The sequence below is a fragment of the Scomber scombrus genome, chromosome 7 (assembly GCF_963691925.1).
Source record: "Scomber scombrus chromosome 7, fScoSco1.1, whole genome shotgun sequence".
Classification (NCBI taxonomy): domain Eukaryota; kingdom Metazoa; phylum Chordata; class Actinopteri; order Scombriformes; family Scombridae; genus Scomber; species Scomber scombrus.
The window spans coordinates 4,403,510-4,475,598 of record NC_084976.1 but is presented as its reverse complement, the minus strand read 5'-3'; the positions used below and the strand labels follow the sequence as shown (position 1 = coordinate 4,475,598).

The window sequence follows — 72,089 nt, the reverse complement described above, 5'->3', positions numbered from 1 at the left end:
TGCAATTTACAAAGAACTGTTGTGGGACCCAGCTGCAAAGACAACATTGGCAGTGTTTTCATGGCAGTGCATAAACAAGCACATGTTGGTATATATAGCTGAGCTTGGAGTGCATTATAGCCTTGCTTCCTGTGTTGCATGTGCGGTGGAAGAGTGGACGGAAAAGTGCGGCAAAATGCAAATGAGAGAGCACGAGGCACTTTGTTGATCTCTGATCTTTGCATTCGTGGATAAATGACCTGTTTTTAAATGCAGCATCAGTGTATCATTTCTTGACTCCATCAGTATGCTGAAGCTAAAAGTATATTAATACAAAGCAATTATAGAATAAAGCCAGCAAATGAAGATAAACACTCAATTCACCATCAGTAAATCCCATGTAGATTTCCATTGAAAATACAGACATAATGTCATTATAGCCACAGTGCCAGTAAAACGCCTGCACTTCGCTTTGGATCAATGCTGAAACAGTTGAAGTACTCAGTAGCTCAATGATGCAGAGGAAATTGGTATGAATCTCAGACTGTGTTAGGGTTGTAAATCACAGGTTTCTTCACAATACCATACTGTATCAATTCAATGGACAACGATTCAATGTTTGCCAGTATCTCAAAGTGTGCCATGATACGATTTCGATTGGATTGGTTTCAGGAGCCAACGATCGATATGAGACGATATCTGCTCTGATTTAACACAATCACATCCATTCATATCAAATCACAAAAAGCAAATAAAATATAAATTTGACTTTTTTTCTGAGCTCAACCACACATTTAAATGAAAATTGTGCTGTGGAGGAAAACATGGTATGACCCACCTCACTTTGCCCAAAAGATGTGCAGCAGCAGCACATTTGTGGCCAAGTTTATAGTCTTTCTGAAGCATTGTGGTGATAGACTTGTGTCTGATCCAGCTACAAACATGTTGCTAGCTGCTGAAATGTTAAATCACAGCAGTGATACTCATCATCGCTCTTTTAGAGTTGTGGTTTAGGTTTTGTGAAAAATAGCTGGTCAGGATCTTCATGTACTTTTATCTGGCCGTTGCCATGGCATCGCTTGCATTTTGGGTGTACGCGCCCAGGTGGATATGGTAATTTCAAAATAAACACGTGTCTTAAAGATTATGATCGATGTCTGATTGATGTTTTCATTTTGCATCAATGCTATTGGCTCATTGTTCATTGAATCTATGTATCGATGTAGATCATTGTAGCTTTACACCACTAGTCTGTGTGTTCAACCTGGATTGCAGGACATTTATCTCCCCCTTCTGGCAGGAAGTGCAATTACAGAAACACTGTCGACACCTGTTTGCATCATACACGCTGCCATAGCATACTCAGTCGCTACTGTTGCAGCTTTAAAACAGTGGATAAATTGTTTTGAGCGTCACACAACTCCCACAAAATGACCTGTTTCACTGTCCGAATTTAAGCCAGTTGGTCCGATAACATTTAGAAAGTCTAGAAGAGTTGTACGATTAAATTATTTTATACCCATTCAAGTTAGCAGAGGGCAAACAGGAAGTTAGCTGGCTTGACCAGCGGAAGTCTCCAGATTAAAAACTCTGTATACTGTGAAATACAAAGAGATTTATCTAGCTCTGATAGGCTTAGTCAGCCTGTGAAGTCATCTTGCGAGGGCTTGAATGTAACATGTTAATTTATATATAAAGGTTCTGCAGTGCAGGATTAAGCATGTAGCTGGATATGAGTTGGGACATGTTGTTAAACTTAGCTTAAAGGGTGTAGGTTGTTCACTTCAGAAATTGGGTGAACACAATGAAGTCAGGGAACATTTTAAACATTTAAATGCCCTCCTATGAATAGCTGAATGGTTACCATGTGTCCATTGTAATAATAAATCACCATTTCAGGCAGTTTAGCACACGCCGCAGTTTGATTGACAGCTTTCACACCACCATGAACTGAACTAAATGGAAAGAGCACAAGTTCATTGGAAACGCACCCAGAGTGAAGCCTGTATATGTTTTAGCTTGAGAGGTAAAACCCAGAGGATAAAGTCTACAAAAGGTGAAATGCGCTCACTACGATTCACAAATCTAACCCCTGTCAGCACAGTAATTGAAGATTACTGAACCACACTGAGCCTAGATCAACATTTTTATCAACTCGGAGCTGCTTTAGCTGTTTCCTCCAGCTAACCCCATCCTGACTCCAGCTTCAACAGTGATCGATCTTCTCATCTCACTCTCAGAACAAATAAGTTTATCCCTCAAAGTGTTCAATTAGTCTTTTAAAAATCCAATTGTTTAGCCAGTTGATTAAAAAGAATGTATTTGATGATTGATTATATCATTTGCATAATTTATCAAGCCAAAAAAAATAAATCATCCTTGTAAATTGAGTGTGGGTAATGTGAAGATACCAGCCTGTGCTCTGGCACATGGTGGTATTTTTTGACACTTTATAGACCGAACAACTGGATTAATGTGTGATTAGTGTCAGCCCCTGTGATTGGCTGTCCAGTATGTCCCCCATGCCTGTCAATCAATATCAGCTAGGATTGACTTCTACCCTCCTGTGACCCTCCAACACATATAGATAATGTGGGTGGCTGTGGCTCAGGAAGTAGAGCGGTCGTCCACAAGCCATAAGACTGGAGGTTCAATTCCCGGCTCCTCAAGTCTACGTGTGTTTGAATGGTTAGTCTCCCTCCTGATGAGCAGGTTGCTGTGTGGTAGCCCCTGTAATCAGTGTATGAATGGGTGAATGTGACATGTAGTGTAAAAGTGCTTTGAGTGGTCAAAAACACTAGAAAAGCACTATATAAGTACAATCCATTTACCCAATGTGGTTCATTTTATACTGTACACAAGCTTTCACATTCCTTGGTTTAAGCTTTTGTTCAAAATCTTCTTTTTGTTCCTCTATATTGCAAAACCTGAACAGAAAACACATTTTAAAAATAAACAAGAGCAGATGTTTTTTCTTAGAGCAGACTAGTTCATCTTCACGTCCTTCTTTTGGCTGCAGTGCTCTTATTATTGTCCATGAAGGAATATTGAATGGTATCGGGCTGTGATCTCTCTGGATGGCTCGACTCATTTATTTTTCATCTTTCATGTGTTGTCATCATCCCCCAGACAGAAAGTGAATCGAGCGCTTGCTGAATGCACTTTACGTCTTGGTACATCAGTTTGCTTTTGTTGCAGTGCTTTTGCATTTCTTTTATCTTCAACCTCTCTCCTGTGTAAGTGTGTGTGTGAGAGAGAGAGAGAGAGAGAGAGAGGGAGAGAGAAAGAGAGAGAAGGTCTGACTGGTTTCATTAAGATCCACTCTCAACTGACAGGCCAATGTTGACAGCTCAGAGAGGACACACACACATACACACACATACACACCTATCCCATTTAATCTGTTTAGATGTTTGGATGTGCTTTAGCTCTCTTCTCCTCTCCTCTCTTCCCTCTTTTTCTCTGTTCAAAAATCATATTTGTTTTCTGAAAGAATCTCTCATTATTGTTGATCTTAAGAAAAACCTAAGAAAATCTTCTCTTCCTCGTAATCATGCAAATATCGGAATTGCTTGCCAGGTTAAGCCTCATGAAACTGAAGTTAGAGCATCTTTAGCAACATATTTCAGTGAAACAGGATATTGGAGCAGTATACAGGCACAAGAGGGATTTAAATCAAATCCTTCTTATTTGATTGCACTGCTAAGAAGTGGGTGGGACTTAGACATTAGCACGATAGGGAGCTACAGAGGACTGTTGGCTCCACGCACACCCCCTCAGTTTTTGCCCACTGATGTCCAAACACACATCTCTTCCTATCTCTCTCCATATTACTCTATTGGCAACTACAACCCACAAACAGTGAAATGTGGTTTTATACCAGTGACCAGTGTGGGTAGCTACTCCCCTAAAGTCACATTTGATTGGATGAACTTTTGTGAAGCAGGATGAGTCATCAAATATAGGAAACCATCATCAGGAAGAGAAGAGAGATGAGATTTTGATGTAAAAATACCAATTTTGGCATATAACAAGAGATAAATGAAGAATTAACACACTGACAGTATTAAAACTGGTGATTTTTAAAAATGTTTTATTTCATGAGATTTTTAAAACTCTCACACTGTTCTAACATTAAGAATGGTTGATAATAGTGAGAGTTAGAGTTCTTCTTAACAACAGTGCCACACAAGCCAAGGTTAAGTTTTATATCTGCTTGGAGGCAGTGGTTATCCGGACAATGAGGAAGGGTCATCAAAAATCATCAGGACAGTTAAGGCCTTTATATTACAAAGCAATCTACCAGGAATGTTCTCTTGCACATATTTGGTTTGGTTTGCTGGATGATGTGGCAGTGCATTCTTTGCTGGTGTATCAGATGAATGAGAAGGCTTGTGGTTGGTCACGCTGTGCTGTTGTTTGCCACAATGGAGAGGAAAATGTGCTTTTTCTAATGTATCCCTACTCAGTGCTAAACACAAAAAAAGAGTAAAAGTTCAATTCAGTCACACTTCCAGGCAAAATCAGAGGTGCTGGGAGTTTGATGATGTAGCACAGGCATGTCCAAACTATTCCATAAAAGGCGGTGTGTCTGCAGGTTTTTGGTCCAACTTATCAAGAGCACACAATTCAACCAATCAGCTGTCTGAAGACTGAGATCGGTTGATTAAATGAGTCAATTAGACTAGTTGACTCATTTAGATTGTGAGAATACAAAAAAGAAAAGGTCTAGTGTTTAAGAGAAAACAGGTGTATTTCTCTTGCACTGAAAAGCTCTGCCTTTCAAAATAACAGTGTCTGTATCCTCTACAATGAAGTCAGAAATAAAGTAGAAACAAAATAATAATTGAATTGAATTGAATTTTTAAATCATCTTATTTATTGGTCTTCTGGAAGATTCTATTTACAATTGACTGAAAAAGAATGGCTAAAGCTCTGTTGGTACTGATTGTCATTCAGCTGAGCAGGGTCATATAAAATGATTATTGGACATTTGAACAGTGCAAATCTGTGTGTTTAATTTAACCAAAATTCAAATCGGGTGCAAATTTACCTCTGTGAATAAATCAACTGATTGTGTGGTGATTCCATTAAAAATGAATAGAAATAGAAATGATTAAAAGTGTCACTGTGGAGACTGTGGTTCAGAGTATCTATCTATTTGTCAGTGACATTTTTCCAGTCTGTGTCACACACACTCACACACACACACACACACACACACACACACACACACACACACACACACACACACACACACACATATACACACAAACACACACACTCCATGTTACATACTGAAGCATGCTTATTAGTGAATGGATGATGCCCATTAACACACTCATGATGTCTCCCTCTCAGGGGATTGAGTGTCTCTCAGATTGAATTAAGCCAAACTGTGTTAACTGATTATTCTGTTGAATCCTCTTTGATGCAGTTGGAGAGATATTCTTTGCTCATGTAGGGATTGTGTGTGTGTGTGTGTGTGTGTGTGTGTGGGGGGGAGTATGTGTGTGTGTGTGTGTGTGTGTGTGGGAGTATGTGTTAGTATGCCGACGTTAAGTTTGTGTTCATGTGTGTGTTTGCTCGCTAATAATGGAAGCGGCTGCAGACAGAGACCTCCTGACCTCGTACATTTCAAACATAATTCCAGCTTTGATGGCTCTATTAAACCAATCTCGACTGTCGGCTCATTCTAACTACAGCGTGTAACATCCAGCTTACAGCTCCCCAATGCACTATTATCAACTTCTTATCACGCCTATGGTGTTAAACCTTTTTTTCCTTTTCTAACCAGCTCACAGCATAAAATCGCACTTTCTTTCTGATTCTGCACTCTGTTTTTGTCTTCGTAGGTGTTTAGAGTCACAGATTAGATTCTGAAACACTATTGGGTCTGACCTTCAGACTTTATCTGTCACCCTAATAAAAAACTGTTCAGTCTCACTTATATTTGAGCCTACAAATCCAATTTTCTGTCGTTAAGTTGAACATACAGCAGAAAAGATGTGTAAGGGAATAAATGAAATGGAGCCGGTCGTGCAGCTGCCACTTACAGCTGCTCTCTGTTTTCTGATCCTTATTTTAAATGATCACCATTTCTTGTTGCAGTAAGAGTACTTGTGTGTACAGTTTACTTTAACCTTTAGTTTAAGTCTCAGGATGCAGTGGATAGTTTTCACCATCTTCTTTGTCGCAGGATTACTTTTGGCAACCTGCTCCCCCACACTCGCTCAACAGTATGGATTTTAAGGAGCCGTTGCTGTTGTCTACCACATGAGCAATCTGAGAAACTGCCCAGGGGCCCCTTAAACAGAAAAGGGGCCCTCGATGATGGACGCTTTTTTTTTTCTTTTTTTGGGCTCTACAGAAATAAGGCACAAGGCTTTGACCCATTCTCTTGATTTTGATAATCATGGTCCCTGTTAGAAAACCTAGTACGTCCAAAACAATATATGGAGTTACAAGGTGTGGGTGTGGCTCAGGAGGGAGCGTGACTGTTCACCAATCGGAAGATTAGCGGTTCGATTCCTGGCTGCTCCAGTCCACATGTTGATGTGTCCTTGGGCAAGATAACACCAAATTGCTCCTGATGGATCTGCCAACGGTGTGAATATTAGTCTCTGTCTGATGTCTGATGAGCAGGTTAGCACCTTGTGTGGTAGCCCCTGCCATCAGTGTATCATTGTGTGTATAAAAGCACTTTGAGTGGACAAAAAGACTAGAAAAGTGCTATATAAGTACAGTCCATTCACCGTTCCACCCGACAGCAGCTTTATCCAATCAGAAACATGAGCTTTAGTCCCTGGGGGTATAATGCAGTATTGGCTGTTGTCACTCTGACCACTGAGAGACCTGAAATCCCAAGAAGTTAGGGAGGAAATACAGGGGATGTAGGGCAGGAGAAAAATGTTGAGCTAAAACAGAAACTAAGACAAGATATAAGTAAAAACCATCTCTAGACCCCCTGCAGTTTGCCTATCAAGGAGGATACCATGATCTTGATATTGATATTGTAGTTCTCTACCTTGTTTGATACTGATATATACTTTATATTTATTCTCTCTCTCTCTCTCTCTCTCTCTCTCTCTCTCTCTCTCTCTCTCTCTCTCTCTCTCTCTCTCTCTCTCTCTCTCTGCTCTCTCTCTCTCTCTCTCTCTCTCTCTCTCTCTCTCTCTCTCTCTCTCTCTCTCTCTCTCTCTCTCTCTCTCTCTCTCTCTCTCTCTCTCTCTCTCTCTCTCTCTCTCTCTCTTGCTTATACTGTGATATCTTGCAACATCATTACAACATACATATCCATACATATTTCCCAGAGAATCAATATAGTACTACCTTATCTTATATTATTCTATCTTATTTTATCTTATCCTATGTTATCTTATGAAAATGAAGCTAGAAACCCTTCGTTTTCTTAGAGGACGTACATGGAGTAGCAAAATATACCCCTGCTGCAGATAATATTCATGTTGTGTCCTGTAATAAGTATAATCACAAACAGTACCCTATCCCTGCAAGCATAAATGACACAGTGTGTCAGGTAATTATTATTCATATACTTCTCGCCTTGCTCACCTACACATATTTATTATTTTCCTCTTCTCTGAATACATATACCAGCCTCACCGTTCATAGGCTTTGACAGAAATCTATTGTCTTATTAGTAAAGCATTAAGAATCTTTGTTCTAGCTTTGTAACACAGATGTTTAGTTACTGCTCTCCCAACCTGATGGCCTGTTTCCAGTTGCTGACGTGAACGCCTCCATCTGGCATGTTTTATAGTGCCTATAAGTTCCCTGTGAAAGCAGCGGATTAGTGATTTTCCATCAGACTTGAGTCCAGTTTTGTACAGAGAACATCTACTTCAATCAGCATGCTGCTCTATTCGGGGGCATATCTTCCACCATTGTTTGTCCTGTCTCTTTAAACACCCTGATAAAAGGTCTCATGGACAAGATGGTGTAATGAGACAGTTTTTCTGCCTCCAGACATCGTCTCCACACACCCCTCCTCCTCTCCCCCTCCTCCTCCTCCTCTCCATCCTCTCCCGAGGCTAGCTGGCTGGCTGCAGCACCTGTTGCGTGTCTCGACCTAATGCTGCATACCTCCCCTGAAGCCTTCAGCTGGGGGAGAGAAGGAAAAAGAAAAGGACAGAGGAAGAAGGAGAATGAGAAGCGGTAGGGCGCTGTCAGACAGTCAGACACCTGGACTGTCGGAGAAGGCGGGAGGTTATTAGAGGAAGACGTGTGTGTGTATATATGTGTGTGTGTGTGTATATACAGTATATTGTATGGCACAGTGTATGTGTACAGGGAGCCTGGCTGGCCTTCGGCTGTTGTCAGAGCGGCACGCTGAGAAGAGCGGAGCCAGACAAAGAGGGAGGAACGTAGACACAAATAACCTGTCAGAGAGAAGAAGAAAAAAAGAACTCAGAGAGATAAGAGGTAGAAAATGTCTTTAGCTTGCCAGTAATGGTGTCGTTCTTCTTTTTAAAGAAAAAGAAAAAAATGTTACAAAAACACAGACTCATGTCTTTAAAGGAAATGTGATCCTTATCACAGCAGAAAGCCCTATGTGAATGTGTATATGTGTATGTGTATGTGTGTCTGTGTTCACCCACAAATCTCCCCTCGCCCGCTTTGAGTGAAACTGCCGTTTATTTGAAGTGGTTTCACACTGTTTTCTTTCACAGTATTTATCCTGCAGGTCAAGGTGCACGACGGAATAGTCAAAACACAAGAAACGTTGAGTACAGCTTAACCACATCACATGAAACGTACAGTACAGGCGTGTTTCCTTACGTTGAGTGTGTATCCGGCTGCGTGCGTGCGTGCGTGCGCGACCCCCGCCCCCCGCCCCCCCCCTCCGTCGACTCTCTCTCTCTCTGTGGCCTCGCTGTGGTGGGTGTGTTTGTCGTGTTAGAGGTGTCGGAGGCACCAGAGTATCAACAACACACTCTCCTGTTGACACGTTCACACTAAGCTACACTAAACTGTACATGCCTAGATGCTAATTAGGGATGCTCAGCCAAAGCAAGTGCTAACAGAAGGGTGGGGGGAGGGGGGGGGGGGATGAAAGAGAGGAGAGATAACACACCTTTAGGTCTGCTTTAATTGGTTTTGTGTGTGTGTGATAACAGCAGTGGTGTAGGATTTAGTGACTGCAACCTACTGATTAATACTGATTAATAAAATATGAAGGGTCCTTTCTAGAGTCAGTGTTTGGTTTGTCCATTCTGGGCTACTGTAGAAACATGGTGATGCAAAATGGTAGGCTCCATGGAAGGGGACCCACTGTAGATATAAAGGGCTCAATCAAAGGTAATGAAAAAACTCAACATTATTTCCCAGTCATTATACACTAATTAAAACATAGATATGAATATTATATTTCATCTCTGCCAAGTCTGATCCGCTACATGCCACTAAACCATACCTGTCAACTTTGAGCTTTGAAAATAAGAGAAATTTACCAGGATTCTGACCCAAAATAAGGGAAAATTTGCTTCTTTTTTTTACGAAGAGATGATGAAAATATTTTTTAACAAAAATAACAATTTCAGTGCTTTGTTTTTTTGAGACGTAACAATTTCATTGTTTATGAGCACATGAAAAAAACATGAAACTTAATACAAGTGTGATAGAGGTGTGTGTGTCTCTGAGTGGAGTGAGGTGTGTGTGTGTGTGTGTGGGGTGTAGGGGGTGCCTGTGCCTCTCCTACCTCGACATCCATGACGACCACCCTGCGATTGATTCAGCCAGTCACTTCCTCTAGTTCTAATTCTGATATAATCACAGTTTTTGTATCGCCCACGGGCGCGACTGCCACCTGCTGTTATGGAGGTGATCTGCACAGGTTCTGTCCCTCACTGACGCTTTAGTTCTACCAGGTTCCACTTTCTTTCCAATCTTAATAAATGAAAACGTACAAATACAGGATTTTCCGGGAAATAGGTCCAGGAAACCGACAGGGTTTTTTTTTTTAAATACGGGAGAATCCCGGTAAAAATGTGAGCGTTGACAGGTATGCACTAAACATTACACACTGCACCTTTAATCTTTCAAGCTGCTGTAGTGTAAAATTTGGTGATAATTACTAACAATGAGCAATGTTGTATCTGCTAAAAGGGTACTTGATTGTTGACTATTATTTGCTGAAGATGTTAAAATTTGAAGGCATTATGTTAAACGAAGAAGGTGAATGTGATTCTGCATTTAGTGAGTGAATAAGTACCTTATAATCAAAGAAGCATGAAAACCACAATATATGTGATTATATATACCACACTTTTATATTATTATTATTAGTAGTACTATAGAAAAGAATGCAGTAATAACAGTAAATGGGTAATATTGAACTTAAAGACATCTGTGATAAACATTGCCCACACAGCTAATACCAGCTGTGGAGGATAGGGGGCAGCACCCAGTAAGTGGAAAACTACAGAACTTGAAGCTGTGAATGATGTAATCCAGAATCCCCCTATAGCGAAACACCTGCTAGCATAGAAACGGAAGGAATAGCCATAAAAGGTGTTTTAGGGCGTCTTTAGGATAGGCGCCAAGAACGTGAGTTCAAGTTGAGGTGAAAGAGGGTGCGAAGAACGTGAGTACATGTTGGGGGCAGAAAGAAGCGGATTGGTTGAAACTCACTCCACCGAGGGAGGGGGTCGAAACCTTTCTGCAAGGGTCAGCAATAAAGACAGTATAAAAGAAGCCCCAAGTTTTAGCTCTTTGTGTCATTTATGCATAGATTCTGTCTGTGTATTTTGGCTCCGGGTTTTGCTGTCGACAATAAAACTCTAACTGCATTCAGCTGGACGACTCCTGGTGACTTTTTGATTGAGTATTTTTTTTCGAACTTCTGACATTCTCCGAAGACGAAGTACTCAGAATGATTTAGAGACGAAATAATTAGAGATAAGACTCGTCACTGCACTAGTCAATATTGTTATATTTACAGACTACTGACTACTGTATGTACTCTATGTACATATACTGTATGTGTAATGTGAAAGGTGTCAGACCCTTAGAATATTATCACGTGATTCTGCAGTTCCACTCAGCTCCACAAGACATTTTTAGCGTCTTTAGCATCACCTTTTCTTTTGGTTTTACAGTTAGGGAATGTTCCATAACTTGCATCATACTGTACATTGACATACACTAGGTCAAACTAGGCCAGGAGGTCATTGTAAGGCCACACCAAATCTTGACTGTGATACACTGTCTCCCATTGAGACAGTAGTAGACAGTAGTAGACAGTAGGTCTGCTCCTTTTGGGGAAGACAGGAATCACCCTGATACTGTTGCTATGGCATCCAAGGTAACAGATGTGTTTGTCTGTCTCTCTCTGAACAGAATACAGGTAACTGTAGTCAGAGGTTGGATATTGTGGACCCTAAGGACATTGTCCTCATTTGTAGACCAATAGACTAAATTCTATATGCTGTAGATGTGTTGGATCTGACCATATTTGGGCATAGTTCACTTATGGCATCATTTGTGTGGCTTACTATCTGACTATCCCCGGAGGACTGAAACTCCAGAATTGAAGGGAGCATCAGGACAGAGTGTGTACTGATTATTTTTACATTCTCCTTGATCAAGTCAATAAACCTTTTCACAGTAAGACATCTTGGACTCCTGTGCACTTTCTCCACCGATGGATGGGCTGCATATTGAAAATCCACAAAAATGTATTTAATTTAGGCTTTGATAAGATATTTTCTAAACATTTTCTTCTTAACAAAAAAAAAAAAAAAAAAAGCCTCAAAAGACAAGTGTGTCATCTGTCCCAATAACACTGAATTGCATCACATGGAGTATGCACTTATGTTGGCTTTGTCTTCCACATCATATCCAGCAAATGCATGCATCAGTTTTCTCTTGTGGATGGGTAAAAATGGGAGAGGCAGATGAGTAACAAATAATAGTGGTTTCAAATATGAGGCATGTTGTAATTCTCATTAGCAAGGGATACATACTGTTTATATTCTCTGCCCTCGCAATATGTAAAGAGTCAGTTTGGATTTTTCAGAAATAGAAAATAGCTATTGGCTATACCAAATTTTGAACCAGACATGTGTTTAGAAAGCATCAATAGTCGATCTGACTGATCAATAAATGTGTGAGTAAATCTTGATTCATGTTTCAGAGAGCAGAGAGTGTATTTTTTAGGTTTTACACCACTCTTTTGGAGAAAAAACAGCTACTATCTCACAATATCATGTCCTATTTTAGCATAGCAATAATGATTTAATTTTATCGAAAAAAACGTGATGGAACTGTGGGATTTATTGTATAACCACTCAAAATGTGCTAGAACCAAAAGCACCAATTCAGAGGCAAAATTAAGTGTCCAAACAAAACGTATTGAAATCACACAAAAATAAACCAGGCTTCAAACTAAAGAAGCTAACTGAACTAAAAGAGAGAGGTCCAAAAAAAAAAACTCTAGCAAAATACTGTGAATTTTCAGGCAGGATGAGAGCAGAGCATGTGATTTTACAATCTGACGGAGAGTAAATGAGAAAGGGATGTATATAAAAGGGAGACTGAGTGGGAGGCTGATGAGGATGATGAGGGCCAGCTGTGGAAGAGGGTGGGGAAGCTAAGGTGAGGGGAATGAGGTGATTGCAGGGCAGAGGGTGGCAGGATCTGCAATGACAGGAGAGTTAGTGATAAAGCAGATGATCCTGTGACAATTAGAGCCATCAGTCAATGGACAAAATTGTGTATATACAATGCATTTCTGTGCATTTTAGGGCACTTAAGGAAAAGTTGTCAAATTTCAGAGTAAAAGAACAACATCTGGAGTTTTTTTTACAGCTGTCAAATGTCAAAACGTGTCAAATCTGACCCAATCATTATGTAAGCCTTAAGTCATTTTTTCAAGGTGCTAAATGTTATACAACCACCTACAGTGGTTAGTCATTATATATCATTACAAATATGAGTAAAAACACTGCAAACATCTCTGAGGCAGGAGCTCTCAAAGAACAAGTCTCCCGTAACTTTCCCTCTTGAATAATGACGTGGCCGCTCGCTCCATTTGCGCTGCATAAACACGGCAATCGCTCTTCGTGCTGTAAAGCAGTCTTAACAAATTTCCTGTGAAACCAAAAACCCACCGGTGTAAAATATAAAAAAAAGCCGCAAAGAGGTCAATAGATGCTTTGCCAAATCCTCTCAGCGACCGTCTCATTTGTTTAGTCTAAGTCTCAAACTGAGTGCTGGAATGATTCATTGACATTAAATTGCTCCGTGTAGCACCTTTGATCGATTGTGGACTGATTAGTATTCATTGGGTCGCTTCTGCAAAGTACTGTAGGTGACACAGTAGAAGTCCAAACACATATTGTGCTATCCTGCATCAGTGCTGCAGAGCTATTCACTGCAGCATATTAAGGTAAAGATATTTCTTAAACATGTATTAGCATTTGCATTAAGTCTTACATTGGGACCCTACTGTCCCAAGGTGTGTGTATAATGTGTCAGACTCCCCTCACTGCTTAAAGCTAGGACTCTGGTTCAGGGCATTCCAGAGCAGGGAAGAATAATGGGATCCATTCACAGGTGGAGGGATCTGGGAATGTTGTTAATGGCTGTAAGATGGGGAAGACGTCTCAAGGGGCTGAAACATTCCTTAACCCTGCTTTCACGTAAATGGAGGGGAAAGAGACGAGGAGAGAGAGAGAGAGAGAGAGCAGTAAGGGGCAGAGTGGCGAGGCGGCGGTTATCTGGGTCATCATGGTGAGAAGTGGAAACGGCCACCGTTCACCTACTGTACGACTCTACTTATAGGCGAGGCTTAAAAAAAAGTGGGACATTCAAATAGAGCTCGCACATTGCAGTCGCTCATGTTGTCTGGGAATGATTCCAAGTTTTTCAGGGAGTGAAAGGAAGCTTCTTTTTTTTCTCTCTTTTTTTGGGGGGGGGGGATAGTTGGTTTACACATCCTCTATCACTGTTTATCTTTCCGCTCAACGAGAAGTGTAGGCTACCCTGTCAGCGGAGGAGCCGCCAGCCGTCACAACTGACACAATCGTACTTCTTTTTCACATGAGTGCTGTCACATAAAATGAGTGTTGTTATGGAGCCTTCTTCCAAAACACAAACCTTGGAATACTTGACAATAAATCTTTTGTAGGCTTTATTTTGGTTTTTATTATTTGGATGTCACTTTCATAGAGCTACATTTCTTTTTCTCTGCTTAAAGGCATCAAATGGAAAGAGTGGAGCTTTAACATGCCGGCAAATACACGTCCAGCACTTTTGAATTCCTATAGCAAAAATCATTTTATACAGCCTTCGGTGAGAATGCACCGGGCAGTGGCAGCGTATTGTGTGAAATATGGCTTTTCCCTTGCTGTGCATTGCGTGCTGAAGGCAACAGTGAATTATGTGCATGCCACAATCATATTGGTCTCAGCTGGATAAGTCCAATTCTGCTGTAAGCTACTGGAAACACAGCGCCGGCTGACACAAGCTTTATATTCTACTGCTTACATATTCAGATGTGTGCAGCATAAACAGGATGTTTTTTTATCTCTCCTCTTCTCTTTGTCACCAAATTGTTTTAACTACACTCCTCTCACATTTCCATTTTTGGGTAATTAACACTCGAGAGGTCAAACGTCGCTATTGTGATATCACAGAACACAGTAGAGGAACATTGCAAAGCACGATTTGCTTTTTCTACCTCTTTTCTTTTCGTGCAGAGTGTGAATCATGTGCACATTTGCTCTCTGCACGCCTGGAGCCAAGACATCTTTTTGCAGCCTCTGGTTAACCCCACAGGAATCTGAGTGCTCCGTTCAGTTTAGCGTAAATGCTATCTTTGCAATTCATGGTTCCACTCCTTTTTAATCATGGTTCTTTCGGTCTCCCTCTAACTTGTGTTTCCATCTTTTCTTTTTATTGTCCCTTTTTTTCCCTTTCTCTCCAGGTCTGGCGAGTGTTGTTAAAACTCTGCTATGGTCAAAAATGGCTGCTCCTCCTCTCCCTGCTCTTCCTCCTCTTCCTCACGATCTCCGTGATGACGATTACTCTCCCCGTCCCGTCGTCGCCCTCTGACATTGACCGGCGTTCGTCCAGAGCGCTGAGCTCAGCGAGGGGGTTCAGATCCGTGCCCAGGTTCATGGAGCCCCCTCATGTAGCTGCTGCCTACCAGGAGTCGCTTTCTGTGATCCTCCCTAACATCCACAGCGGAGCCTGGAAAACCAGCAATAGAAAGGAGACATCTAAACATTCACATAAACCTTTTGGGTACGCTGCTGGGGATGGCACAAACAGCATCAAAGAGAGAGGTCATGAAGACTTGCGAAAGAATAAACACAAAAGCAAAGGCATTGCTTCCAAAAGAAAAGAGATGACAGGCGCCATCCAGCATCCAACCAGTCATCACCTTTCAGACTTTACAGTCAACACAGGGTCAAAGCATAGAATTATGCCCAGCAACCACAGCGCTGTGGTAAAGCGCGCTGCAGAAATTCATCTCGAAAGGAGCAAAACCACAGCGGAACATAGTCCTTCTCCAGCAGATAGACCAGTAATTGATACAAGAGCTGCAGACAGACAGGCAGGCAGATGGAAGAATAAAAACGCAGACATACAAATACATGGCAGCCATACAAGCGCAAAGCTAACTGAACTTCACCAGGCTTTGGAAAAACACAGACAGGCAACAAAGCACCCTGGGAATTCTGACAAAATCAGTAAGGAGCAGCAGGCGGTGAAAAAGCCCTCCAGGGATCTCAAAAAACACCATAATCTCTCAAAGGTTTCCTCTGAAGCGAAGAGGAATCCCGGGTCGTCGGACCGTAGAATGGATTTGTCCAAACCAGAGGCAGATGTAAAGAAAGATGACAGCAGCTGGTGTCGGAGCTTTACGGAGCAGGACTTTCCGGATAGTGACCGCAGGAGGATCAGGATTAGTCCGCATCTTCGGCCTGTCCCCTGGCTCAGCGAGGATGACATCCAGAAGATGGAGCTTCTCGCTGGGGGTGAGGTGGTCAGCAAGGCCAGGGTGCCTGCACATGGACAGGTGCTCCAAGTAGCACTGGACCCACCTGTGCACAATCAGGTAGAGCTTTTTTTTTTAACCTTTTTTCGATCCTAATTTTAGAAGATCATTTAAAATTTCACAAAGGTTAGATGAATATATATTTTCATAATGTATCTCCCAGCTACATACAGTTACCATGAGCACTGTGTTGAACCTCATGAGGCCCTAATAACAAATATCACATATCATCAGTGACTCTCCTGCTATTAATCATGGCAGCTCAAGTCAACTTTTTATTTAATAGCCTAAAATCACAAGTTAGTCTTAGAGGAATTTACAATAATCTGAATAACATATGACATCGTGCACACCCTTGGCTCCTTGCCAGCAAAAAACAGGGGGGAAACCTGAGGAGGAGCAACAGAGGAACAATCCCTTTTCCAGGACTGAGACCAGGGGTCATGTTCAATATACTGAGTTAATACAAGTAGCAAAGGTAGAATTAACATATGAAGAAAAAAACATCACCATCATTGAAACATAAATGACATGTTCTTTCATTACCATGAACACACACTGTGGTTTATTCAAACTCAATATCACACACACACACACACACACCATCCTGCTGCCAGAAATACTCACTAGAACACCAAATGTGTATCATTCCACAGCTGAAAATAGTCCCCGACAAATTCACCATCTGCTCCTGTTTGAATAATGTTTGCTAAAAAACTACAGTACCCAGCTGTTTTAGGAAATGACTGAGCCTTTAAAAAAATGAAAAAAAGTTACTATTTATTTAAGGCCCGTCTTTAAAGATGTATGTCCTCAGAAGGAGCAGATGGAGGTAAGAGTGCCATAGACAAAGTAGGTAGATGTCAAAGAATTGAAAAATGAGCAAACAGAAATTCTTCTATTTATTTATGGAAAATATGTCATTCACAATCACTATTGTATGGTCCAACATTTTATAGAATATGAAGAATACAACAACATGTTTGAATTGTGATTTTTGTTTTTTAATAGACACAGCTGCACAAAACTAAAAAAATGTGTGTTTCATTTCCATTTTTGTACACTGTGGGTCACATTAGGGAAAGTCTATCTTAAAGAAATATGTATATGGTGTTGTTACAGCTCTCAAATGTTAAAATGGGTCAAATGTGACCCTGAACAGTATGTAAGGGGTAAAGGTAGTCATCATATAGTAGATGCACTATAGCGCTATCTGTCCCCCTCGTTGTCATAACTTTAAAAAGCTCCCCCACTGTATAGAACATTGAAGGCAGGTCTACTGTTATGAATGAACAGATGGGTATTATTTGATAGTTCACATTATCTTAACTGAAGCCATCTCACAAGATATTGAAAGTATCATTCAGTACATGATGTTTTATTAATGAAAGCGAAATGGAAAGTGTTATATAATTGTATTTATCCATCACAGCAGATATCAGCAATGAAGGATTCACCTCAGCATGGGCCTGTACATTCAGCAACCCACAGTGACCGCTGCCACCAGGGGCAATGCTCCCTAATCAAACGCACTGATGACTGGTTTGAGGTGTTTGCCTTCCACCTGGACAGGGTGCTGGGACTCAACAGAAGTCTCCCTGCTGTGCTAAGGACTTTCCAAAGTGAGATTCTACCCTATCGGTACACCAGCGGCACCCCCAGACCTGTAGTGTGGTGGGACCCGGATATTCAGCACCTAGCTGATAGCGACAATGACCAGAACTCAGTACCGCTGAGCTGGGTTCAGTACCAGAAGCTGCTGCAGCTGCACTGTGGGAGTGAAGCAGACCTGAGGTCAGCACCCTGTGTGGGAGTCCACCACTCAGAGTGGGGGAGACTGGCTCTCTTTGATTTCTTATTACAGGTAGGAGAAGTTTTTTTATTATGGTTTAGCTTTACTGTGGGGGAGAGACATTGCCACATACACACACACACACACACACACACACACACACACACACACACACACACACACACACACACACACACACACACACACACACACACACACACACACACACACAAAGCAGCATGTTCTTTTAATTATAGCAAGAGGAGAAATGAGAGTTTTCCATCCTGAGGGAGGGAAGGGTAACCGAGGTGAAGGGAGGATGAAACAGGAATGTGTGTGAGACATCAAGCTGTTTTCAATTTACAGTAAAATGCATCACAGACATATCAATGCTTTCCATTGTTTACCGTGTTTCCATACTGTTCCTCTGGAGGTCTGAGTGAGCATAGCAGAACATCAGTTTAATCTGGCACTATACCATAAGCACTACAGCACTTTGGCGGGTATAGAGGGAGGATGGGTAGGCAGGGGTTGTACGATTGGAAACTTTTTAGTTATACTCTGGTGCAATTCATCTTGTCTCTTTGAGATTAATGTCAATTGTACATGGTCCCTGACAAATAAACTCCATTTAGTTGAAGTTCAATCATCAGTCCTTGCTTAATCTTAATAGATGGTGCTAGGTACCTGGTGGTGTAGTCACTGTTTGCAGGGTTAGTCGGTGAACTACCATATTTGGTGAGCTAACCACTGATACACTAGCCAGCCAGGAACATGTTAGTGTTAGTTGAAGATAGCCAAAACATGAGTCTGCTAATCAAACATTAATAGAATGAATTGAATTGCAAATGTTTCCATTTTAAATGCTGGGATGGGACAGGGGGGCTTAACCCACTAAATCAATGTTATTAATCCCAGCCCTTCATTCTTCATCACTTCTTCCACTTTTTTAAAGCCCTGCCAGTCATTCCTCACACATTGATTTCTACTTTTCTTTTCTACCTGTGCTGAAAAGACTCCAGCATTAGTTTCTCATTGACCATCAAAAGCACACAAAGCAAACAGTTTTATAAACCCGCGCTTCGATTTTGCTCGGTGAATCGGAAGAGAAGGCACACAGACTGAACAAACATGACTCACGTGTAATGGCACGCACCACAAAAACAAACAGCCCATGTTCTCTCTGGCCAAGAAATTAAATTAAAGATTTGATCAAAGATTCATTTGAATGTGTAATTATTCCTGACCTGCGAGATAGGACTCCGCTTTCTTCGTCGGATCTCACGCATAAGTATGATAAATCTGTTTCCGCTGTAGCGATCCTTCCCACTCTGTACAAAGTTCCCCCCTAACATTTCACTGAGGATTACACTACACAAGAGAGCCACAAGAGGGTAGATTATGAGGCTGTAGTAGTAATATATACTGATACTAAAGCGCACTGTCTGTGGACAGGTTATTACACTCTGCAGCCAGCACAACATGTAGGTATTGTAATTGAAAAAGCTATTAACTGTATTTTATGGGCCCTGTTTACTAGAGGACTGTGGTGGTGGTGGTGGTGGTGGTGGTAATATGTGCTATATATCATGTACAAAACATTGATTATCTATAAACCACATGCCTTTTTTTGCCTGTGGAAACCAGCTCACCACTGTATAAGAGATAATAGCCATGTAACGTTATTGATATGTATATTAAGCAGCAGCTCTGCTAATCCAATCACACAGGAAAGAAATGACTTCTGACTGATTTGAAATTTTCTGAATATGAATTGTCTCCTGATTCTCTGACTCAGAGTTTAGACCAAGTCTGCAATATGAGTCAATATTAATGCCTCTGATATGCTAATGAGACTATTGATGTGATTATGGCAGTTATCGCATTGTCTGCAGTTTTTTTACTGTCTCGGGGACGTTGCCCTAGTAACAAATATATTTTCTGTCATGCTGTTGATGCAGCAGTGGTGCATCCACTCATGTCTTTGCATTCCTGCCCCATCTGTAGTGTATCCCAGCAGGCAGTGGGTGAGAAAAACAGCGGGTGCATCTGCTTTCCTTTTCCTGTCATTTGAATCTTCTTCACTCATTATCTTCTCCTCACCTAAGATATTTTAAGGATGCATGCTTTAGTTTATCTAATGAGTTAAAGTTGTACTTATGTCGCTATTATTCAAGATGTGCAATTCATGCATATCCAATACTTGAAGTAGATGAATACAGTTTCGAGGTCACCATAACTTGCTTGTGTTTAAAGTGTAGGAGGTAACCAGAGCAATGGGAGAGGATATAAAGTGCATACAGACAGATGCTCGGGATTTGTCAACAGTGGCAAGAGGGAAGCACACTTCTAAAATCTGATTCCGATGGTGTCACCTTTACCAGCGAGGTGTGTCCTTGTGATGAAGTGGTACCTCAAAGCTTTTTCACATTCGAGGTGCCGCTCCAAACTTATTTTGTGTCCTCAAGCACTAAAGGCTTCCTTTGTTTCCTTTTTCTACTGTCTATCTGTTGTCCATTAATTGTTTTAACAAGACTTCAGGAAGTTAACAAAACAGTCAGGGCACCAAACTGAAGACAGTTCCCCAGAGAAAACACTAAAATCACTGCTGTCTCTGTTAGATGTTTGGGACAATCTGAACAGGAATGTCACTGCTTTCAGCAAGGACCCACTGATGCTGATGTCAATGAGATGAGCTGTTTCATAATTAGAATCAGCATTATTGGCAAGTGTGTCCATGCATACAAGACCCCTTGACTCTGGTTTCTAGTGGCTCTCAATGTACTTAGAACAACAACAACAACATTCAGTCATGTACATGTGGACAGTTAGGAGATACAGTTGAAATTAGGACAACAAAACTAAACCAAAGATTATTATATATAAACATATGGCTTATGTACTAAGCAAGCAGGTAAAAAATAGATACATATAGAAATCCAAATGGAGAACTACATCAAATATTTACATACATTAAGACTTTTTTCACCATTTTTTTACTGATATGCAGTAACAGTTTTTGTAAGTGCTGAAATATAACAATGAATACATTTAAATAGCAAAAACTAAAGAAAAATTCCACTCCCAAATGAGCTAACTACACCACTCCTGACTGAAAGAAGTGTTTCCCAGTGTAATTAGATATCAGTTAATTAATTTCTAACGGATGAAAAGGTACAGAGGTTACAGCAGGGTGAAAACTGCCAGGCTTATTTCTACATAATGGTTTAAATTTAATGAGTAATACATTACACTCTTACACACACTATTAGAAGTGTGTATGTGTGTGTGTTTTTGTGCTTGCATCAGAGGTATCTGGGTTTTTGTCTCTCTGAGTGTGTGTGTGTGTGTGTCTTTGTGTGTGTGCGCACGTGTGTGTGTGTCTGTGTGTGTGCATCTCTGGATTTACATTTTGAGTGGAGCTCGTTTATGAGGTGTCAGCTGCTAATGATTCTGCCAGAGCTGCTGTTTCTGTGCTAAATGACAAGCTGGTGAAGATGCAGAGCACTAAGCCTTTACATAGATAGATAGATAGATAGATAGATAGATAGATAGATAGATAGATAGATAGATAGATAGATAGATAGATAGATAGATAGATAGATAGATAGATAGATAGATAGATAGATAGATAGATAGATAGATAGATAGATAGATAGGTAGTTAGATAATACAAAATATATATTCCTTTTTTTTTTAACATTAAACAGCTGGTTTATATAATCCACCAGCATTCTTATTCTCCCACTCCAGAGATCCTCATGTCCATGGATGATGAAAGCATTCGACAAGATGGAGTGGGAGTATTTGTTATTTTACACGCTTGATAAATTTTGTTTTGGGAAGCAATTTATTGGCTGCAATAGATTACATACCATGTCACTAGCTTTAGTCTGTACAAATGGGATGTATTCTGAGTTTTTTCTTTGTACAGTTTCCCATGGAAGGCTGCCTTCTATTGCAGCTGCTTTTTTGTGCTGGCCATAGAGCTTTTGGCCATTGGAATTAGACAAGATACTACACTGATCGGTATATTCAGTGAGGGGTTGGAACAACAAATGACTCTGAATAACTCTACACAGATCAAATAATACTGTATATTTTGATTCCAATGAGGTTTTCCCCATTAATTCCTCAGCTCAGGTTTTATCCTTTTCATTTCCCTTCAAGCTTGCACTGTATCAGCTCACTTGTTCAGGGGGACAACATACTGTGTGTAGACCTTACCCTGTTAGTAGCTCAGTTAGTTAGAACAGAGTCTTAAACACTATGTCTCTACAGCTGGCTCATACTGGCAGAATAAATGCCATTGACATGAACATGCTGCCCAAATTTAATGTGTTTAAATTCCAGCGTGTTTAAACCTCTAGACATAATTATATCCAGCTTCAACTGGGATAATGAATACCCACATTTGAGTAGAGCTTATTTAACAATGTCTAAAAGAACTAGCTGGTATGACTCGACCAAATTTTCAGCTGTATTTCAGGGCAGCTATTATTGGCTGTAGGAGGATCCAGGTGCTGAAACCCCCTCATGGTGCAATCTTGAGGCAAGATCTTGTCCTCCCTATGCATCTATGGCCTCAGACATCGCCCCATACACAGACAAAACAACACTTAGAATATAAAAGCAGGTCTGGCTGCACTGTGGATGACATAGGGTCTCAATTAAATCCATTCATATCATATGTCTGCCCCCTCTCTGTAGCATCATGTATTTCAACAATGGCAGGATGAGGCATAAAAACACTATAGGACCTTTTATAGACTGACTTTTTGCCTTTTTCAACATCTCCATACTACATTTCTCACTCCATGTACCATTCCTTTCCAGATCTTCCCCCAAACTCTGAAATAGACTCCTTATTAGCACCTGTTTGATCATTTAAAGGCAGAATATCTAACCCATGTGCTTTACTATTTGCCCAACAAAACTCCTCTCTCACCATTATTACATATATATGGGAAGAGAACCTTTGTGAGCTTGTGAACGACAAAACTAGAGATGCAATATTAAAACAAGACCACACCTCGTCTATTTGTGCGAGACGTGGGCTACTACAATGTAAAATACCACATCTGGCACATTGGGCTTAAGACAAGTTATCAAAGAGAACCCCAGATGTCGATCCAGGGTGTAACCGTAACCGTAAAATGATCCCGTCTTTATATCTACGTACATTTTGGAACTACTCCAATCTGGCAGTTTATTGGATTCCTGTGTTTAAAGACACTTTCAGAGATACTTGAAGTGTCCTGACATTTGAGGTCAGGACTCTGTGCAGGCCAGTCAAGTTCATCCACACCAAACTCTCTCATCCATGTCTTTATGGATCTTGCTTTGTGCACTGGTGCACAGTCATGTTGGAACAGGAAGGGGCCATCCCCAAACTGTTCCCACAAAGTTGGGAGCATGGAATTATCCAAAATTTCTTGGTATGCTGAAGCATTCAGAGTTCCTTTCACTGGAACTAAGGGGCCAAGCCCAGCTCCTGAAAAACAACCCCACACCATAATCCCCCCTCCACCAAACTTTACACTTGGCACAATGCAGTCAGACAAGTACCGTTCTCCTGGCATCCGCCAAGCCCAAACCCGTCCATCAGATCGCCAGATGGTGAAGCGCGATTCGTCACTCCAGAGAACGCGTCTCCACTGCTCTAGAGTCCAGTGGCGGCGTGCTTTACACCACTGCATCCAACGCTTTGCATTGCACTTGGTGATGTATGGCTTGGATGCAGCTGTTCGGCCATGGAGTCCCATTCCATGAAGCTGTCTACGCACTGTTCTTGATCTAATCTGAAGGCCACATGAAGTTTGGAGGTCTGTAGCGATTGACTCTACAGAAAGTTAGCGACCTCTGCGCACTATGCACCTCAGCATCCGCTGACCCCGCTCCGTCATTTTACGTGGCCTACCACTTAATGGCTGAGTTGCTGTCACTCCCAATCGCTTCCACTTTGTTATAATACCACTGACAGTTGACTGTGGAATATTTAGGAGCGAGGACATATCCTGCCTGGACTTGTTGCACAGGTGCCATCCTATCACAGTACCACGCTGGAATTCACTGAGCTCCTGAGAGCGACCCATTCTTTCACTAATGTTTGTAGAAACAGTCTGCATGCCTTAGTGGTTGATTTTATACACCTGCGGCCATGGAAGTGATTGGAACACTTGATTTCAATTATTTGGATGGGTGAGTGAAACCTTTTAGCAATATAGTGTTCCTCTTTTTGGAGAACCCTCTAATGTCTACTCTTTGAACAAGCTACAGTGTTACTTCTTTCATCCATCATCTAACCCTACTGAAATGGACAGATGCAATTCCTCAATCTTATTCACAGTGGATCAGGAATATATTATATTATATGAGGTTAGAAAAAAAATGAAGCACATACTGCACGGTTCATCTGCCAAATTCTGTAAGATTCGGGAGCTCGAGCTACATGAGAACCCTCAGTGCAAATGTGATTACAGGATAACAGTATTTGTTAAATATCCCACTCTGACTCCAACTTTTTACATCAACCATTTTTCAACATTTCTCTGAGTCAGACTGAAAGTAAACAGAAATTACTTTTCTAAATCAACAAAATACAGGGGTCTACTTCCTGGGCAACCTACTGGTTAACCAATCCTGCTGCCCGTTTATTGGCTGGCTGTCTCCCAATCCCACTTCTTTAACACTGTGTAGACTTCTTAACCTGACAAGCCTCATTTCTTACAAGCTTCTTGATCCAAATATTAAACATCCTGTTTAGAAATGTTAAGTTAATCAGCTTAAATTATTGATACGTTAAGAATTAAGGTTAATATACTGGAGAAAATGACTGAAATTGATGTGACATGATCTGCTAGAAAGAAGATGTATCACTCTGTTGGAGTTGTTGGAAATGAAAGAAACACTTTGGAGAGTTGTTTGGAGAGTTGTGGTTATACCTCACAAACAGAGCATGCCAAGTTTAATGTTAGACTGTTATCAAGTGACTCATGAAATAAATATTGTAACCAGTGAAAGTGACGACTTAAAATGAGAAGCTGCTTTACCTGAATATTTTCTTTGCTGCTTTACTGACGATAATTACTGACTGAGCTTTGTGAATTTTCCAACCACCGCTGTGCCTAAATATTTCACTTTCACACTCTTTCATTTTCACTCTCATATATTATCAGAGTGCTCTTACCGTTTAGCTCAGCTGTCTTAAAGGAGAGCAGCGCTGCAACACTAGCATGCTGAAGTGGAAAAAAACACAGTAGAGTAAAGAAAGGATCGGATTTTGATCATCTTTTTTTTTAATGACACCAATCCATCAAAATGTGCCTGTATCGATTCATCTGTACTGTTTATGTTTACGCGTTTGATGCTGTGGGTCGCTGTCCATTTAGCATGTGAGCAGCTAAGCAGAAAAGTGCAGCAAATGAGAGAAGCTTTGTTTATGGAATTGGAATTGGATCAAGGAAGATTCAGAAAATGAGTTGCAACGGACATTCGTAAGTTACTTCCCCTTTAATGGCTGTATTAATTAAAGCTGCAGTACACAAACAAGAAGCTCAATCAAACGGAAGATGAAAGAGGGAGAAAGGAGGAAGAGGAAGACGGGAAACAACGGGACCTCAGAAAGCTGGTGGTTTTCCTGCAGTAACCAAACCAAAATCTTTCAGGGACATTTTTTGAAAGTGGATTTCTAAGCAGTTTGCCACAATCAGTAAACAGGGCTGAGCTGTGAGGCAATTTCAATGTAGTGGCCACTTTGTGTTGCAAGAGCATGAGACACACAGGACAAAAGAAATCTCAATCATTACAAATGGAACACATTTTCCTAAGTGTCACAAACATGCTGAAATGACTCGTTGGATTATCACTAAGAAATAAAATGTAAAAAATCAGGATAATCAGTTAAATTAGGTCGTATTCATGTGTGTGGGGAGCTTATAGGAGCTGTTTATGTCAGCAAATATCATAGGAATGAATGAGGTGCCATCTCTCAAAGCTTTTCCTGATACATGTTGTTATGCTTGAGTCTTATTTTGTAAAAGTCTACGACAGAAGTGGAGAGATTAGCATAACATATAGTCAAACCCAGCTTAAAAAGATAACAGCAGCACCTGCCTTTAAATTTGCTCTTAGATTTAAACTTGTATAAAGAGGGAAAAAATGGATCAAAGCAGACTTGAAAATGAAGTTACACAGTGTGTCGCCACCCAAATTAACTTTTGGCTATAACACAGCAGGTCTGTTCCCAATGAATATATAACAGTGTGACAATGAAGCTCATCAGAACTACTACTCAAAAAGCAACCAATTCTCTCCAAAAGCAGAGTTCTAAGAGATGAATGCATCCTCTTTTTTTTTCTCATTAATCGCAGCTACCATGAGGCCATTAAAGCCTTAATGATGAGCTGCACACTAACAGATCAGTTAGGGCGCTCCCATCAAGGTTCGCACTGTGTATTGCAACAATAACAAAAAATTTGGCTCTGCTTTAGTGCAAATCTGCTCCAGCTTAACACTAACGTGATTCTGAACTCCTGAGATTTCCTCCATTGCATTTAAATGAAAATCAGGAGCTGTTTAAAAGTCATTTTCGGAATCCCTGAGGAAAGATTAAATGAGACCCCGCGGCTATGTGTGGAAGAAGTTTAAGGACTAATTTTTCATGTGAGATGAAATATAAAGACTGGTGTTTATCCAAGCGATTGCGGCGAGGTTGAGTGGCTGACTTTGCAGTTGTGAAGCATGGCACGATACTCCACTTTCACTTTACTACCTCTTCGCAGAAGCACAACGCCATGACAACGCTACACGAAACCCCGCCCCTCCCTGTATCACATGACACAATTAAGGCTACATAACAAAAGCCATTTGGAGGCAGTAAACAAAACTAAATAATGATTCACTGAGGCGTTACCATACCATACCATATGTTTGTTTACTTGTAGTTAAAAAGGTTCAGTTAGTCATGTTTGGGGATGTTTACATGCACACAATGAAGCCACTTTTACAAAATGCTATGAGAAACAGTCTGGCTGTGAACATCAGAGCTTTTCACAATAATCCTGTTTACAAAACTGGAAATATGATTGTGATTATCCATGTTTGAGGTAAAACACATATACACACACACACACACACACAGAAACACACAAATGATTTATTGTATAAATGTGGAAACTGTGTGGAATAGATGACCAATCTGGTGGATTACAAATCACAGATAAGACAGTGGTGCCGTGTCTGAAGATGAATCTATGAATGTGTAGTACAGATATATAGTAACAGGTATTTCATCAACTGAAAGGGAAAGGCTTTATAACACTGAAGACTTCTTTGTATTAATAATAGAACATTCCAGAGCCCGCTAGAACCACCTGGGGGTCATTTTGATCCTTTTGCAATCGCAAAGATGTCTTTTCTTAAAGCAGTTAAATTGTTCGTTTTCATCAGGACTTGACTAAATGACTATTTAAAATTCAGTTATGGGGTTTATTATTAATTTTTTCAATTGCTTTAGATTAAAGTAAGGTAAGGTATCTTTATTGATCCCCTTAGAGAGAAATTAAAAACCTACAGAAACAGTAGCTGTATAATGGTGAAAGTGATCAAATAAAATAAAAATAAAATAAAATACTAAATACAATAACCAATCGCTGTGTAAAATAACCTGCAACAGTAAGAACAGCCTCAGTCTTTTTTAGTGACTGACCCATCACATGGCTGGGTGGGTCTGTGGCTGAACATGCTTCTGAGCTGACAATTTCTTTAACCTTTTCACAGGTCAAAAAAGGTCAAATACATTTTAATATTCATTAACATGTTGTTTCATGCGGAAGTCATGGCAGGAGTAGCTAGAGTTTGACAGACAGGAGCCTGGTTCTCTGTGTTGTGGTTTTCCTACCTCGGTTTGACCAATAGAAAGCTCCTTTTCTTTGTGGCAAAACACAATCAAACCACTAATAAAGGCAGGAGGGCTGCTCTATGTTCACAATATCCTCTGAAAATGAGGATAATCACAGTGATGATGGTAAAGGAAATGGTTGGTGGTATATAGTAAGAACAACAAACCAGCACATCTCTACTCTATACTTGTTACTGCAGTTAGAGTGATTGATGTGATTTGGGGTAAAGCATCTTGGATGTCCACAGTTTTACCTTTGATTATAAAAGATTACTCACCAGAGTATCCTAGTGGTGCAAGGCATCAACCGTGAACTACACCATCTTCAGGTCAAGTTTACCCATCAGCAATATTAGCCTTATATATCTTTTTACACCTGTTTAAAAATGATGTGTTTTATTACGCTGTACAAATGGCTGTCTTTGTGTGTGTTCTTCTGTCTTTCTGAGAGCCAATTTGATGTTCAGACCCTCATTGGGCTGTTTGAGGGTTAAGATGTTCAGTTTAGTGTAAGGGTTGAGATTGCTATGGTGAAGGTGCTTGGGAATGCAAAATGTCAATGAGGGTCCTTGTAAGTATAGGCATACAAACGTGTGTGTGTTTGTGTGTGTGTGACTGAGCGTGCCTGCCTGCCGGAGTGGAAAATAAGGCAATATAACATTTTGCTTAAAAAAAGACTGGAAATGGCTCAGCAGGCGGTGGTATAACAGGAGTGATGCAGTGCTGAGCAGCGGTGTATGTAGAGAAAGTGATCGCAGAATTTGTTATATGATTGAAATCAATATGAAACATATGACAATGAAAGCCACACATGTCCTGGCTCCAGATTTCTAAAGATCTCATATTATGGCCTTTTTTTAAACCAATTTTTATTAATACTGAGTCTACATTAAACAAATCTGTGAGATTTTTTACCAACAAAATTTGATTAGATTTCTCTCAACCCATCTTTCCTTACAGTCCAGATTCCCCTCTGTCCTCCAGCAGCCTGTTTAACATAAAATCAGCAAATATTAATGACCCCCCTACTCTGATTGGCTGGAGGAGTGACCCCCCACCATGACCCCCAACCAATCAGAATACTACCTAATCAATTACACAAGTTCACTAACATTGCATCTTTACCTGCAGTATGATGTAAGACTACTGTCTATAGCCGTTTATATGATCATGAATGAAGGGAAGAAGCTGCTGTAGCACTGTTTATATTTCAGGAGGATGTGTTAGAACAATAAGATTGAGTCTGTGTTTCTTTAGCCTACATCCAGTGTCCTACTTTGCTCGTAATGTTGTTGAAATGCAAACTCTGACAACAGAAGTTACGCATGCACCCGGTGTAGCGCTGGGTGGTGGTGACCTCATGATAAATATTCCGTCATATTTGATTTGACTGTTGGGGTTGACATAGTAACACGTTCAGCCTCAAAACCAGTAGTTCTTTAGCAGCGAATTTCAAAATTCCAAATAACTTAAAAAGTCAAGTGATTGGATACATTGAAAACAGGTTTATTATGAAGGATTGAACACAAAGAGCCAACCAAGAAGCTGTAATTAGCAACTTTCTTACTCTTTCTTTTTTGGGCTTTTTTTGCTTTTATTGTGTTAGTAAGTGGCAGGGATTCTGACAGGAAACAGGGAGTTAGTGTGTGTGTGTGTGTGTGTGGGGGGGGGGGGGGGGGGGGGGGTGACCTTGCAGCATAGGTCTTTTGCCAGAACTGAACCAGGAACGCTGCTGTTACACGGCATGCGCTCTAACCACTTAAGCTACCAAGGCACTCCAACATCTTTCTCTTTCTTTCTTAACTCTTCACCTGCAAAACTGAAAAACTGAAAAATGTAGCCAGTTGTATTTTCTGTGTCTTATATTAGCATTCATGTGTGCTCCTACACATTTGAGCACATACTGTGAATGTATCTCATCAGGACTCTTATTTTTTTAGAGCAGCAGATGTGCCGCAGAACATTTCACCGTTATTTTTCACATTTCGCCTCCTCGGTGTTGAGCTCTCTGCGACACGCTCCGCTCACCCAGCAGAGGCTGCACCCTGTCGCTGAGTTTACACCGTCCACTAGTCATTTTGTCCCGCTTTGTCCTGTCCGCACAGTGAGATGGAATGTGTATCTAACACCCATCTACAATGTGTGTGTGGGGTTGAATATGAATAACCCATGAGGCAGACCCCCCCCCCCCTCCCTCCCTCCCTCCCTCCCTCGTTGCCAGGAGTCAATCCCTGTAACAGGGCCAAGCTCTAATAGCCTCCTATTGATCTGCAGAGAGCCGATGAGCGCGCCTCTGAACACTTGTTCCTACCTGCTCCCTTAACACCTCCCTGGGCTCTGATAGCAGGGAACCAAACACCAAAGGCGCAGGAAGAGCAGTGTGAAGGACGCACACATACACACACACACACACACACACACACACACACACACACACACAATGGCAGCAGAGGACACCCTGGGGAGGACAGGCGAGCCGAGGATAAGGTGACAATTTGAGTGCACTTTTTTTTTTTTTTTAAATGAAAGGTACACTGCTCCACACTGCTCACCTTGCAATTCTACTGCTGCTACGGCTGTGAGGAAAAAACTGAGCAAGACTCAGCAGGCTCAGCGTGTTTCTGACAGACTCCGCTCAGAGTCTGAAAACTGGTAAAAGTGCGATCATGCTAAAACAAGTCTGGTGCAAGTCCTGCTAGAAGCCAACTCACAAACACAGATTTTTGTCTTATTTTTTGGAGTTTTACCAGTGGAGAAGCAGAAATGTTGGAGGTGCAGTCATTGACATAGCCTGGCGTATCATAGATCGATCCAGGTGTACAGGAAGTGATGCGTTCACCAGAGTAGCTGCAGACAGCTTGGTGTCTATGGAATAAATAAAACAAAATAAAATGTCCCAATTCCTCACTACATAGTACTTATTGTTTTTGCAGTTAGTAAAATAGGAAGTAATGTCCATTTTATTCTAACAGACGTCAATCAAACTGTCGTATTTTTCCAAAGATTTATCGCTCATCTGTTTTCAAAGATCTTCTTGGCGTTGTCTCATCAGCATCTGCAATTTATTTGAAAACTCAAAAGTTCACTCAGGGAAGAGAAACGTTGACATGAGTTCAAAAGTTTTATTTGATAGTCTTTGGCTCCATTTAACCCCTTCAATTAAAGTGATATATGGGGTCGGAGCGCTATAAATACCATCCAATTGGACACCTCCTCCTCCCCCTTAGGGGAGCCATAAACAGGGCCTTGACAAAGGTGGTGGTGGAGAGGTGAAGCAGTAAAAGGCTGTAAAGACAGCAGACAGAGACGAGACAGGTGAGGTGGTTTAAATATTCTTCAGCTAAGATCAAAATTCAACATTCACTTTATTGTCATTTCTCTCAGTATGTGCATACATAACAATGACACAATGTACTGTTTCACACCAGCTCCTGTCAGTGCTTTTAAAAAGATAGTCATAAATAAGTAATAAGATGATCAATACCTAAAATAAGAACACACAATTAGCAGTCGTGCTAACAAACATTTAAAAACACAACAGTCTTGCAGCAGTTCAGGGTCGAGGAAAGGTGCGTTAGGGTCATTGATACAGTAAGTAAGGGTTGGCAACATGAGCAATTCTAAAATATGTTAAAAAACTAGTTTTAAAAGCAGCATCAGGTTTGTTCAAGTGTACATTTAGTATTTGTGTTGGTTTTATGTCATTTGAAATGACATTTGCAAAAATGTTTACCAAAAGTAAGACTGAATGCTCCTGAAAATGTCAAATGGTGTAACCACAAAAGAATGATAAATATTACATATGTTATCCACCTACAGTGTATTTAAGTGGACTTATACTAATAAATACTTCTTCTTTTTTTTAAGTAAATGTTTCCTGATCTCCATGATTCCCCAGGTGAAATGTAATATTTAGAACAATTGTATTCCATTACATTTATTTAATATAAAAAGTTATAATGTAAGATCATGCCAAACTAGTTGATATGGTGTTTTATTGAGAATTTACTGTTTTTAAGCAAGTTGAATTATTTGGTACAAAGTTTTTATGGTTACACCACTTTTGCCATAATCCTCTAATATATTCTCTCAAAATGGATTAAAAGCAGAACTCTTATGCTGGGTCCACAAAAAAAGAATTATTCATACATTTATTTTTCAAATTTGAACCCCTTATAAATTTGACTAAACCACATGGACTCAAAAAACGTCCTTGGTAAAGTGCTGTTTTCAATCCTATTTAAGATTCTTCGTGACAGGTGACGAGTTGTCTAAATGGTGACTATCTGTCTTTGATGATCATTGGATGATAGAAAAGCCCATGCACAGAACCCAGAGTATAATATCTGAGTAATAGCTAAAAGGCGGAGCTCAGTGACAGTTGTCCTCCTGCTTGAACTTGCACTAAAAGCTTCTTTAGTATGTATACTGACTTTTTCAAGCATACTTACTTTTATCACTCTTTAATGTGTGAGCACCGTACATTCTCAAAACCTGCAGTTGGTCCTTTTTGGAGTTTGGATTTGTCAGTTTTAATAGTTGTGGCTGAAAAGTAGAGAAAGGAGCAGCACCCATGGAAAGTCAAATTTCATTTTAAAAAAAAAACCCCAGCACAGAAGGCCAACACTGTTTGACTGACTACTGAATGCTGAACAGTACAATAAAGTAAGAGCACAGTGCAAAAGCTGCAAAAACACACAGGATGCTGATAAAGGAGAGAGGCAGTGTGTGTTGGTAGTAAAACATTCAATAAGTGGGATCTGATGGTTGGTATTGCATTGAATGAGTGGACAAACACCAACTATCAATAATGCAGGGTATTTACATTGTGCTGAATACGGAGACTTCCACAGTCAATACTACATAATCTAATCAGACTCTCCACGATCCATGCAGCTCTTTACGGTTTGTTCCGCTTTAATTTTTTACGTTGACTCTGACCTCGGCAGCGCACCGCATCTCATTTCCCCCCCGAGGCTCGCTGGTGTTCAGTGGCAACGTAAGTCAATATTGGCTCTGCGAAGGGCTGCCGGACCCAACTCCAAACCAGTGTGTTCCAGTGTGGGAGTGAAATGTGGCAGCAGGGTGAAGAAGTCTCCTAAAAGCACCACACGAGTGAGAAGAAAACAGTGGAGGTGCAGCTTTACACACAAACGCTCTCTTTCACACACACACACACACATCCCTGACCTGAGGGCACCAGGATTGTGTGAGTCACCGTGCAGAAGTACACTGATATAGAGAGAAAGCCACACACACACACACACACACACACACACACACACACACACACACACCCCTAAACCCTGAGGTGGACACAATGACAGATCTCATCAAAGGTGCATCTGTTTGCCTCTCGCTGTGACAGTCTCCCACTTTAACGCCGGGGAGTAAATCACATGGCTCTCACACCGATAACATCCTCTCATGTTGTTAATCATTTTCATCAGCTGTAGAACGGGAGAGCTCGCTACAGGGTGTGACTCTACCCGCGCTGTAGATGCTCATTAGTTAGGGTCAGATATGAGGTTGCTGTTAATTAAATATTTGAAGGAAATTTGTACTACTGGGATCTATACTTTCTTTTAAAGTCCAGGCTTGTATCAGCCAGTGGGGTATCTACCAGGATGGGTGGGGTGTATGGTCATGTGACATCCCAGACAGACAGGAAGGTAAGGGGAGTATCCAATAAACAACATGGGTGACACCATATTTGGTCCATAAACCAGAAAAGTGCAATTAATTAACTGGAGTTAGTGTAGAAGTAGCTAAAATCTAAACCATGCCTATTTAATATGGCATATTTTATATAAATGTGTGTTGGCAATCACTCCTACCAGATATTATAGCATTATACTCTCAAAGTCTGGGAACACAGTGATGGAGCAAAGAGCAAAACTAATGTGGATGAGAAAATGGTGAAATTATTACTCAAGCTGTCTGTTGTAATCTTCAATTTTGACCTATTATACTGCCTTGCCATAGTTGCATGTGTGTAATGATGGATTTCTTACCATTGTTTCAGGTGTGCTGACTCTCAGTTTTGCCTGCATACTCAGGTGTTGTGATGTCACCATGTACCTGATCTCAGCAATCCTACACCGGTCCAGTTTTTGCAAGGTTGTAACTGATCTGTTACCTCCAATTATTTCTGAATCTACTCCATACCTGCAGCTTGACCCTGTGTAGTCAATCAGAACTGTCTGCTGGAGTAGACAGTGTAGGCCTAAGCTAGGGTGTCAAGGTGCTGTAGGGGCATACTTCAAGTAGATGGGTAAATGATCAAAAATACAGAAGAAAAGAGACTTGCACACACCCAAGTGAATATTATATACAAAGATAGGCAGAGGTACAGAAGTCAAAACACACACCAGTGTCTCCTGTTATTTTCCACAACCCCAGCTGGCTCCTCACCTCATTCTCCCTTATCATACTCTAAACTCCCAGGCTGTCCTTGATCTCCTGCATTCTCACATCACATTCCTGCTCTTTAGCCGAACCTCTGCACATACACTCTGCCTCGAACTCTTTCACAGAAAATGACTTTTGTCAATTGACCTCTGCAATACCATATGTTTGGGCTCATGCGTGTGTGTACTAGTGTTATGTGTATATATTTTATATTTTATATTTTTATGCTGCAGTTGGACCGCTCAAACGGAGTTTCATTCTATATTTGCAATGGCAATAAAGATGTATCTATCACTTATCAGGGCTATTAATATATCAGATGTCCCAACCACAGATACAATCTATAATTCCACTTTGAATCAAACAAATAAGACACTTCTTCTTCTTGTAATACAGTGACCAGGTGAAAATGGGGGAAATTGGGGACAGTGGAGTTGGGTGTGGGTGTGGCCCAAGTAAATTAGATGAAAGTCAAAACGCAATGCTAAAATGTATTAGCCTACTTTGTTCATCAAGTCTGTTGTTGCGAATTACGGATATTAAAATCTATAATCTATAAACTCGTTATCAGGGGCCCCACCTTCCTTGGAAGGGAATTACAGGTATTAATTTGATACGATTAATTACCGTAATTCAACTTAATAGACTTGGATAAAGTCAATTAATTACTGAATCAGTCAAATATCTAAAGTTATTAATTCTAGGGGTCAGGGAACCAGGAATTTGCCAAGTCAATGCTAATAATCGGGATTATAAAGTGAAAATATTCATAAAGAAAGGATAATAACAAGATTACTATTGTCACAGCAGTGATAAATGAGATAGTCTCAATGTCTAAATGGTATTTAGATTACTATATTAACCTATTGGGAATAAAAATGGAAATGCGTAATTTGGGCCTTAGCCAGCAATAAGCTTTTGTATCTACCACCAGCCTGATCACAATGAAAGATGGTTTAAGCCTACTTTTAGACGAAGACCAGTCAGCTGGAAGCGGGTCGGGATGGAGCGAAGTCAGACAAGATGCGATTCTCGGCGAACTCGTAACTCGTAAAACTTGGTTAAAGCAAAAATAAAAATAAGAGTCGACATAGAAAAATTAAACCGAGTATAAACGTAAGAAGAGCATAACATAACAAAACAAAAGGATAAGAGGTAACAAGAGAACAAAATTAAGAGAATAAGTAAACGTGAAACAGCCGCTTTTGTTTGTGAGGTTGGGGAATAATTTTGGGGGTTCGTCTTTTGTTTTTTTCTCTTCCCCACTGAAGAAAAAAGGGGGGAGAGATGTGAATTAGTCCCTGGCATATTTTTTAATTATAAAGTAAAACCTAATCCTTTAATGCCTCATCACTGCTGTCACATTTGTACGCGTTAAAGAAAATGCATCCTTCATTTCGGCACAGATATAACAGACATGAATTGACATCCTATCAGAAATGTTCTTACGTCATGAAACTCATAATCAATTTACACACGGAGAATATTTCAGTAATGGCTATTGAAAGTCTTCTGTTCTCAATAAACGATTATACCACGTTTACCTTAGCCTGTCTGATTCAGGTAACGATAGTACACTTTTCTGAATTCCTGTTGGACTTTTAACAGTAGTTGCACTTACGGAGAATTGGAGTTTCAAGCATCGTTCCTTCAGTATGAGATCACAGTTAAAAACATAAAAGAATTACGATGGATATTGAATCTTCTTAATCAAGGCAATAAACAGGACAGGATTCGGTACAGCTGCTAATAATTTTGGGACTCACCCTACTTTCTAATCATCATGTTTAGATTTTCCTTCAGTGTCACAGTAATCCAGAGATAGTTGTCGAAAACAGGAAATGCTGATTCATTCAGCTGACTCCTCATGCTGCCCGAAACATAAACAAATACAGACTAAAGAAACAGAGCTCAGATGAAGCCCAGAACGAACACACTGACTACATGGAAACATTAGTTCTTGCTTTTATCCCCCAAAGCATTATAGGAACAAAAACTTAAAAACATTATACCCCATAAAAAGACAAAGAATAACAATATTGATAACAAAAATCCATGAATATTATCTTTATTTTAGCCACTTTATTACAAACACCTGTGCAATCTTAAGCAATTCAATGGAGTAGCTAAATTCTACTTGGCTCTGCATGACGACAACTCTGTCATCAGCTGTCATCGCTGATATCAGCCTCAAGTTTTATCTGCATGTCTTTGGGAGTAAACCCCCACTGTGCTCCATGTTGCAGAACAGTTTTAAGAAATCCATGTTGTTAATGTCGCTGGCCCCCCTCATGTACATCAGGTAGTCTAGAGATCAGCCAGTGTTTGCCAGGGTATATACTGTCTCTGTGTCCCCTTAATCAATATTGAATATAGGCCATGATCGGTATGTCTGTCAGGGGGCCTCATTGCAGGTCGATAACTAATTAATTATAACTAGTTAAAAACAGCAGCTCATCCAGGTAGTGGGACACTCCTGTTGTCGACCATGCAACTTTTGTCCTCGCTGGACTCTTTAAAAAGCATGAAGTGTAGATTATCACCCAAATTATGTGTTACACCTTTTTAGCCACATTCATTCCAACATATTACTATGAGTTTTACGTATATTTTTTTGGAAAGTATGGTCAATAGGCCTTTTTCAGTTATCCTCCCAGGTCAATTTTGAGCAGGAGTGTAAAATGCCACAGTTCTTTGCTTAGTATGAGGGCAAAGTTCAAACAGCATCTTCCTTGAGATCCAATCCACTCGGAGTCGAAGGCATTTGAAGCTACTAGGACTAGTCCTGGTCCTGACTCATCGTTTTTATGTTAACCATGAGAAAGCTAAACTCATCCTCTATGATAACTTTGTTGTCAACAGTCTCATGAATCATAGGTTTTAATTGATGCCATGGGGAACCTTAACACGCACTTTCCACCATCTTGCTGTTCAATATTTATTGTTACAAAGGCTCAGAATGTCCTATCCCATGCACGTCTGAGTAGCGCAGCTTATTGTGAAAAATAATATATGGCAGGCTTGGCTAAGACATGGTGAGCCATTCCCCAAAAAATTCAACTTTATGCAGTGAGATCATTTGGAATACAGCAGCAGGGTTATTTACTTTGAGCAAATCTCCAAACCCCATTTAAAGATTTAAGAGGCCAGACGTCGCCTCTGTCACAAAGTGTTTAGATAGAAAACATGATGTCGGTATAAATAGGCTGAGATATAATAATAATAATGTATTTTTGCTTCTGTATCATTTCATTAATTTGTACCCGTGAATTTGTACCTGTGAATTTAATTAAAACATATTTTTTTCCCATTACAAGGACAATAACACCCTCTGGTTCAGAGTACCTTCTCCTCCTGTTTTGTTCCAATTCAAGCTGATAATGACTATGCAGAGTAAAACTCTGTGTGTAAACTGCAGAGTGAAGTCCACGCAGCAGGAATTTAGTACCAAACTGTGTATTTAGACATCAGACTGAAATATCAGTGTTATTAAAAATCTCTTGAGCATATGTCACGCAGGGTTGAATTTTCCCAAACCGCAGGCCTGTCCAGAGACGCTCCCAACTGCAGATTTATTTTTACATCTTTGGCCGTGTCCATACAGTGTGTTGTGCAGGTCTTCATCTCTGATGAGTCACACTATGAATTCTTGTTGTACATTTCACTTTATCCCTATAGTCATTAGAGCTATGTTTGCTTTCACTTGGTATACATGTAAGTTCCCGTCAGCATAGACAGTAAATGTCAGTTTGGGTTTCATCTGTTTTCACACTGATAACTGCCCGAGTTTATCTGTCAGACTTGGAGCCAGAAGGATATCACTGACTGGGATGATGAGCCAGCTCTGGCTGTGTTTCTGCATTTTTCTCTACATGATTTACAGTGGAAGTCAGTGAGCACTAATCAAAGCTGCTTCTGCCAAAGCATTTTTCTCATCTTTGTTACACATCAACCAAAAATGGGCGTAGTTTTGATTAATACGGGAGGGGAAAATAATAAGGTTTAGGGGTTCATCAACCAAAAGATTTGAATTATTTGAAGGCTACACCCCACATTTAAACACATTCATATCAATCTAAAAGATGATACATTATAATGAAACACATTAACTTTAATTGGTATATAATGTGTTTGTAACTTCACAATCTTTGATCAATGTTAAAATAATCTGAGGGTCATTTAAGGAGAACATTAACTGCAAATAAAAAAAGTTTTGAATGCCAAAAGTACATTCTATCTTATGAGGAACAAAAGATTTCTGAGCAATAAAAATAATTCACCACACCCACCGTATAATCTGCTTTTGATTACTACAACCTGCTTTTTTTTTTTTTTTTTTTACAGTGGTCAGGTAAGACCTATCAAATGTGGTATTGAGCCAGTTGATATTTTACCATCCACCACAAAACATGAAAAGACCCATCAGTGGGAGTTCTGTGTGTCAGTAGTAAGAAGAAAAGAGTAATATCGACAGGTCATCAGCATACACATGATTGATTAAATCAACAAATCAGGATGCATGTGGTTCCAAACCAAATGACTTACTGTAGTATTGAGTCACAGTAAGATGACATTTTCAATAAGGAACATATATATATATTACATAACAAGTAGCGCTCCATTATTTTGACAGTTTTGGCTGTTGACTTACACACCTTCTGATGGTTGACATCAGTTTGATCTCTCTGCATTCAGTGGATAGACTGATCCAGTTTGCGTTAGCTTAGCGCAGGAACTGCATCTGTGAGGAAGTTGTTGGCGTCTACCAAAAGAACAAACAGATGACTGGCGCTAACGTCTTAGCTGGCTTACCAACACTGTCAGTGGTTAGCCTACATTCACGAATCAGCTGGTTTAGTGTGTAGATTAATGTAGAAGATGTGAGGCGAGGGTGTAGAAGATTGAGAGCTGTCTAACAACACCTTTGACAAAGGTGTGTGAAATGCAAATGAAGTAACAAGTGAAGTAACACGTCCTTGCTGTCCCCAGTGGAGATAACTGACTTCTGTCATTCGCTTAAACAGGAACAAAGACCATCTTAGCTTCACACTGTCAAAGCTCATACCTTTGTGTGTTATTTATCTGTTGGTGCAGGTCAACGACCGGCTGGACAGGTACTGCTGTGGTTTCACACCTGATCCAGAAGAACCCTGTGTGGAGAACCTGCTGCAGGCCAAATGTAGCGATACCAGGAACCTGCTACTGGTTCACATCTTGGTACGTACATATCGAAACCAGCACTAATGTCTAATGACTGATTTCGGCTTCACTCCACCCTTCAGACAGTGCATTTTGAGTATTTCCATTTGTGCCATTATCAAAACTAGTGCAAAACATGCCTGATCTGTGATATCGCCCGCTTCGTCACATAGATGAATTAATAGTGTTGATGTCAGGTGTGAAGGATATACACCAACAACATGAAAAGAAGTAACATTCTACTTGCTAAAGGGAAATGTAGATAGTTTTCAAAGTGGACCTTATTTACCCATGTTTATCTGCCTAAGTGACTAATGGAGAGAGCATTTTTTGAAATTGGTCCAGTATTGAGCGAGAGTGCTTCACCTGTCAGCCATGAGATGGGCTGCAATGTAATACTTTGGGGCAATAGAGCCTTGTCAATATACGTCCACTAAAAGTGCTTGTTTTTACCACTGACAGGCTCAGATTGTTATTATAAGTGTCAGACAACATTAAAGAACCATGTAGAGAAAATAAAATGTTGTTCTTCACCTTTCGCTAAGTGTGTCTATCCAGGGGTGCATCCAAAGTCTCTTAAATTACATCCACGTTTCTTTCACTTGAGTCTTTTCCTGTGTAGATGCATAGAAGGAAACAATGCCAGGAGAGAGCAAACAAGGAAAATTTGTGTTTAGAGAAAGGAAACATTCTTTCCTCTAAAGCATCATGTTAATCACAGCTGGATCTTTCTATTGGCTTTAACAGCTGTATGGACTTCCGATGGAGTTTGTCCCTGCACACGTGTGCTGCGCTGATACTAATGAAGGCTCACAGTTATCACTGCCAGCAGCTGTTTTCTTTCTGCAGCCTGTTACCTGTTTGACAAACACCTGCACATGAATAAAAACCTGCATTCTGCATTTATACTTTCTACTGTGTCCTTCAAAGAGGCACAGGAACCATTTCTACCGGCAGAATGCTTTTATTATTTATACATTATTTATTGATATCCTGATAGTGAATTCATTATTTAATAACACAGAATATGGTCAGAGTGTCTTTTGAACACTGGAAATTATTTATTGGGCTATATGTTTCAGGTGAGAAAAGAAATAATCACTTCAAACTGAACTCTCAGGAATTTTCAGCCTCACATTAACTGAGTGAAAATGGTGATAAATGATATAAAATGTGTTAAAAATGTGTTTCTTGCTAACAGACAGACCTGTTTGTAATGTTATCTATAATTAAAGTTAATTGGGGAAATAAAAGATCATGAAGAAAATAATCTTTCTAATAAATGAAGGAAGATGTTTATGGTCCTTTTGCTCGTCAGACCGACAATAAACACAGATTTTTAATTAGATGGTGCATCGTAAAACAATTAAAATATAAAACTTGGGAGTGATACACTTGGGTTTAATCTGTTATTTGTTTCCACTCTGGTATGAAACTGCGGTGATGTTTTGAGGAAACAGATCAGTCCAGTCAGCTGCAGCATCCAACCAATATCTGATAGGGGCATGTTGGCTGGTAAAATATTTCCATGAGGGCTTCTCCTTGGAGCAGAAATAAGAGACTTGGGATAGTCCTTAACATAGCAGACCAGCACAACATCTGGTTCAAGTGTGGACATATCAAATAAGAGACTTGAGATATACTCCAAGTCTCACTCAAGGATAAGTCTTGTTGATTTGTTGTAAAAATCTGCTAAATATTCAGCCATGACTTAAAAAACCTTTTAGACAACACTAAGCTATGCTTTCTGTTGTCCAAACACAACAAACTCCTTCCGGCACTCCTCTCTCCGACTCTGTCATGGCTGAATATTTATCTTTTGGAAATGAAGAAAAAGAAAAATCCATGTCAGGTGCCTTGTTTGTTTTTTTGTTACACAGCATTGAGTTGCTGCCATTCTTCGTGGAAACACATGAGAATTGATCTATATTTAAATTATACAACAGAAGCAACAACAGAAGCATATATTATCTTCCCAGCAGTGTACATGCATGTGTGTGTGTTTTTCATGGCTTGCATGAGAATGAGCTCTCAGGCTGACAGATGCTTCTTAGGAGCAGATAATTAAGTTACACATAGTGTTTATTGTCAACTGCAATATGTAAAAATAGATGCTTCTTTGTGAAATCACAACAGAAGCCTTTTCCTCTCTGCAGGTGACCTACAGTCTTCCAGCATCATTACACGTACATGCTGAAACTTCAATGAAATTATCGGTTGTGTATATGTTATATGTTATTAGGTTGATATTTTTATACTCATTTCAAGCATTTGTCACCCACTCAGTGTTTCACTGCCGTTCTCTGCAGGTGTCATAAAGAAAATGAAACTGATGTGTGCACAAAATGAATGAATTGTGCTCTTGAATTAATCATTCTTAATGCATGTACAATTCTAAATTAGGGCTGTAATATAGCATTAAGAATATTGTTAAGAATATTGTAAATTATGTGAAAGGAAGACAAATATAACACAAAGTTGTTTGATGCAATATTGTTTTTTCTGGCAACCTGGGAGTAGAAGAACCAGCTGTAAACACAATATTGACATACAGTATTATTATCTTATATAATAATAATAAAAGTATACGTAAAGTATAAAATATACTAATAATAATACAGTGCTGCTCGAAAGTTTGGTCCAACAAATGATCCAATCTTACATATTTGTGTGAGACAAACGTATGTGAACTCTGGCTTTCAATAATTGGTGTGACTCCATTAAACAGCAATAACTTCAACTAAATGCTTCCAGTAACTGTTTATCAGCCTATCCCAACAGCTTGGAGGGATTTTAGCCCATTCCTCCTTACAGAACAGAAATCAGGGATGTTGGTGGGCTTCTTGGCAGAAACTGCCCACCTCAGGTCCTTCCACAGTATTTCTATAAGATTAACGTTAGGACTTTGACTCTGCCATTCCAAAACATTAACTTTCTTCTGTGTGCTCAAAACATCACTCTTGATATCTCATTAAAACTACATCTGCATTGGGAGCTACAGTGTGCAAACTTTCTTATGTCTTTTACAGATTTGGTTCTTTGGTCCAGTACCTGGTTTGAAGTTTTTTTCCAGATGTGCATGTCTACCACACAACTTTTTCATTGTTTTATTTCATGAATCACGTCCTATTGAGCTTCACTTCATAGACAGATACCTCAACATTGTCCAGTAGAATTTGCTGGTACAAGTCAGAACTCAAAGCTCCATCAATGATTGCAAGCCATCCTGGTCCAGAGGCAACAAAGCATGACCAAACCATGATACTACCACCACGTTTCCCAGATGGAATAAGGTTCTTATGGTTGAATGCAGTGTTTTCACATCTGTCCACAGAATATATTTCCAATGGCCTTCTGGTTTATCAATGTGGTCTTGACCAAACCACAGACAGCAGAAATGTTCTTTTTGGAGAGAAGTTGCTTTTTTTCCTTGCAACTCTGACATGCACACCCAGGATCATGGTAACGCAAGGCTAATTAGCACCAACAAGAACTAGAAACAGCCTGTGTACATCCCTGGAGCTCTCCTGGTGCAAAGCCTAAGCGTAAACCATTTCTCTGGGAAATGGCAGGATGAGTAACAGGCAGAGCCCAGCACCCTGAGATTGATGATGTGACCAGCTCTCCTGTATTATCATCCAGGCATAACACCTCTTCAACCCCTGTTCTTAGTAGGAAACAGTCGTGGATAGCTGCGAAAGGGAGAGCAAACCTTCCCAACAACCAAGTGTATAACTAGAAGACAGATTTACTCCACCGTTCCAGGACCGTCGATTTCCATTTGATGACCTGTATAACCTCTAACAATAGGGCCTTGAACTGTAATTATAAGTGACTTAGAAAAGATTTAAGAAGCATGTGCAGTAAGAACACTAAAATACTCTGCTTTCACAAAGATATGATTTCTGACATATCTGAATCCTGCATAGTTTGGCTGCAAATCCAACTGTGAAAATCATCCTAGTGCACACAGGGAACAACGATGTCGTGAAACAACAGTCTGAAGTGCTGAAACAAGACATAAGTGATCCCTTGAACACAATCTTTGAAATCTGAAGTGTTTATCATGGTCCTCTACCGCCAGTCAGAAGAGGATCTGAGAGATTCAGCAGATTGTTGGCATTGAACAATTCAACTGCTTGTACCGTCTATTCAGTGCACTTTGTTGATCATTTTAACATTTTCTGGGGCCGCAGATATCCTTTTAAGGCAGATGGACCTCGCCTTAACAAGTCAGACGTACATTTTTTGATCTCTTACCCATTTTACTTGCTGTGTAACTCATCTGTTCCCTCTGCCAAGGACAAGAGACAAGACAACTCAAAACAAGAAGAAGACATGACACAATGCAGCAGAAACCTTGAAGGAGAGCCACCTCGGCCCCCGGCCTGAAGAGAGCTTCAAACATGACAGACATCAAAGCCAAAAAGACGAGTCTCCAACCCCCCTCAATCCACCAAGAACCACCTGTGAGGATTCACCAATTTTTATCCAATCAACCAAAACTTGGAGGACATTATACAACATCTGAAACCCTCCTCCTGCTGCCTCGATATTCTGCCAACAGGCCTTTTCAAAAATGCTTCTAATTGCATGGTCTCAGGTCATCTACAAATTGTCAACACATCTCTTCTCTCAGTCTCAGGTGTCTTCCCAAAGGCCCTGAAAACTGCCGTCATCAAGCCACTCTCAAAAAAGAACAATCTAGACACGTCAACAATGAACAATTATAGTGCCAATTTAAACCAGTTTTTTAAGTAAAATCATTGAAAAAACTGTTTTTCAACAGCTGAATTTCATCCACACCACAACACTCAGACTGCTCTTGTTCAGGTCTTTAGTGACATCCAATAAAATACAGACAGTGGCAGAATTTCCATCTTGGTATTATTGGATCTCAGCACTCGACACGGTTTGACCACAACTTATTACTGGACTGGAAAAATGGGTGGGACTTTCTGGCACATTTTTAAACTGGAATTACAGTACTTGTGTCTCAGCAGGATTTGGAAAAACTTGTCCATGGATATGTCATCAGCAGACGTAACTACTGTAACAGTGTCTTTGCAGGTCTCATAAATAATCAGACAGATTCAGTTTATTCAGGTCGAGTCCTAACTAAGACCAAGAACGTGGATCGTATCACTCCAGTTCTGAGGTCTTTATACTAACTTCCTGTCTGTGAAAGAACTGATTTTAAAATACTGCTGTATTTTTCTTCACCAACTGCTTACCAACTGTCTGCAGTTTGGTTGCTGAGCAGGTAGTGTACAGTTGGTTAATCTGAGCTTTTTCCACGGAAAACAGCTGCTTGCTGCTGGAAATGTGTTAGGAGCTGAGAGAGTGAGCCACAGCCAAAACAATGAGCTGAGTGACACTAAAATGCTCCATAAAGCTGAGCAAAACTGCAGATTTAGGTAGTCATTTGACACATTGTTGATATATTACACTAAATCCAAGTGGTTCATTAAGATTAGATTGTCATTCTACCTCTGAGGCTCGGTGTCAAGTCACTGCAGCAGCAGGAACTGGAGTCCCTGGTAGTTGTGGCTACTCTGGTCCATTAGTAAGGAGCATCCAGAGTTTAATAAGCAGGCTAGCAGCTGTGTTTATGAATTAAGGTGGCTACAACTGAGCTCATTCTGTCATATTACTATAATTTGGTTTTCATATTCATCACATTTGTCTTTCCATCAGGCTATTTTATACAACCAGGGGGTTTTGGTTGCTCTCAGTCACTGTGTAGCTCAATGCAGTGTAAAAAAAGAAGAAAAAGCGGTGAAAATCATCAGAATGAGCCATTGGGATTTAACACAGTTTTTGACTGAGGTACAGAAGTAGTATATACTTCGGATTTGACCTACTGTTAAACAACACTATTTTAAAGGATATCTTTGACTTCCCTTAAAGATACCCTGTTTTAAAAGGTTGAACTGCATGTTTTATCAATTTGCATGCACAAATTATTCATTGAAGGGCATGAATTACTCATTTGCGCTCACAAATTGTTCATTTGAGAGCATGATTTATTCATTCACGCATACAAATAACTTTTTGTCTCTGATTAAATACTAAATCACTAACATGATGATAAAATGGATCATTTTACATATATGAACACCTATCAATAATATCTACATTTCAATCCTACTCAGTTCACTTCAGCTCAATTTATTTCAAACAAGCAGCTGTGATAAAAAAAAGAAGATAGAATTAAATTTTAAAAAACTATATATAAGGAAACAATGACAACAGGAAGAACAAAAGGGTGAGAATGACAGTTTATTCAGAAATAGCGAAAAACTCGCCTTCAAACTACATTTTGAACAGTGCTCATGTCACCTGAGCTTCCTGCTTCCTCCTGACAGTCTTTCTGTGTGTGTGTTTGTGTTCAGGTGAGGAAAGCAGATCCCTCCAGACTGGTGTTCATAGACAACGCCGGTAGACCACAGCAGTCCGCCGACAACCTCAACTTCAGGCTGGTGGAGGGCATTGATGAGTGAGTACAAAGCAGCTGTTTTAAAGCAGCAGGATGCAAATTGGAGGTTGTTGGGTTTTTGTTGCTTCGATCCAGCATCCAGATTCAATAAATGATATCACGCGGTGCAAGAAACTCATTTTAGCTCACAGCAGGCAGAAACACTGATGTAAGGAAATGTTTAAATAAAAAAACATCTAACAACATATTTCCCTGGTGAACAGCTTTCAAATCAGCAGCAGAGCAACGTCCACTGGAAGCTTGTTAGGGTTTTTGTTACAATGTCTGTCTGATTAGATTAGTGTGCATTCAATTAGCCTGCTATTCAATATGCAGAATGAATCAGGACTGATAGAAATTCCCCTTTGTCTGTCACTTAGGATTACTAAGCCTCTCCATAAAATGCTCTTAAATGTCTTAAGCCCAAACTTGAAGCTGAATAAAAAATAGGATGTTAAAATCTTGTATTATTTCTCATCACTGAATGACGTGGAGCAAAACAAAAAAGACAATTTGTTATTTTTCCAGAGGTGGAGAGTGACTCATTCAGTTACTTCTCAACTTTTTGGACTTGGCCTTGATCTATAAAGTTTGGTCTTGTTCTAGTTTTTTATAGTTTTCAGGGGCAGAAGTGAAAAGGAACTGTTCAGGTCAGTGATGGATGAAATCATGGAGGAGCAGCATGTCAGGGTCTCGTGAAGCAATCTGCTCCTTCTTAGGTACAGAGTGTAAAAACACAGACAAAGTGTAGCCCCCACTCTCCAATCCCACCCCCCACCCCCTCTTTGCATTATTATACTATTATATTATCATTATATCAGTGGTATAAAATGATCTTCAAATGACAATTTCATCGTTTATCGCGATTATTTCTGAGACAATATATCGTCCAACAAAATTAGTTATTGTGACAGGCCTAGGCTCGAGGTTTAAATGCCAACCATGAACCATAATGTTCCCAGTTCATGTTCAACCGAGGACTTTTGTTGCGTGTCATTCCTGAGTTCACATCATAAAGGTTTAAAATGCCCCAAAAATCTTAAGATAGAAGATAGAAAGATAAAAGACTATGTAGATTTAAAAAAAAAAAAAAAAAAAAGGTAGATGATACCTACAGTACCAATCAGAGGTTTGGTTACATCTTACCAATCACTTGAATGAGAAAGTGTATTTGAACCTTTTACTGTTACCGTATATCGAAATGAATTTCACTAAAAGGCAAAGTTTGAAATCCCCTCCAGAAATGTTTTAAGACATATTTGACTAATTGATTGTGTTTGATTTGGTTTTTCATTACAAAAAGTTAAAATTCCCCTGTTATAAATCCACTCTCAGGATATATACACAGACATTTCATATTGGACCACGATTGTCTCCAAACAAATCAGGCTTGTAGGTCCATTCCTTAAGTTAATGGCAAGCTAATGGAAGCTAAATATTACTTATTGTAGAAACTTATTTACTTATTGTAAAAACTTTCAGTAGTTTAAATCAGTTCACTTTTAGATTCTGGGTCAATTCTGTTTGAATATGAATATGTTGTGCAATATTTAGTTCTCAGTTGCTGTGTTAAAGCATTCTGTATTTGCTATAACGCTGATTCACACCTCTCTACTGGCGTCTTATCAATAGCAGCGCTAGCTGAGGCTCATGGGTATTGTAATATTTAGAGCCAAAACTGACTGTAATTTCAACTGGCTGCCATAACACAAACCTGCTGTATTATGCTGTGGTAAAATATGCAAGAAACTGAGGAATTATCCAAGAATGGAGAAAAATCTATAAAACACCTTTCAAAGGACAATCTACAAACATCACTGAAACAAGCATTTCCTCCCATGTCAAACTCTATCGCCCTGTTGGAAATGGAGCTGAGAGTGTTTAGATATCTTGACTACTGGCAAGATTACCATGAGATACAGTCCCACCCATACCCGCTGTGCTTAAAATCATACCCGACCCGTTATCTGACGGCATCACTAATTCAATTTCGTACCCGGCCTGCTTTAAACAGAACCAAAACCAGACCCTAACCCTATTACAATCAGTCTATTACATCAGATACAAAAAAATCTCCACTTGCTTTTTTCTTTTTCTCAACTTCTCAGGATCAATTTGTATGACTGCAGTGTAAACAGATGTGATTTTTAAATGAAAGCAGATAAATAAACGAGATGATTTAAAAAAGCTTATAAACTTGTATTAAACTTGTATTTGCAATGCCCAAAATTGCACTTTGCACTTTAGACCCGCGGTCTGCATGTGTCTGACCAAACTCATACCTGCAAATTACACATTAGGGTATTTTTCATCGGTTTCACCAAAATGTGCAGATCACCTATCAGGTACCCGAACCTGTGCAGGACTGTGGTATGGATGGATTATCTATGGTCTGTGAGAACCAGATCTATGGTGACCTCCTCACCTTCCCTTGAGAGTATTTTTTTTGGGGCTCTGATAAGGTTTATCAAAAAGTTATGACTGGTTCATGGTTAGTGGAGAGGTATTTTTTTGACCTCTAGATCTTACCTCTGTACCACCACCAATCCAAATCCCAATATTACTGTATGTCATTTTCTGCAGAATATAAAAATCTGATGTGTGACTGTCATGAGATTTGCTGAGTATATTAATTGCCTCCCTCGGGATGAACCCCCTTTTTTAATATTGATACTGACCTTTTACTTAAAACACCACCCTCATGACAAACTTTACATTTTTCACCTCACATAAAGCAGTTTTTTAAAAATGTGCTGTAAACTTTATTAATAGTACTTTTATCCCTGCTACTGGTAAGGCAGTAAAAGCAACACAGTCTTGTGGAACGTAATGAACATCACAACCTCAGGGGTCTGCTAGAGGGGCTTTACACATGAGAGGGTCTTGTTTTCTTTTCTAAGAAACAGTAATTGAAGCTTAAACACAACAGCTCTAACTGCTAACTGTTTCTCTCATCAGATTTCCAGAGAAAGCAGTGTCTGTGCTCCAGTCAGGCTGTCTGGAGAGTCTTCTCCTACGCTCCTTTTACCTAGACAAGGAATTCTGGGACAGCCAAGGCGGTGGCAGCGGTCTCAGGCCTCTCATCCGTGCCGTGGAGCAGAGAGGGAAGATTCTCCTGCAGCACATCGGGGACAAGAAGCTGCGGTTAAAGCGGGACCTGTGACTCAGTTAAAACCTAAACGCACCCTTCGAGATGATGAGCCGATGAAATGTGCTCCGTGTGATGAAAGAGAGATAATCCTGCAGTAAAAGAGGCTCTGAGCGAACATAAAACCTGAAGAAGTGGAATGATTCAGCAGCTTCAGGAGGACAGCTGATAAGCTCGGATGTTAAAGAACTGTGAACATCCTCCTCAGGGGGGAGTTTCACACCCAGCAGTGCTGACATTATGTCTTAAAATCCAACTGGGAAAAAAAAGTCATTCCATTCTGTTGTTGAAAATGATGACTTTCAAATGTGTCGTTAATATTATTTTTATCACTGAGAGGAGGAATTTTAAAAAAGGATCTTTGGAGATGAATTTTAAAAATGCTCCTTTATTCCTCATGCCTCTGCGTGGGCGGGCCTGTGTATGCGTTTGTTTGATTGACAGATAAGCAAGCAAGGGCACGGAGACACAATGTCGACAACTGTCTGATAGTAATTGTTGCTTTCAAGCTAGGGCAAAGACGGTGGCACTGAAGGATGAGGAACACACCATTTAGCATCTAAACTGACTGATGTTTACACTGGAGGGGGAGTAATAGCCACAGCTGACTAGCCTGCCATCTGTAGTTGGGTATGCCCTTTACACCAGGTCTGTAATAAAAGTCAGCAGTTGTAAGTTTTAATAAGTCATTAATGAATGAGAAAGAAAGGGTAAGTGGTTCCTCATAGTCTCATAAACCATCAACAAACATTAGTTATCAGCATTTATTAATATAGTTTTTTTCAAAGAATTAAAGCCTTGACCTGCTGGAGGAGGATAAACACCAACTACAACCTGACAACCTGTTTAATGGCCTATAAGTATAATGCTCTAAATGATTTATCAACCATTAATGAATCTATTAGTTGCAACTTCCTTATTAGAAAGAGGTACGGACGTGTCATTTAGAAAGCAGATCGGCATTTTGTGTAGCAGAAAGTAAACATCGCTACACTAAAGATATACAAACATTACTGTCTTACCACCAAAGTGGCATCTTGAGGTGAAGACTGTCTCATTAAAGCAGCTGTCATTCATGCTGCACACAGGGAACGAACTGGTTCCGCTTTTAAAAAAAAAACCCATCATCAAATATAAACCTGAAGGAAAGCAGCGTGGCAGTGTGTTTTTCCCTGTTGGCATAAAGCAAAACACACAGCAGGCTCTCATATCCAAAAACGTCTAACTCACGCTAATCATTTGATCATCTGCTTCAAATGAAATGCCCCCGTAGCTCTGTCAGCTGATAAGGATGTTTGTCACTCCAAATATATCCGTGTTCCTCCATCTGCACTCATTAACATCTCACCAAATGTCCCCTCACAGACTGGGAATGTGAGACACATTTATTTCCCGGCTCCTCACACAGCCGTGTGAGTGCCCTTTTTTTTTTCTTTCTTGCAAGCATTCTAAAGGAAAGAAGCGCCGTCTATCTTCTTTTCTATTTTAACATTTTTTACTAAGAGAGCTTGCAGCTGATTGAGTGATTGATTTGAAAGTCTGTTTTTATGAGATAAGCTGTTCTGCTTTTAATCGACGGATTAAAAAATGGCTGTCAGCAAATAGCTTCTGGACTGGGTCCTGGAAGCCTTTCCATAATAATGGACTCTATATATTTATATATATATGTACACACATGATTTCTTTCTTCTTCTTTAAAGTGCCTGTCTTTTCATATTGTTGAAATGTGCAGCAGTGTACAGAAGAAAAAAAGATGAAAGAGAAGGGATGAAAACGGGATGAAAATCAAGTGTCATTAGAAGGAATAGAGGCGAGGCTGCTTTCCTCTGTCTGAGCGACACATTGCTAAAACCAAACTGTCACGAAACATTTTTTTGCTGTTTAGGTTATGTGAAAATCACAGATTTATATCACTAGAAGCTGTTTCATGCCTTCCCCGAACCCCGAATTAAAATTCCAGTCATATCGGTAGTCCGTGGATAAATGACATTTTCTATGGCTCTCTCTTTCATCACTGAATAAATGGCTCTAATGAGAAATAGTTCAAATGTGTGATCTTCTCTTTATCCCCATTTGATCTCTCTTACATTAAATGCTATTTTAATTCTTTTTTTTTTCATGTGTCAAACCACCAATGAGTGTGTGTGTGGCCGCGACTGGTTTTTATATAGCGTTAATTTCTCTGCTTCTATTTTAACACATTGGTCCAGCTCATTAAGCCCCATCTGGATTATAACGTACTAAATGCATTCATATTCACACTTATAGAGCCTGCATACTGCCCCGCTAAAGGATAACAGGATCATGAGAAACATATGAATTATTCGGCATAAATTATCATGCTAGACATGAAGAAGCCCATTAAAGTGGAAAATGAACGCCTGTAAAAAATCAGAGAGAGATGGTTGATGTAAACTCCTTCGACTGCTGTTTGACATATAGGACGCTAACTAGGATTTTATTCATCTCACGGCCATGATTCCAAGGCTCCCCACTGGAACTCCTTCTACCAAATGTATGTATTTATGTCAGATAAATCTTATGTTGTGAATATTGATCCACTACATGAAGCTGTTTTAAAGCCTTCACAATGCCAGGAATACAGTTTTTGGTGAGTAGCACCCATTCACTGTTTATGGTCTAAATGTGGTGAGGGTCCACTCTAGTCTCTGCACTCTTTTTACACCTATTTACTTGTATTAGATACAGTTGAGATCAGTAGGAGCTAGTGTTGAATGAGTGTGTATTGGCTGGGAAGGTGCCTGCTAGAGAAGAATATACAAAAAAGGGTCCCCTGGGCACTGAAGCCCCCTCCCACCAATTATTAATTAATGTTCTAACCTCCCCTTCTTCGCCTAGCTGTCAAACTGACAAAACAATCAATTATGACACTGAAGACTGAACTGTCTTTGAATTTTTATTCTGATTGGATAACGCTGCTATTGGGTGTAAACCTTGTAACTCCATATTTCATTTGGACATACAAGGTTTCCATCAACAACCAGAACTACCAACATCAAAAGAATGAGTCAAGCCTTGTGTCGTGTTTCTATGAAGCCCAAAAAAATAAAACAAAAAAATCGATTTTTTTTCTGTAGCGGGCCCCTTTCTGTTCAGGGGCCCCTGCGCACTCACTTTTCCAGAATGCCCACATGGTAGATCCGGCCATGCTAGTTAATATGGTCAAATATTTAATAGTAATAACTAGTTAGCTTTGTATCTGGTGGAGCGCCGTATGTGCACCACTGCTAACTAATATCATATATATAACACTGTTGTATAACAATTGTGTGCTGCTGGCAGTGTTACCAACTATTTTCAGTGGAAATAGCCAAAAACCTGCATGAAAAGTTTCTCAATGTCACAGGAAGACATCACACGCTAAATTACATATAATTGACGTCACAACATAATTACATATTTACAAGATTTTCTAAGGGGCTGATATTGTGGAAAACAAGAACAATGAGCTTTGGTGTGTGTTAGTGTGATGGTGGAACCTCCTGTGCTGTAAAATTACTCAATTCTATCTCCTCTGTCTTTTTAAGTTATTTGAAATTCGGAAATTGACGATGTTGAACCCATTATTACAGTGGTCCTCAACATTTTTTGCGCCCCCCCCCCCCTATCCATTATCCAAGTCCCGTACCGTCCCCCATCAATTAAAATGCAGACTTATTGTCTTCCCGGAATAGTAATGCTGATTATCCCTCTGTGTTATATCGTTAAAACAGCACGTCACTGAATGCAAAATAACAATTATGATTTAGTAGATAGTTATAATATCATTATCATTTATTTTCTCAGGGAGCTACAAATAGCTATGGGAATAATAAAGTGATATTTATGAGTGTTAAACAAATTTGATGTTTTATATCTAATTAGGTCTCGTTACTGATCACAAACAACAGCCAATCAGGAAGTGGTAATTTGATGCAGGTGCCAAACAAGAAGCGTTCTTATTAATTGTCCAATGGAACAGCTTACCAAGAAGTCTGAGTCTGAGCTGTGAATGCATAGCTGAGGTGTTCAATAGAATACTAGCAGCATTTGTTTTTTTGGGGTTTTTTTCAGATATGATATGAATGTTGCTGTTTTATGATTAAATAAATAACCCAGTTTGAGGTGTAGACCCACAGGGGTTTAGTGTGGGTAGGTGGGGGTCCTCCCACAAGAACATTTGATGGGTTTTGTTGTTTGTTTGTTTTTTATTAAAAACTTTTTTATCATTTTCCACATCATTTAAGGCTATTATCATTGCAATATTTATATACAACTGTTTGCCATTAATACTCACAAAGAAGTGTTAAAACAAGCTTTCAGACTGTAGCCACTTCTTTATCAATACTCTATTCTTTTTTGTTACAAAATAATTGTAATTTTTCTAATTATCCTTTTTTTTAAAGAACAAAATTCATAACATGATTCGATTTATATTTTAAATAAGTAAATTTCCTGCAACAGCAACAGTAATGTTTCAGTGCACAGTGCTGAGTGTAGGTCATTTATGTTTTGGAAGTGCTCTGAGCCCAATACACAGATTTGACTGCAGTTACATACATAAACTAGAGGGGAAAAGACAGGACAGCACTATGAAAGAACATAGGAAAACCCTAAAGTCTAATAATAGATTTGTGAAAATGTGCATTTGAATGCAGGACTTAACTCAAGAACCATCCCACTTTAAAAAAAATATTGTTTCCAGCGCCCCCTGACATGCTCTGAGTGACCCCGTTGAGAAACACTATGTTAGTACATCACACCAAAAATCAAATATGCAGGAAGCTTTAACATGAGCCGAGCCGTGCTGTAACCTCTGGAGTCTGAGTTTTCATTCAGCCGGATGACAAGCAAAGCAGAACTCTGGAAGTGTTGCCTGTTGTTCAGCAGCTAAAAAGTCTCCGAGAGGATGGAAAGTCTTCGGCACATTTTAAAGCTGATTTTTTAAAAGCTTTTTCATCTTCAATCTTTAGATGAAGATGAACACATCTATAAACAGCGTTTCTCTCTGTTACCCATTTAAAAGAATGTATCTGTGCTAAAGCTAAGTTAGCAACCAATTATATAGGCCATAAAAAGGCCATAACACAACATTTTTCGAGATGAAAGCAAAAGAAATTAAGTCAAACGGAACTTAATTGACTCATAAACTATTATTATGTTTCATCTACACATCTAAATCTAATGTCAAAAAATGAATTGGTTGAACTCAGTCTTCTAAACACCACTAACATTTGCCCCAGCATTATTTCCTCAGGTGGTTTCTGTGGTTGCCATGGTCACGGTCAATGGCGAGCCAGGGCGTCAAATTGAAATACTGCAATCACGTTTGATTAGGACACAATGGAGGCAAATGGTGTTTCGTCTTAATTCATTTAAGGTGAGTGTAAAATGAATTAGCAGGTTTTAAAAACATAACACCATTTGTACATACTGTTCTCAAAAAGCTATGCTATCACTTGCTGCTAATACTGCCTCCTCCTCCGCTGCTGTTTGTCATAAAACATATCAAAAACCCCGCCTCCACCCGTGCATCCACCTAAATCTACTTTATCCTAATGGGGAAATTATTATCATCACTCTTCGCCCCCTGATGTACCGGTGCAGCCTTGTGAGGAGTGACGAGATCAAAATGTGGACACAAATTGTGGAATTTAAACCCCCACTTGGTCTGGAGATGGCCTCAGTGGTAGCTACAGCTCTGCTTACACACGGCTATGATTGTAATGACAGTTTTCTCTGTTAGTCTTCTATAGGATTAGAGATATTAGAGCTGTGTTGTCAATATAGATAAAAAGGACGCTTTTTATTCATCATGCTCTAATGTGGCTCCATTTTTATAACATGTGTTGTACACTACCTCCTTCTTCTCCTTTCTAAACTCAAGAGTGTAAGTATGTGTCACTGTCATCTCAGAGGTAAACCATGTCTGATGTATGGCAATGTGCAGTATTGCAGAAACACATTAGTCTCATTCCTGTTTGCAGTTATTACCATTATGTGAATGTTTTCCTCTCATGCTTTACAGGCAGATGTGTGAGAACATGTGTATATGTTTATGTGCATGTGTGTCAGGGAGGCAGAGGGGGAGGAGACAGTGAGATAGATGGCAAACATAAACAGCCAGTCACCCATGACTCATCCGTAATAGCTATCATCATGGTGCAGTATGGTGAAGGTCATTATCTGGTGCACAGCAAAAAAAAAAAGAAAAAAAAAATGGACTATTATAAGCGGCGGAGGCGAGCCACAGGTCTGCTGTCTCTACCTTGAGGCTGTGACGTGAACATGTGAATCGCAGTCATGCTCTCTGCACCTAATGAGGATATTTTTCCTCTCTTATTAGGATGTTATTCAATTTTGCATTAGCATCATTTTCAATGCTATTACAGCGGGCGCATTCATCCAGACGACTGAGCTGCTGTTTGAATCAAAGTCTGGATATGCTTTACACACTGAGTTACACAAGAGCATGTATTGATTTGTGTTGGGGAAAATGGAGAGATCAGATTCATGTGTCTTCTTGCTCTGATGGAAGGCAACAAAGCGATTTCATTTAGATTTTTATCTTTTGTTTTATTTGTTTCAAAAGCAAGGGTATGATTCTAGCTTGGGGTCTTGGGTACAGATCCCGGATGAGCCCCCATTTGTCATGAACTGGCTCAGTGTCTGTGACCCAAAAAAAAAGGGGGATCACATATGCATAAAGCTTCTAAAATAACATTTATTGTCATCTTGCTAATAGTCATTTCCGGTAAGTGCAGCTGTGTTTGACTTGAGGCAACATTAACCTGCCTAAATTTGGGCACTACACAAGTAAGTACAGAGAGTACACAGTGTACTAACAGAAGAGTATTAACAGATTATGTGATTTGTGACACAGGATTACTGTGAAAGCTAGCCAGGATGCAGGACCGTTCAACCCACCTGACAGAACCATCAGGTTATATATTGGTCACTCATGCTTCAAAAAATTCATTACAATAAGAGTGTTAAAAAATAAACAGCTGACTGAAGGAAATCTTATTTAGAATCTTTAAGGTGGAAAAAAAGATGTAACAAAAGCATGATGTAAGGTAATAATCAAAAAGTTGGCACTAGGGCTGGGTATCATTTTAAAAATTACGATACCAGTACCAATCCAAGTACCCTTAAAGTGATACTGAAAAATATCAATTGCAGGTATTGTTTGACAGGATATGTTGTGAGACTACTTGGTATCCATTTATTTCAGTCGATACCTTGAAGATATGGAGAACTGATACCAAGCTCTAGTTTGGACACACCTTCCCATTCACTGGAATGAGAAAGTGTGTTCAAACTTTTGACTGGTAGTGTACATATAACAGAATAAATGCAACTTCTGAATAACCACCTCTGGTATGGGGAAATTACTTTTTTGCTTTTTCGACCTAGCGTCATATGCGCCATGATTTTCTCATTTGGTCACAAAATAGTACACCAGAAGTTTATTAAAATAAACACTTACCTGATGGCTTTTACTCTGCTGCTACTGCGAAAGCTGTAAACATCGTCGATATCTCGCTAGTAGCAGCAGAGTAAAAGCCACCAGGTAAGTGTTTATTTTAATAAACTCCTGGTGTACTTAGAAACTTTCCAATGCATCGATTTATGAGTTAAGACCCTATTTGTACTACTGTAGAAGTTTGATAACAACCCAGGCATTATTAGTGGGGTAATTTACGAGATACACTGGTGGGTCCGTTAGCGCCTGTACTAATCCATTCGGCTGATGGCTCTAACTCCACTATTTTGCGACCAAATGAAAAAAAAAGGGCTGAGGCGGTGATTAGATAGACCTCATGGTGCATATGACGCTAGGTCGAAACTACGCCGAACCATCGCTTTAACTATGTCTCTCTCTGTATCTCTGTTGTATTTTGATATTGTTCTAATCTTTTACATCTTTCTAATTCTTATATACTATTGTCTGGCAGGTGATGCACACTATTTGCATTAACCCATGGTGCTCATCAATTAGTCAGCTTGATCTTTCCAGTCCTTTGATTGGATTACAGAGGCAGTTTGTGATATGGAAGTGTTGTGATGCCTGATGAAGATTGGATAGACTGAAACATTACAACTTAATAAAACAAGCAGCAGAGAGCGAGACAGTGTGTGGGAGCTTTTTTGATTTTTAGGACCCCTGAGCAACTGAAATGTCTGGGTTCCATCAAATATGACAGAATCTGAAGCAAATAAAAAAGTGTAGTTTCTTATGCTATTAAAAACAAACTGATTTAGCACAAAATAGAAAGCAAAATTCACCACACTTCCAGATAATCAAGGAAGGCAATCTCAGTCAAGGGCTGCAGAAAACAACAAGCCTAATTCAAAATATTTAACTCCACAGCCAGCATGCACGCCAGCATGTTCATCGTGATATCAACACCCTTCCCCCCTTTTCCTGATTACTGCTCCATTGATGCATCACACTTTAAGTTCCTGTGATGACTGCTGCAGCCCGCCAGCCATTAAAAGAATATTTACACACTTTCTGCTTGTGCCTATCAGCTAATAATGGTGTTTTCACAGCAGGCGACAGCGAGACATAAATAAAAACTGTAGCAGAGAGCTCAGCTGCTCACCAACTTCATCTTACTGTGAAGCAGGGAAAGTGGATCAGAGATAGGTCAATGCCTCAAGCCTCTGTTGTTCTCTTTTTTTTTCTTTTACACCCTGATTTCTGATCCCTTTCTCCTCTCTTATCTGTTCCCCTTTCAGCTGTTCTAAGCTCTACATTCTGAGCACAAAATCCTGATTCTGAGCATATGAGAATGAGGGGCGCCTGTTAACAATTCTTGATTAACAGGCTTTAACAGGACTCGTCCTTATCTGGCTGATACAGTCCTATCTGCTCTACAGCTAAAGCCTGTTAGACAAATGAAAAGCTGACAGGGCACACTGAACCTGACTGATGTTGCTCAGATCTAGTGGTACAATGTTCAAAACATCTACTTTTCTCAAAGTTTCAGCCGTGTATGATCATAAAACATGTTAGTGGTGACGCCTCAACAATGATAGAAAATTCACTCCTACCGCTTTCATTCACCTCAAGAAAAAACGATCCAAATGTAGCACAATTGTTTACCGAATTACCAGAATATTCTCATTTCCATTCACTATTTATTATGTGTCTACTATCAAGGGATGGGCTTATTAAAACATACAGTTTAAGGCTCTAATTCTTCAGTCTGGTGCCAGAGAACACAACATGATGACTTCTGCTACTATTTTTGTCTCTTCAGAGGTGCAAAAGCCTAACTGACAGCTAACATGCATCATGGAGGTGATGATTTATATGTTTGTTTTCACTTGCTTTTTGATTGTATCGATACACAAACTCTTCCACCTCCATCCAAGTGTGAAAACTTTCAACTCATATTTACAGTGTTTTCACACATTTTGAATGTGTAAAAACAGATGGATGGAAACACTGTAGCTTATAGACCTCAGGCTCTCTCCTGCTCCACACATACCTGAAGCTTGCAGGTGTTTTTACACATACATACAGTATATTGCCACAGGAGAAAGTAGTTAATATCCTGAGACAATCAGTTTGTTTTAAGTTCTTTAAAATAGTGGAGTTGGAGTGGAGAACAACTATGAGCTTAATCAAATTGTTGCTCTAGCTCTTGAGGACATTTCCAACAAGCTGAACATTTCCCCGTTCGGAAGTTCTTTAAACCTGTATTCTCTCTAATGGCCAGCAGGGGGAGATTCACTATTTCACACTGTTATAATTTCATTAAACTTAATTGTAACATTTCAGTCACCTAAAAACCTTTGCTCGCAAAAATTTGCATTCTTTCATTATTGCACTGTTGAATCTAATTTCTGGCTCCAAAAATCAAAGATAGCAACTGTCAAACCCAAGATTGCAATGTTCAAATGCCAAACTCAAACTCTTTCAAAGCAGCAGTCCGCAAACCAGTGGGTGACGTCACGGTTGCTACGTCCATTATTTTTTTAACAGTCAGCGGGCCTGCATGTTTTCGAGGTTCAACTCACAATGAATGACATCTTGTCATGTTTCCAGTGTTTTAGTCTGGCATTTACAATTGTGAAACCTATCATTTCTGTTCATGCAACCACACCGAATCCCTCTAAGGAAAATAACACATTTTTTATTGGTAGCCTGTAAAAACCTGCTGATAGCAACTACATCCTCAGCCAGTGCTCTATCTTCTTATAACAGTAACATCTTCATATCAGTAAGACTTCTTGGGAACGATTAATGCACTGAATAGACAGTACATTTAACATTCAACAGAAAGAGGACAAGGAAACACATTTGGGTACAAACTGTTATTTTTCTCAGCCCTTACTCTTCTCACAGCTCACTAATTATCCCTCACAGTGGAAAGTATTAACTAATTGTGGTGGAGTTTCAAGCTTTGAGCCAGACAAATATGTTGGGATGATAGAAACCAGTTGGAGAAGTCATCTGTTTCCTGTCCAAACACTGTTGAGCCTCCACCCAGGAGATTTTGTCTGTGTAAATTGTGGACACATTTGCCACAAAAGCTATAAAAAGAATTTTAAAAATGGTGGATGTAGGAATGCTTGTGGTTATCACGCTGTGTATTTAAAAATACAATACACACTGATGTAAATACACCATCTGTATTCTTTCGTGCAACTTCCAGACTCCAGATTTAGCTCCTCACATCAACATTGCAGCGTGGATTTATGTTCTCCAACAGTTATGTGAGCTCACTGTGTGCTCCTTTGATATGACACTGCAGTGGAGATTCATGTGGAGGTGACCGCTGTGCTCTCTCTGTGTGGTCCCCTGTCAGGTCTTTACAGGTGAGCGATATGACAAGAGCGGACACATTAGCCGCCTGCCTGCGACATATTAACCACATGCTTAGCTGGCGGGGCAAACGGCAAGTGCCAACCTACAGCTGCATACCAGCAGTACTGTGGCTCCTCGCGGTAGTTTACATCACAATGAATTCATGTGTCTCTGTCAGGTCCAAGAAGCTGCATCCAGTCTCGCTTGTTTCATTTGGCTGTATATATTAATGCCACACTGTACATATGCAGTCACCCAAGTTACTGTACATTCTTTCTTTAAAGCTGCATTTATTGAGCAGCTGGCCACTTTGGGGGGTCACCCAGAATAATGACTTAACCATTCCCAAACACAGTGCATTGTCTTTATTGATCAAACTGAATCATTGGTTATACCAACTTCATTTAAAGTTAATGTGAAGAAAGTATTTACTAAGACTGGTGCTGGTATAACTGTACTTTACCTCTAAATGCTTGGTCTTGTTACATTTCCCAAAACTCTGCAAACAAATTATATTTAATTTGCATTGCTGACCATACTTAAACTGCTGATGAAATTCTCCATTTACAGTGTGTATTAATGTGATAAAAATGTGTGTGTGAGTGTTTTATCACTTTTTAAAGTAACATTTTACCACAAAACTTTTAAATATCAAATAATGAACAGTAGGCTTGGACGGTGGTTATGAAAAGTTAATCGCTTGCCCAGTTACAAGTCCCATGGAGACAGTCCCAGATGGTCTTCCATATAAAAGCCTAAGGAAGGGTAGTTTCATCCTTGATTTGTTTTCTCTTGTAACTGAAAAATACTGTACATGTGGCTTGTCTTGGAGTGTAGTGTTTCCTTCGCCTCATTTTGGGGTTTGTTATTGACCCCTGAGGCTGTTGAACGACTACATGCTTGTTACTGCATCATTTGTTCTAACAAAAAGATCATTTTAGGGAAAGCAATTACAGTCCTGAGAAGTATAAATAATGAAAATAAGCCCTGTCTCCTCCTGTGGAAAGCAGGCTGCTGAGTGACATGAAATCGCTCCGGCTTGTCTGGTTTGGTCTCAGACTCCTGGCTATTGTTCCTTGAAGACTTGCCAGCTAGGCTGGCACAGTTGATGCTCCTGACTCTTGCACTGATCCTGTGTCTGTAGCATGGCAGCCTGTCAACCCTGTGACTTCACTGTTTCCTTTAAGCTGCTAAAGACTGCCAAAGCAGCCAGTTATAATTCCAATTCTGCCCTCAGTACATTGAAATATTGTAAACATTATGGTCAGCTAGCATTGTATTTATTCATTTTATCCCAAGGCCAAATTCAGCATGTTTAAAAGTATGGCTACATTCCTTATTGGGTGCCATTTGAGAGGATATAAAAAAAGTTTGCATATAAAACCAACACAAGCCCTTTGCAGCAATTTCAAACACATGTTCATAGGTAGAATCCTGTTTTGAAGAGAGTGACATCTTTAATCATCGTAGCATCTGCTTCCACCTGAGTTATTCTGCCTCCCTTCATAATGTATGCTTGAATGAATGTATATACTATCTGTGTTTCAGCCTTACAAATACGAACTTAAATGAAAAAGCAACTTGGCAACATTTAGCTGACCAATTAGAAGAATCACCCTGATCAAGGCCGAAGCCAACCAAACAAAACCATGGTGCTGTGGAAGAATGGAGTGAGAGACCGCAGATTGGGACAGCCAGGTCTGAAATACCCCTGGGAGAATGGCTAGGTGCTCCCAATTGCACTGATGAACTGAGCCCACCAGGGACCTGCGAGGCACCACAGACAAATGAGGGGAAACACACCCAGCAGGAGGACCAACACAACATTTCCTCTTACATCTATGCTGTTCACTAGAACCTCTTCAGCAGGCACTTCTGTGATCAACTGGAGGCTCACATACAACAGATACACACATTAAAATTATTCTTTGGGAGTTTTGGATCAAGATAAAGTTCTCTTTAACTGTTTTATTAAAAAGGGCACCGTTTTTCTTCTGAACCCTAATGGCATCTGAGGTCAGAACCAATGTCCCTAGAGCACTTGCTACCAGCACAAGTGGAAATGCTGCAGCTGGAACTCAGAGTAATGGAAAAGAAGCTTTTGAGTCTGTTACTCTGATGTCACCAAATGCCCTCAGTGGTTCAGTTTTTAGGGCGAGAAATGTGATTTACCGAAAAAGAGAGCCGTCAGCAGCTGCTGAACTGAGCTCAATTCTGCCTTCCAACTCCATATCCTTCATTTCCTCTGTTAGGTGGTTCACATTTTATACACCCAAAGCATGGATTTAATCTGAGGTATTAATGCTATTTGCCTTGTTACACTCACATAAAGAAGTATGACAAAACCTTCAAAAACCTAAAAACTGAGCTTACATGAAGGAAAAACAAAAGGCAAATTTACTGTACTATTATTCTTTTATTCAAAAGCAAGCAAGTTTAGTTACTGAAGTTTTGAGGACAAACTGTCTGAATGTGTCTCAATAACACTCCCTGTTCCCTGACAGTTGTCTTGTTCTGCTTCAGCCAGCCACTCATTCACGTCCTCAGCTGTCAGCTCAGATGGGAGCTGGTGTCACCTTGAAAGATGCACCATGTTTTTTTCCCAGCTGCAAAGAATCAGAACATATCAGAAATCATTTTTGAACACGAGAACATTTTACTGGAGTTTATTCTGTAGATGTCCTTGCTGGTTTGAAATGACATTTGGAAGTAGAAAACTATCAAAGCTAATATAAAACCACTTTAAACCTGGTAGTGGTTGTCACGCACACTCTCCATATGACTATCTTAACATAATGTTTAGCAGATTTAACCTACTATGTTCATCATCATCATCATCATCACAAATTTTGACTTGATGGTGGAGATAGATGAAAATCTCACTGCGGGTATATGATTCATCCTATGGGGAACATAATATCTGTGCCAAATTTGATCCAATCCATCTAATGTCCAAATATTTCAGCCTGAACCAAAACTGTCAACATACTGGTGACTCAAGAGGAGATCACCAAAGACAAAGAGAATCATCTTCTAGAAACCATGTTGTTAACAGTTAATCACATTTTAACAGCAATATTTTTGCTTGTGGATGGAAAAGTATCACTGTTAGCCTCTAACATGCCTTGAACCTTGGCACAAGTATGACTGCCATTTAAAAAAAAATTATTTTTCAACCAGTTGTGGTATAAGCACATAGGTTCATTGTAGGGCTGTGGGGAAATGGCAGCATTTCTATGTCAAATTTAGAGCAAAACTTCTTGCTGATAGCACTGGTGATGCCAATCACACATCACTGACTGGCAGTGACAGTGAAGGCATCAACCTTCTTGTGACTGGACCAGCTTTAGGTGACAAAAGACTGGTCTCACTGTAGTATAACAATAAAATAGTAAGTATGTGGGCAAGTTTACACTAAAACCACTCAACTACGACAAAATATATCGTTACATAATGTTAACATAATAATTGATACATAGTCCAGTGCAGAGAGATTTACAACACAGTCTGAAATGTGGCCTTGGTCTGAACTTTGAGATGCCCCTATCTAAGATATTTCAGTGGATAAGTAAAAACCTTGACCTGTTGGTGGAACCAACGGGGGATCTCCAAAGTCAGTCAGTGCATCCTCTTTGGACCATGAATGTCTACATCAAATTTCATGGACATCCAATAGTGTAAAGTTGCAACAAATGATTGATTTTCATAACTGATTCATCTGCAGATAGTTTTCTTGTTTAATCAGTTAACTGTTGTACCGTGATCAAACAGCAAGAGCTTATACTCCAAGAAGAAGTCATCAAATGTCTTGTTTTGTTTGACCAACAGTCTGAAATCCTAAGCCAATGAATGTAGTATAATATAGGACACTGAAAAACAGCAAATTCTCACATTTCTAACCATGAAATGTTTGATTTGAAATGCTTAAAAAATGATAACTTAATTTGATGATTTATTATCAGAATAGTTGCTAATCAATTTGCTGTCTATTGACTGATTGAGGAATTACCTGTCATTGCAGTCTAATCATTTCATCTAAGCATTGCAGCTGTGTATTAGTTGTTGAGCTATTTCAATCTGATCAAAGTGCTTGACCAAATGACTGATGAACCGGTACCAGGTCAGTGTGGTGGCTCAATGGTTGGCACTGTTTTCTCACAGCAAGAAGGTCTTGGGTTCGATACATTTCTTTTGATGCCTTTCTGTGTGAAGTTTGCATGTTCTTTCTCCGGGTGCTCCAGTTTTCTTCCCATTGTCAAAAACATGTATGTTAGGTTAATTGTCCTGTCAGTGCCTGCCAAGGTTCCTGGGCGCGGCATAGTGGCTGCCCACTGCTCCTAGTACTTAGGATGGGTTAAATGCAGAGACTGAATCTCACTGTACAACTGTATATGTGACAAATAAAGTACCTTTAGCTTTAACCAATGTGTCATTCTTAAAGCCACTCAGACAGCATGATTGAAATCAAATGGACTTCCATTTAATTTACCGAGCCCATTCATACTCCCCAGAGGATGAACCCTTTCTATTCTGATACTCTGTGACTTCAACAATTGTGATACACTCAAATCACACTGTAATCTTGCACACCATTATCTGGTGGAAATGTCTTGAACACAGTCCCCCAGTAGGATAAGCAATTTAGAATTTCCCATAGCACCACCCTGAGGACTGGATACAAATGTTAATACCACAAGACCTACTGTATAAAAATAATCAAGGAAAAATTATTGAGTATCTCTGATGGAGCAGATTCCTCTCAGCTGTTTAAAAAAGCCACAGGAGGATCCATTTTCTCACATGATTTCTGACATTTATTTGCAGTCAACCAAGTGATTCTGTGCACTGAATGAGGTGAGGTAATACAACTCTTGCCACCCAGGGATGTAATCAGCAATCTGATTTATCCCCCTTTTTACTACCTTCTGGGTTTCTGCTGAGGAAACTGAAAAACTTCAACCATCATAACATTTGAGGAAGATATTCAATCTTGTGAGAAATTTTGAGAATTTCAGTCAAGCGAGGTTGCAGTAAAATATTAACAGCATTAAAGCAGAACAGGTTATACTCACCCAGAGGTGCTTTTAATAAGGTGAAATATTCATTGCAGCCTGACAGCTAGAGTAGTTTCCTGTGTTTCTTTTAACATTAGTACTCAGACCTAATTGTCTTGTAAATTACTAGGACAAATTTCTTAATTATTATTGATCATTTCTTCCCTTTTATTCTAAAGTATTGTTAGAACTCATCCCTCACAACCCACCCAGTTTTCTGAATTGTTTTTCTTGGCTTCTTGGTGTCTCCCCCCTTCAAGGAAAACATGAACATCCTCCCATGGGAACTCTTGCCCTGCGTTCTCCTCCTTCAGATGGAAGAGTGTGGGGATGATGAAGGTGTGTGTGTGTGTGTGTGTGTGTGTGTGTGTGTGTGTGTGTGTGTGTGTGTGTGTGTGTGTGTGTGTGTGTGTGTGTGTGTGTGTGTGTGTGTGTGTATGTGTGTTTGTGAATGTGTATGTGGTAATGGTACACCACCTCATACGTTATTTATGCTGATGTCTCTGTACTGGCTCCCCTGACTCAGAGGGTAAAATGGGGAGATGGATGGAGATTGCTCAGAAAGGAGTGACGGAGAAAAAAAAGGAAAGAGACGGCATGACATGACAGAAAAGCAGTGACTAAATGACATCCAGAGAACCCATAAGAAGCCAGCAGATAAAGAGATAAAGAGACAAAAAAAACAGAGCAGGAGAAGAGCAAAGCAAGTTTCACCGCAGCCATCTATCCCCATGGAGAGGTGATGCCGGAGCTCGTTGGAACCTGTCTCATTAACCAGACCGAACACACAGATCCTCCCCCAGGTGCATCACTGTAACAATGATGAGCCGTGTATCATCGTAATAACTCACATACACACACACAGGTGTATGACATAGTGGTGAAGAGTAAAGGGATCTGTGTGTTTTCCCATGCAGTGCTGTGGAATTTGTGTGGGAATGATTGGTGGGTAAATGATGCTAATGACAAAATGTCTCCATCTGTCCGCACCAAGGTTGAAATCTCCAAGACAGCATGATGAGCCAATAAGATTCTAATTGAAAACATTCATCACATTTCCACTGACATGAGCGCAGCAGGTCCAGGGTTGGATGTTTTCTCCGAGCACCGGGGCATCACTGCTTACTGTTGAGCCTGTGGGGGAAGATGTGGTGGCTCTTATCTGATTGGGGAAGTGCACACCTTGTAAATTCTGTGACACACCTGTCTCACATCCAAGTACGATTCCCTACTAATGTTGGATAAAACAACAATTGACAACTATAAAAAGGGTCATTTATTTTTTCACAAAAATTCAGCAAAAACATTTCAAGCAACTTAAATGTTTTGAAATTTTAAAATATTTTGAAATATCTTCATATGGGAGAAATAATTCAAGTTGAAATATTAATATTTAAAGTATTACGGTTGCAGCTTAACTTAAAGGATAAAGCTAAAGTAAATTTCTGTATTTTATTTTTATTATCAACTAATTTCATTCGCAGAGCCAAACTCATCAAGTATTATGTGTGTCCAAGACTGTTACTTATAAAAAATGTTAAAAATAGGTCACACCATTGCACAGGTACCATGTTCCTTCACCCACAAAGAGAGTGATTACCGAAGCTTGTTTAGAAACTGCAGCAACGATTAATGACAGTGTTGAAATTGTAACTGTCAGGAGATTCCTTATGCATACGATGCCTCTATGTATGTGAAGGATTGTGGTTCAGCTACAGAGTTTCACTAGCTTGTTGTGCTACACATCACAACCTCTTCACTTTGTACTACACTATAAATTCTTCAAAGAATTTAAGCACAAAGAATTAGTGATAGCACAACAAGCTAACATGGCTTTAATTGTTTTAGAACAATAAAAGAGGTCTACAGAAGGCACAACATCAGTAATGAGCATCAGGTCTCATTTATGAAACAGTGCCAAAAGTCTTTGTGCACACAAAAGCCCATATGTGTCCATACATAAATAAAAAAATAAAAAAAATAAATCAGTTATAAAAACCTTGTGTAAGCACCTCTACTTTCGTTTTATAATCACAGTCCACATGGAAATGTGCACATGTCGATCAGCCTCATATCCCACCCAATATTCATGAATATTGATGTACATGTGTTCTTTCTCCGGTCCATTCAGTCTCTCTCTCATGAGACACCTGACCAATCAGTGTCAAGAGTCAGCTCATGTGCCCTATTGCTGGTCACTTGCGCTCGGCAGCTGGAAAGGAAGGACCACAACAGCTGTGAACGGACTTTTAACGTTTTATTTCCTCATTTTAGTACATGTCGAAATTATGCATATAATCAAAAACAACCATATAACTTTTAACTTTTTAGGTAGTTTTCACACCACTCACTTATTATCTAAAATAAATTAACACTGTTTTCAGGTATATTTACTCTGAAATCCAACATACCAGTGTTTCTCTAATTTACACATTCCATGTTAATGTCAATGTCAACTTTATTTATATAGCACATTTAAAACAGCCAATGGCCTACCAAAGTGCTTTACAGCAAAATAAGTAGAAACAATAAAAACAAACAATAAAAACAATAAAAAAAATTAAAAAAAATAATAATATAGAGAGGAGGGCTCTGGAGGGCTGATGGAGTTTAATAAGGTCAGACAGGTATTCTGGGGCCAGCCCATTCAGAGACTTAAAAACAAATAAAAGAATCTTAAAATCAATCCTGTATCTAACCGGAAGCCAATGAAGAGAAGAGAGCACCGGAGTTATGTGCTCTCGTTTCTTAGTACCAGTTAGGAGACGAGCTGCTGCGTTTTGAACCAGCTGCAGGCGGTTATGATGCCTGCAGCTGGTGATGTATGAGTGCAGGTGGTGTAGTGCCAGTGAGGTGACTGGAGGTGGCAGAGTGTGTCGCCATTGTGTCACAGCAGTGATTTCACACACAAAAACCATATGAAAACTAAATCAAATTGTACTTGGTGATGTATGCACAGTATTAGGATATATTATTAAATTATTAAATATAATCAGTATTCTGCTCTGTAATTCTTTAAAACTATTTGATGTCATCTTGGTTTCCTACAATTGATGATGATAATTTTACCAGTTAGTTAATGTGGCTGAAGTGAAAAGGCATCATACTCAATGCCAAATGCCAGAATTTCCACAATCCTGCCACCTGTCACATCCAGGCACCATTCTAGTATCTCAGCAGCTGCAGTGCTGTTCCACACCTGACTACGAGCCAACCTTGGACCTCTTGTCTGCACTCTGGGTGACAAGAGCACTGATGAAATGTTGAGAAGACTTGATTTGATATTTGAGTTGGATTTGATCTTTTCAAAACTGAAAGGTGCTTATAGAATAGTTATGGTTCACTGGCACAAGCACAAATAACACTGCTGGTTTCAATGTTTGTGAAAAGTGGCTCTATAATTGATGTGTGATGTAAAGTGACATTAAATGTGTGAGACATCTGCTTGCCAGTTTTGTCTGTCTCCGAAACGTTTCCACGGATGGGTCAGAGTCAGTGTTGTTTTCGTCAACGATGACGATGACGAAATCATTTTGTTGACGCCACTTTTTTTCATGACGATAACGAGACGGTGACGAGATAAACATAGCTCTCTGATGACGAAAACATGACGAGACGTGTGTGAGTTTTCGTTGACGAGACGAGAATGGACGAAAATGTTAGTGAGTGATCTGTCAGACGTTTAAAATGCATGACATTTCTCCTTATTGTGTGTGTCAATTAAAACCTAAAAAGTATCTGCTGCTGCCTACAGTCTATCCTTGTTTGGTCACGCCCACCACCTGGCGTGCAGCGCACAACGTGCTCAACACGTCACACTGTTGTTACTCTTCAGACAATGGACCATGATGGCGGCGGCAGTTTCAACACAGGGGCTCGGTGGTCGCAAACGTAGAGACCCAATGGGTGTATTTTTAATATAACCCAGCAGATAATAAAACAGAGTGTATTGTGAAGGAAGACGGTGACAAATGTGGCCACAAAGTAGGCGGAAAAAATACGACCAACCTTAAGCGGCACCTTAAGGCTCGCCACAAGGATATTTTTTTATATATTTTTAATACACAATCCTTAGATCAGAAATTTGCCGTTGGGTGGAAACCTTATGTCTAAAACCATTCCTTTATTATTGTTATTATTTGTGAAAATAGCAGATCTGCAAGCTTACAATGTGTTGAACTTATAGATCTGCTGTTATTTTCACAACTTATGTGTGACACTGCCCAACAGCAATCTCCAATACTTATTGACCTAAATTAATTTGTTAAAAGACTATACTTCTTTTTTCTTTTTCTATTTTGACTAAAACTAGACTAAAACCCTTTTGAGTTTTCGTCGACTAAAACTGGACTAAAACTATCACATATAGAAGTGACTAAAATGTGACTAAAACTAATAAGCATTTTAGTCCAAAAGACTAAGACTAAGACTAAATCTAAGATGCTTGTCAAAAACAACACTGGTCAGAGTTTATGTACAGGTGCACACATTCAGTCAAGTTATATTTATAGATCATAATTTTTGCATGGGAAGTGGCCTCATAACAATACATATAAAATATATAAGGAAATGAATAAATATGTTTGATTTACTGCGTACTTGTGTGTGTTGAATTTGTCTTCTGATTAAAATGGTATTGTTGAAACGTGTTGTCGTAGGAAGTCTCTGGAATGTAATTGGTTGCTCTGGTTCTGACACTCAGACCTTCCTGAGCTGCATTCAGCCAATTGGCTAGCTGGCTTTTCAGGCAATGTAACATTAACACTACAACAATGGCTCAACAAAGGTTTTTAATGTGTTATTTTGTGGACTCACTAGACCACAACAAGGTTAGCTTGGCTGCTTGCTCCCTGGCGGTATAGAGCTCTCTCCCATTAACCCAGATGCGGGTTCACCCACCGATTTATGTGCAATTCACGAACCACCTTCAAAGCCAAATTTATAGATGTTTTGCTGCACAGTCAAGAATATCAAGTCAAGGTGCTTCTCTTTTAAGTATTATGGATAGTTTTCTTTGGAATAGAGTGTGAGGACACGGTTTTTCTATAAAATGTGCAGACTTGTATTTTTGAGCTGACCATGGTGCTGAAGCAACAATGGCTGAAGGCTATAATGACAGCATGAAGGATATATTATATAAGCGATTTCTGTCTGACACCTTGTCTGCTGTCTGGGTTTATATTTAGGGGCCACTTTGTGCAATAAAATTGTTTCATTAACAGTGTCATGAGCTGGAGAGCAGATGCTCTGAACATCAGATTTGTCGACAATTAGAAGAAGAAAAAAGATCACCAGCCTTATCCTTCAAAGCATTATAAAGGTTAAACTAGTAGGAACACTGGAAAGAACTGAAGTGCCAATTATAGTGTAAACCCTGTAAGCAGTTTAAGTTTCAGCTGAAGTGAAACTGCTGAAGGAAGCTCAAGTGTTAGTTAAGAGGCAGGCGATCCCCTCAGCCTCTCTCTTTCAAGCGTGTAGGAGAGTCTACGGTTAGAACTGCTGTGGTTGACGTGGTTACCGCATTACTGCGGTAACCTAATCACATCATCATCCTCTCAGGCTTGCCGAATGCCACCCAACATTTCTGCTGCAGAGTCAGCCTCCAAAGGACAACACTGGAATAAAGATAGAGTTTTAGACTTATAGAGGCTACAGGAATAAATGCATCAGAAAAGTTTACTGTTTTGGTCTGAAATAAGACATTTTTTTCACTGGAAATATGTCTGAAAAAGTGAAGTCAGACCTACAACATTTTATATTATTCCAGTTTAGTCTGCAGGAGTTTCTGTATGTACTTTTTTTGTGTGTGAGGAAATAAATTAATGAGGAGTGGAAACATGTCCAAAGCATCGTCCAACATCTTCCAACATTACAACTGCAGAAACAGAATAGTCAAACTGCCAAACTATACTATGACGATGACGTAAGTTATACTCAAAAAGCATTATTCCAAAAAGAGGTGTTGGAAAGGGGGTGTGGGGGATGGTCTTATAATCAGGGTTGCCTTATATTCGGGTCAATATGGTTTTTAGGAACCAATTATTTTATAACATCTGAGGTTTAAATTATATTTTATTTGAGGTGTTTACCGCAACGGTTTGAATGGCTTCACTAATTTGTGTGGTAAGGACAAATCAATACTGCAGCAGCTCTATCTATTGTGGCTGCAAAACTTGCTAACTAGATAACTAGATATAAAGGGCGCATTCTAAGGAAATGAAACACAACAATTCTTATTTTCAGTTGATTATACACTCATTAAAACATGCTTATGAATATTATAGTTAATTTCTGCTAATAGATCTCCCTAAATCTTACACACTGGTTCTTTAAGTGGAAGTGGAACAGTCAGTTGAGGAGTCACTGCTGAAATGTGCCGAAGTGTCAGTTAAAGTGTAGACACACAGTATAAGCAGTAAAAGGAGTTGATGGGTTAGCTAAAGCTAATGAAATGGAGATGAGGTTTCAGCTAGTGTTAAAGAAGTGCTGAAAGAAGCTGAAGTGATATTTGAGGTGAAAGCACTGAGGAAAAAATGAAGTGTCTTTTCAAGTGCATGTACTGAAAGGGGTTGAATGATGATTTGAAGAGCAGCTGCTGAGATGTACTGATGTTTCATTTGAAGTCTTAGCACTGAAAGCAGTTTAAGGGTTAGCTAAATCACTAGGGGTGTGACGATACACTCAGCTCACGAGACGAGACGAGATATTGGGTTCACGAGATCGAGATGAGACGAGATTTTAACTATATTTATAAGAAAACTTCAATGAGGAAATACATGACTGTTCTTATATTTAAAATTCACAAAATGGAAATTTAATTGAAATGTTTGATTGATTGAAATGATCCATCTTGTAATGGATCACTTTTTTCTATTTTCTAAATATATAATTATCATATGCAGTATGCAGCACTGTAAAAGGTTTCCCCATATAGATATTTTATAGATGGATCATTTTGGTATTTATGGAAATAACAACCATGAATACAAAAGTTAGATACAATCACAAATACTAAAAAGTAAATTGTAAAGAGTAGAAACAATTCTAATATATAAATATAAATTAAATAAAGAAACCAATTATCACAAATTATAACATATTGCTAATAAAAAAACACAGAAATAAAAGTAAATTGCACAAATCCTGTATCACATAAATACACAAGTAGAACAACATATATAAATTGTGTTATAATTTGGTAGTGTGACTCATTTTACTTTTTGTATCATTAGGCTTCCATAGCTGCGCTAGATTCTCTGCTCCTCCTTCCTCAGGCTTTCA

General features: G+C 39.6%; 1 protein-coding gene across 1 annotated transcript; it reads left to right on the top strand.

Moving 5' to 3' along the window:
- Nucleotides 1-15,016: 15,016 nt before the first annotated feature.
- Nucleotides 15,017-48,947, top strand: gask1a (golgi associated kinase 1A). Its single transcript, XM_062422378.1, has 5 exons — nt 15,017-16,051; nt 17,466-17,867; nt 39,202-39,324; nt 45,702-45,805; nt 48,743-48,947. The coding sequence occupies exons 1-5, from the start codon at nt 15,017-15,019 to the stop codon at nt 48,945-48,947; spliced, it is 1,869 nt and encodes a 622-aa protein (XP_062278362.1).
- The last annotated feature ends 23,142 nt before the right edge of the window (nt 48,948-72,089 follow it).

Bases quoted from the DNA above. Each gene is read 5' to 3' on its own strand.
- gask1a (XM_062422378.1), top strand. From the start codon at position 15,017: ATGACGATTACTCTCCCCGTCCCGTCGTCGCCCTCTGACATTGACCGG. The intron at 16,052-17,465 runs GTGCACAATCAG...GATTCACCTCAG, and splicing joins AAGTAGCACTGGACCCACCT to CATGGGCCTGTACATTCAGC. The intron at 45,806-48,742 runs GTGAGTACAAAG...TTCTCTCATCAG, and splicing joins CTGGTGGAGGGCATTGATGA to ATTTCCAGAGAAAGCAGTGT.